We start from the raw sequence: 72,089 nt of genomic DNA on the forward strand, positions 1-72,089 counted from the left end.
ACCTCCTGGGAGGCTTCTGCTGGCAGGTGAGTGGGTGTGGGCTCTGAACCTTCTCACCTTCAGGCAGAGATGATTCTGCACCTTCTACGTTTTCCCGGGCAGAGTCACGCACCGGCTTGCCTGCCTGTCTTGTCTTATACAAGTAGGTCTGGAGTGAGTGAGTGCATCTTTGGGGAAGGGCCGTTCCTTCTGCTCAGCTTACGCATGGTTCCACGTCCTCAGCTGATCTTTTCCTGTTCAAAAGGGTGCCTTTTCGGTCCCAGCGGGGCTTTTGGAAGAGAGTGGCTAAAGCAGCTTCTCTCTCCTCCTCCTGCCAGCCAAAGGAAAAGTCCCAGTGAGATATTGATACAAGATCAATCGCCTTACGGTGTGACCGGTAATTTCCCTGTCAAGTGGCTACAGCTGATTCAAGTGCCAATCGGAATAGAGATAAGCACAGAAAATTGGCCTCAATGCAGCATCTTGGCTTGTGTAGCGGCAGCTGGTTGGCTTGCTCCCCAATGGCTATAATCTGTGCTAAAAGCCAAGCAGTGACTTTCTGGTAGAATGGACTAGGTTTTGCGTGAGCATTGTTGATCTCTCCCAGATACCAGCCTCTCCTCACCTAGCTATTTTGCTACACTTAGCAGAGAGCTAGATCGTAATGCTGGACAGGCGATCCAGCCCCATGTGGGGTGGCTCTGTTAGACAGCCCCCCTCTATAGCCGCCTCAATCTTTTCAATTTAGTAAGCCAATCAATGAATTTAAAATTTCCAATACGTCCCCAGGGCTTTTCCTTCGGCTGTCCAGGAAAACATAGAAGATGCAGAATCAGCTCTGCCTGAAGGCAAAAAGGCTTGGAGCTTCCTCTGTGCACATGCCAGCCAAAATCTCCTGGGAGGCTTCTGCTGGCAGGTGAGCAGGTGTGGGCTCTGAGCCTTCTCATCTTCAGGAAGAGCTGATTCTACACCTTCTATGTTTTCCTTGGCAAAGTCATGCACCCGCCAGCCTGCCTGTCCTGTCTTACACAAGTTGGCAGACAAGGCCTCCCATCTTCTCTGAGCAGCTGGCAACTGCAAGAGGCGCGAAGGAGAGGCAGGCGGGCCATGGCTTGAGGTCTGATTCACTCCACAGAGATGAAATACCAGCCTTCAGGTTGCAAAGTTGAGAGGCACTTGCCCACCTTTTCTCGGCTTCGCGTGGGGCCGCCCGATAAGACAAATAATTAAGCATGAATGTTTGGGCTCCTCCACCTCCCTTTACCTGCTGTATTGGCCGCTGGTGTGAGGGAGTCAATGTGGGTGGCCTAGAGCTTTGCTCTCAAGGAAAGAGGCAGAGATGAGGTCCAGGGCTTGATTCCTCGTCTCTTTCCTTTGAGAGCCATGGCAGCGAAGAAACAGAGGCTTCTTTTTTGCCAGCCTCCTGTGTGTGTGTGTGTGTGTGTGTGTGTGTGTGTGTGTTTGTGTGTGTCACAGCGACTTGTTTTCAATGGGAAAATCCATGCAGAGAGAGGAAAAATGCATGGATCCCTCCTCATTGGAAATGAGACGGCTGTGAAAGAGAAGGGAGCACACGCCATGTGGGCTTCTCCGCTTTAGCAAAGGAAGTAGGTGGGTGGGGCAAGCCTGGTGTTGACAAGTGGTGCGAGCGAGGGAGCAGTTACTGGGTGGGCGGGTGGGGGAGCGAGCGGGTGGGGGCAGGCCAGGGGAGTGAGTAGTAACGAGCCTCCAGAACAACGGATAGGTTAAGGCATGCTAAATTTCACCATCCGGTATGGCCATACCAGTCCGTACCGGTTGAAACCCACCCCTGGTTTAATTATCCATTTTGGGGAGGCAATATTTTTTGCTGCCAGAATATGACATTGTTTTTCTAGATGTTCTATTTTTTTGTATTACTTTGCAGTAACATTCCTCCTTATAGCATGATTGATTTGATGCCATGATGGCCTCTTAAAAATCCTTAACTTTATCAACTGACAAAGCCCCACATTTAGTTAACCATTCAGACATTTTAAAAAAAATGAGATTTCTGGTCTGGCAATAAGAACATTTGCTCTAGCTAGAAAAGTATTGTGGCAGAAAAAAGAGAAACTTGATTCTCTATTTTGATGAAGGCATTATTAAAGGATATCTATCTTTCTATTTATCTATCAATCATCTAACTATTCATCCAGCCATCTATCATCTATCTATCATCTCTATCATCAATCTATCATCTATCATCAATCCTCTATCATATCTCTCTCTCTCTCTCTCTCTCTCTCATATCTGTCTCTCTATCATCTTTCTATCTTTCTATCTTTCTATCTTTCTATCTTTCTATCTTTCTATCTTTCTATCTTTCTCTTTCTATCTTTCTATCTTTCTATCTTTCTATCTTTCTATCTATCTTTCTATCTTTCTATCTTTCTATCTTTCTATCTTTCTATCTTTCTATCTTTCTATCTTTCTATCTTTCTATCTATCTATCTATCTATCTATCTATCTATCTATCTATCTATCATCTATCATCTATCATCTATGTCCATCTGTCTATCCATCATCTATTATCTCTCTATCATCTATCTGTCTATCATCTATCTCTCATCCGTCTGTTTTTCTGCTTCTCTATTTCTTTCCATCTTTCTAACTTTTTATTCTATCTTTCTTTCTATTCCTTCTCCCCTCTCTGTTTATCTATATCTCTATCATCTATTTCTATCGCCCTCTCATCCCCATGAAACCCAATCTTTATTCTGGGAAACTGAAAGTGTATGGCAGGCTTGTCAAACTCCCAGATCCTGGCCCAGATATGTCACATAAGAGAAGTTAACTTGCAGCGCAGGCTATTGGCCAAAACAAACCTCACACTACAAGCCGCTCTAGATGAGGCAAGAGCTACAGAATCCTCAACTAAAACCACTGAGACCCTACAGAAACGCAGCAGCCCCAAAAGCACGCACAGAGCAGCAGAGGTCCATTGCGAGAACATCAAACGAGAAAACTCATCTGACAGCGAGGACGAGGTCTGCCACTTGTGATTCGAGAAGAAAAAAATGATGCACAATTTTGAAAGTTGTTTCCCATCTTGCACCGTTTCGTTTCGTTTTCGTTTTATTGAGCTTGTATGCCGCCCACTCCCGAAGGACTCCGGGCGGCTTACAATAAAACAATGGAAGGGGATAATACACAAGACAACATATTAAAATATACAACAATCACAATTTCCGAGGGGCTGGATATTTCGAAAGCCCCCCGGCCTGCTGGAGCAGCCAGGACTTAACGGCTTTAGATTTTTTTTAGATTTTATTTAGCATTTATAGGCCGCCCTTTTCCCTGAGGGGACTCAGGGCAGCTTACAATAGTAAGGGAAGGGGAGTGAAAGACAAAATACAGAAAAAAAATGTGAGATAACTAAAAAGTACTAAAACACAACATTCACTCAGCATTCGGGAGGGGCAAGAAAATTTATCCCCAGGCCTGACGGGCTAGCCAGATCTTGAGGGCTGTACGGAAGGCCTGGACTGTGGTCAGGGTACGAATCTCCACGGGGAGATTGTTCCATAGCGTCGGAGCAGCAACTGAGAAGGCTCTCCTCCGGGTGGTCGCCAGTCGGCACTGACTGGCGGATGGAATACGGAGGAGGCCCGCTCTATGCGATCTGATGGGACGCAGGGAGGTTATTGGCAGGAGGCGGGCTTTGCGGAAGGCCGGGAGGGTAGTGAGGGTCCAGATCTCCACGGGGAGATCGTTCCAGAGGGCTGGAGCTGCAACAGAGGAGGCTCTCCCCCGGGGAGTCGCCAGCCGACACTGGCTGGCAGATGGGATCCAGAGAAGGCCTAACCTGTGTGATCTAATTGGTCTATGGGAGGTAAACCGGCTGTGGTGGAAATCATCAGAGGTCTGCTTGCCATTTCAGGGACGTTATCTGTCAGTGCTGTGACCGCAGAGGACACCTAGCCCGAATCTGCAGAAGTGAACACCCGTCCGATCAACCACCGGGAAGCTCTGTCAGCCCGATGGCAAGACCAAGACCACCCAGACATGGGTTTTGGAAGCCCCGGCAGAAGCAAGAAAGAGCAGAATCCACCGACGCATTCCAGACAAAAATCTGGTAAGCCAGCACTCCAAGGAACAAGAAGCTGTGAGTCACCATACACATCAAGCAGGGGTGGGTTTCAACCGGTTCGCAGCGGTCCCTGCGAACCGGTTGGTCGGCGAACCCAGAAGTAAGTAACTTCCGGGAACGTCGAAGGGCCCATCCGCCCACCCGCGCTCCTTACCCAGTTTTGACAAGTTCTGCACTTCCACGCATGCACAGGATGCATACAGTGCCTGCGCGATCCTCCAGGAGCAGCTGGAGCATCGCACAGATGCTAGTATGAATGCGTGCACCGTGCACGTGCACGAGGACGCCGCCGTCCCCGTTCCAACCGAACTGGTTGGAACGGGGCGAGAAACCCACCCCTGACATCAAGGGGTCGCCTTGCAGTTTGGAGATAGATACCATTATTAAAAAAAAATGTCTGAATTGTTAACTAAATTTGGGCTTTGTCAGTTGTCAAATCAATCACGTGATAAGGAGGAATGTTCCTGGCACATCTAGGGAAATGATGTCATGTTCTGGCAGCAAATATATTGCCTCCCCAAAATGGATAATGAAACACCTATTTTTCTAGCTGAAATGCCATACTTTTCTGAATAACTGTTATTTCAAAAGGAAAACAGATCATATATGCATTTACATCCTGAATATGTTTGTGTGCAATCACAGAAAGATACCTAACAAGCATGCACACCCACACTTGGATAGATTCTATCTTTCTTCTTTTTTTAATAAAAAGGTTTTTTTTTTGTTCTCTATATACAATTATAGGTATACATTCACGTAATTGTTATTCTTTTTTTCCCTTTACAATCATGATTCTTATACATTTATCATTCCATTTATAGGGTTATACTACTCCATTTGGGTTGCTTAGTTTACCATCCCTCGCCTGCATTGACACCACCTTCTCCTCCCTTTCTTTTCTCCCTCCCTCCCTTCTCTACTTCCTTCCTTTCTCCTTTCCCTTTCTTCTTCCCTTGCCTCTCCCCTTCTCCTCTCTTCCTCTTCCCCTTCCTACCCTCTCTCCTTTTCTCTTTCTCTCCTTATCCCTTCCATCTTCCTCTCCTCGTCTCTATCTTCCTTCCCTCCTCTTCCTCTCATCTCCTCTCCTTTCTTCCTTTCTCTCCCTCCCTCCCTTCTCTACTTTCTTCTTACTCCTCTCCTTTCCCTTCCTTCTAACTTTACCTCTTCCCTACTTTTCTCTACCTCTTCCCCTTCCTACCCTCTCTCTCCCTTCCATCTTCCTCTCCTCTTTCTTCCTTCCCTCCTTTTTCTCTCATTTCCTCTCCTCCTCTCTATTGCTGCAGGTGTCTCTTCCAGCTTTTAATTTATATTTTCTTGAGGTGGTATTTCCGCAAACCCAAAAATAATTGAATATCGTTTCTTGTTCCTTTTCCTTCTCTCTCTTTAATAATAATAATAATAATAATAAAGAATATTTTTTCTTTTTTTGGACAGACATAGACAGACAACACATAATACATAGAACCTTCTTCAATCGTGTACAGCATGTCGTTTGGTTTCAAAGTTTTTGTGCATCATTTCCATAGTCCTCAATTTCAATTGTATATAAAATCACAAATTATCAATCTGATATATATGTATACATTATTATCATTGTAATATCATAAATCCAGTGTATATAAAAAATTATTATAAGTATTTTATTATTATTTTTTCCTTTTTTAAGCATCTTTATTAGTAAATAGTATTTTTTTTTCAAACCAGGTTATATAGACTATGTACACGTTGCTTACAAAGTGTTTCTATAAAAATATTTTCAAAGAAAAACAGTATACATGTAGAGTCACATTGCATTGAGAACTAACACATCGTGCCTAGCCTAATGTATACCCCTCCCTCCCTCCACCCTCCCCTCAACCCCCCTCCTCCTTCCCCCCCCCGACTTCCCAGAACCCGTACACGGTATGGATTTTTAACAAACACAGTCTAAAATCTATTGAGAAAAAAGAAATAAAGAAATTAATAACATCTCTACATTGATCTTAGCTTCTTCTTGCTGAGTTACTTTAAACAATTTAAATCATTTCTGATCTTAAACATAGGAATTTCTTGGTCCCGTATTTATTTTGTATATAGTCAATCCATTTTTTCCAGTCTCGTTTATATCTCTCATTTGAGTGATCTTTAAAATATGCCGATATTTTAGCCATCTCGGCTAAGTTTGTAACTTTTAATGTCCATTCTTGAGTTGTAGGCAAGTCTTCCTTCTTCCAGTATTGCACCACCAACAGTCTTGCCGCCGTTATTAGGTGCAGAATCAAGTTAGTCTCTACCACTGTAAAATCAATACTTATACCTAGTAAAAATAACTGAGGAGTAAACTTTATCCTTCTTTTAAAGATATTTTGCATAATCCACCATATTTTTATCCAAAATGCCTTAACCTTTTGGCAGGTCCACCATATATGAAAATATGTAGCATCGAGAGAGCCACATCTCCAACATTTAGGCTGTAAATTCGGATACATAGAAGCCAGCTTTTTAGGATCTAAATGCCATCTATAGAACATCTTATAAAATTTTTCTCTCAGGTTTTGAGCTTGTGTAAATTTCACATTTCTTACCCAGATTCTTTCCCATGTATCCAGCATTATTGGTTCTTCAATGTTTTGAGCCCACTTTATCATACAATCTTTAACTAATTCTGTTTCCGAATCCATCTGTATTAATACATTTCTCCTTTATTGTCCCTTTGTGCAGGCTCAAATGCAAAAGGGAAAACATTTCCTCTTTATATGCATTAAGCTTTTATCTCTTATTTAATGCATTAAGCTTTGATCTTATTTTGCTTATTAAGCTTATTTAATGCATTAAGCTTTGATCTCTTATTTAAAATTTATTATAAGTATTAAACATGCATTTGACTATAATGTTTGGATGTTTGGATGTTTGGATGTTTATTAACATTTGTAGGCCGCCCTTTTTCCTGAGGGGACTCAGGGCGGCTCACATAAAATCAGGGAGGGGAAGTACAAACAGTGACATAGACACATATAATAAAAGTAATAAGCAACATACATTCATCATTCGGGAGGGGCAACTATCCTTGTCCCCAGGCCTGACGGGCTAGCCAGTTCTTGAGGGCTGTGCGGAAGGCCTGGACGGTGGTGAGGGTACGAATCTCCACGGGGAGTTCGTTCCAAAGGGTCGGGGCTACTACTGAGAAGGCCCTCCTCCTTGTAGTTGCCAGCCGGCACTGGCTGGCCGATGGAATACGGAGGAGGCCCAATGTGTGTGTGCGTGTGTGTGTTTGTGTGTGTGTGTGTGTTTGTGTGTGCGCCATTTTAGCTGGCAGAAGCACTGCCAGCCCGTCCTTTGATATGCCTGTGGGCCAGATTTAAGTACCCGGTGGGCCGGATTCATCCTATAGGTTTGAGTTTGACACCCCTGTTAGAGGCTACATGAGCAACATTTAACCTGCAGGATCCTCAATCCATAGCAAAGCTTTCATAAAGTTGCATTGTTTCCATTCTTTCAATAGAAGTATTTATCATGAAGCAAATGAATGAACTAGACTCAGGAATATAACTCTCTCCTACTGAGGTATATAGAGATTTTCAATCATCCAGGTCATGGTTATCTCAAAGGTGCTTTTTCAAGAGGCAGCTGGACTTTTTGGTTTATCTTTGAAGACGTTTCACTTCTCGTCCAAGAAGCTTCTTCAGTTCGGTGCATAGCTAAATGTCTTCTCAATCATACAGGTCCTCATTGCCCCAAAGGTGCATTTTCAACAGGCAATTGTACTTTTGGGTCACAAGCAAAACGTCTTCAAGGAAAAACAAAATCCAGTTGCTTTTTGGAAAAAGCACTTTCGACTTCTCCGACTGATCTGCTGTAAAAATTCTGGGTCTTCTCAAAGACATAAACAATACATACCAACAACAACAAGAATTAAGAAGAAGAAGGAAAACAGGAAATTATTTATGAATTTAGCTGCAAAGGCTCAACTTTCAAACATCCTGTTGCAGGGGTGTCAAACTCGATTTCATTAAGGGCCGAATCAAGGTTGTGTTTGACATCAGAGGGTCGGGGGTAGGTGTGGCCATGGTGGGTGTGGCCAGGGATGGGTGTGGCCATGGTGGGTGTGGTCAAGGACTCTTGTCAGGGGCATCTGTGGTGGCCAATGCTAAGGCAGGAATTCCCTGAGACCCTCACTCACTCTCATTATAATCTTCCTTCCTTCCTTTCCTTCCCTTTTCTTCTTTTTCCTTCCCTCTTCCTTCTTCTTTTTTCTTCCTTCCCCTCTTTCCTTATTTTTCCTTCCTTGCTCTCTTCCCATCTTTCCTTCTTTTTCTGTGTCTTCCCTTTCTCCTTTATTGTCCCTTTGTGCAGGCTCAAATGCAAAAGGGAAAACATTTCTCCTTTTGTTTTATTTTTATTTTGTTTTGATAGCCAAAACGGAGCCTTGGGGAGGGGCATTTTCACTCGTAGAGGCATCGTAGGGTGGCCTTTTGCTGTTTCCAGGACAGCCCCTCAGGGCAGATCTAAGCACCCTGCAGGCCATTTTCGGCCCTATTGCAAAGACGTATATTGTGGTCAAGAAATACCATATAAAGTGTACTCTACCTCTATACTTAGGAGAGGTGGACCCATAGCTTGCAGAAATATTATAGGTAGAAGGAGTACAGAGGAAAAGTTAAGTTTGTGTGTTTGTTTGTTTGTTTGTGTGTGAATGTGTGTACGGCAGTGGTGGGTTTCAAAAAAATTTGGAACCTCTTCTGTAGGTGTGGCCTGCTTTCCAGGTCCACTGGTGGAACCTCTTCTAACCGTTTCGGTAGATTTGACAAACCGGTTCTACCGAACTGGTGTGAACCAGTAGGAACCCACCTCTGGTGTACAGACAGAAAGAGAAATGATACAGATTGTGGCATAGACATGATTTGCCTCAAGATTAATGAGCTTTCTTAAATTGGCATGGGTAGATCCCAAGAGAGTCAGAAGAAAAATAAAATCTTAATCCAACTCTGAACAAAATCTATCTACGTATTAGACTTACTGAATACTACCTCAGTATGAGTTTGGTTTTGTTGTGAAATTTGTTTGGCACTGAACCCGGGGCGATATTTTTAATGCTGGATTATTGGATGAGATCATCTTTACGTTCAGGTATTTTGAAAAATAACATTTTTCCCCCTATATATTTCATGCTGGAATAATGCTCTAATTTTGCCTCTTGCCAAAGGTATGAAAAAAAAATTATTTTTAATGCAGGAGCATTCTGATGCTTTTGAGTTGTTCAGGGTTTTATATTATGGCATGGAATTGTTGGAACGTTAATGAAATAAATCTGATTAATTAGGACTTTTATCTAATCCAACTATTAATTAAATTGTTCTTTATCCATGCCTTTATAGGCATGCACACCAGAACTACTTGACACAAGGACAGTTGTCCCCCGAATGCCATCATTCTGCTAAACAACTAATCCATACAACACTGTCAAATTATCTACTGAGACTGTGTTACTATTATTCCTCTCTTCCATCTCAGTACCTATCTCTTTCCACTTATGACTATAACCATGTTGCTTGAATTTTTAAATTTTATATAGTTGTATAATCTAGTATAATTTGATTGCTTATTAGTAACTTATGACTATCACTAAGTGTTGTATCTTAAGATTGTTGATGAATGTATTCAATTTTATTTTTCTTTATGTACAATGAGGGTATATGCACCAAAGTCAAATTCCTTGTGTGTTTAATCACACTTAGCTAATAAAGAATTCAATTCTATTATGTTCTCCCTCTCAGTTAAATCATTAATCGACTTGAGTTTGAGGAAGTGAATGTAGCTGTTTTCAAGAAACTGATTCGGAGCTACGTATAAACATGACATCCTCAGATTCTCATCTCCATGTTCAGAAAATAAATTTCCACCCTATAGGGTGGGAGGGCTACACCTAAAAGCGGGGGAATGAGCCTTCATGGACCAATGGTTTGTTGGTGGCTACCTACATTGGCTTCATGAAGAAGAAGGGATGGACAACTCAGTTTTGTTGGACATCAAGCAACAACAATCAACAGTTATTTTGAGAATTTGAGTAGACCATTTTAGCAATCCTACTGGAGATTATAGGAGATAAATCCAATATCTTTTTAAACTATGTAGGTGAAGCTTCTCTTCTTCTTTCTATTATCCTTCCTTCAAAGGAAGGAAGAGAAGGAAGGGAGGGAGGGAGGGAGGGAAGAATAAAAGTAATACAGTCTTAGTAGATAATTTGACAGTGTTGTGGGGATTAGTTGTTTAGCAGAGGGATGGCATTCAGGGAAAAACTGTTCTTGTGTCTAGTCGTTTGGTGGATATAAGTCCAAAGTCTTTTTTAAAGTATGTAAGTGATGCTTCTCTTCTTCTTTCTATTACCCTTCCTTCAAAGTGCTCTTCTCTACTGCTAGATTTTACCTATTCTTAATGTTTAAAGAGGGACACAGTGGCTCAGGGGTATGCAGTGACTCAGTAGCTAAGATTCTGAGCTTGTCTATTAAAAAGCTCAGCAGTTTGGTGGTCCGAATCCCAAGTGCCACGTAACGGAGTGAGCTCCTGTTACTTGTCCCAGCTTCTGCCAACCTAGCAGTTCTAAAGCATGTAAAAACACAAGTAGAAAAAAATAGGAACCCCCTTTGATGGGAAGGTAACAGTGTTCCGTGCGCCTTTGGCATTTAGTCATGACTATATTACTCAGTCCTAAAAAGGAATGACTATTACAGTCATTTGCACCTGTATAACTGATTGGTTTGGCATGGCAACCAAACAAGACAAGACACAGACTTCAATGGATCGTTAGAAATGTAGAAGAAGAAGAAACCAATTGCTACCAGCCGGTCTTCATTGAGGACCTGCATCTGAGCCAGAAAATGGGCTGTGAAAATATCTACATAACCCTCACATCCTGGACATAAACAGCTTCAACTTGTTCACTCAAGATGATGCTATAAGTATCATCAACAACAAGAAACAAGGACAGTTTTCCCACAGGGCATCACTCTGCTAGACAAAGTTAATTCCCACAACACTGAGATCTGTATTACCATTATTCCTCTCATATTTTCTATTACCTATTTCCTTAACTTCTTATGACAATAACTTTGTTATTTGTCTCTTATGATATATATGATTTGCTTTATTTAATAACCAAGTATAATTTATGTTGGTTGCTTATTTAGTATCCTATGACTATCACTAAGTGCTGTATCTTAAGATTTACGAGGAATGTATTTTATGAATATTATGATCATGATTTATCACTTGTTATTTGTATGTACAGTGGGAGGTTATGCACTGGAGACAAATTCCTTGAGTGTCCAAGCACATTTGGCCAATAAATATCTTCTCTTCTCTTCTCTTCTCTTCTCTTCTCTTCTCTTCTCTTCTCTTCTCTTCTCTTCTCTTCTCTTCTCTTCTCTTCTCTTCTCTTCTCTTCCCTTCCCTTCCCTTCCCTACCCTACCCTACCCTACCCTACCCTTCTACTCTACTCTACTCCACTCCACTCCACTCCACTCCACTCCACTCCACTCCACTCCACTCATGTTTCTATAAATTACTGTCATTGTTTTAGGGAAGAACAAGATGGCAAATGCTACATTTATTACTGAGTTTGTTCTTCTGGGATTTTCTGAATTACATGAAGTGGACCTGGGATTTTATACACTCTTGCTTCTGATGTACCTTCTGTCACTTGTAGGACATTCTTTAATCATCATAGTGGTTTCCATGGAACCTAAGCTCCATACTCCCATGTATTTCTTCCTCCTCAACTTCTCCGCAGCTGAGATTTCTTTGACAACAACAGAGATACCCAAGATGTTGGTCAACAGCTTCTCTGGCAAAAACACCATCTGCTTTGCGTGTTGCATGGCCCAAGGTTTCATGGTCTTCACATTGGGAGCTGTGGAGTTCATCACCCTCACTGTCATGTCGTTTGACCGCTACATGGCCATCTGCAAACCTTTGCTTTATCAAACCATTATGACTAGTGGACTCTGTCGCAAACTGTCTTTGCTGGCGTGGATTGGTGGGTTTGGACTCGTATTTCCTCAATCGGCCATGGTGTGGACATACCCATATTGTGGGCACAATGTCATTGATCATTTCTTTTGTGATGTCGGTCCAGTTTTGCAGTTGGCTTGTGTTGACACAACTGTATTTGAATTGGTAGGACTCATATACGGAGCTGCTATCATGTGGGGTTCCTTTGGATTTTCCCTGATCTCCTATGTGTGCATTATATTCACTATAATTCAGATCCCTTCTGCCACTGGGCGTTCCAAAGCCTTTTTTACCTGTGCCTCCCATCTTACTGTTGTAACCATGTTTTACATGGTGCTTATGTTCATGTACTTGAGGCCTTCAACACATGGTGATAGCCGACTTAACAAAATGTTGTCTCTTTTCCACACGAGTTTCATACCCATGTTAAACCCTTTCATCTACACAATCCGAAACAGTGACTTCAAAACAGCTCTGTGGAGAGTAGTAACAAAAATGAAGAGGAGATCCTAATAGTGCATGACTCTTTACAAGTCTTGCATTCCCCCAACTGCTTGTCCTAAGTTGAACTCCATTCTTTTGTCCTCTGTCTGCTGTAATATACTGTAGATCAGTGGTATGTCATCAGAGGTGATATTCAGCCAGTTTGGACCGGTTCGCCCAAATCAGTAGTGGAAATCATAGAAACCCTCCCCGGCTCTATGCTGTCCTATTTAGGCAGGTTTTCAAGATGTGCACATGCATGCAAGCCACACACATGATCAAACTGCATGCGTGGAAGGCCAGGTGCATGTGTGGATGTGTGCGCGCTCACATTTTGCAAACCAGTAGGGAACATAAGTGAATACCACCCCTGCATGTCATCCATTTGGATTAAAACTGATGATGTTACCTAGTTTGGGTAACGAAATGCCTGCAAGGAAACAAGCAAGATCAGAGAGCACCAAGGACCCCTCATTCAATGCACATGGATACATGAATGCTCCATGAAACTGGGTTATAGCAAACACAAATATCTTGCTTATGACAATGAGCTGCTTTATAGATGCAAGCTTGCAGAGGTTTGCGGTTGTTTTTAATGTCTATTTGTCAAAGGAATCTCCTACTTTTTCTGCCTGGCAGTTCCTCATCCTGGATCTACAATTGGGGAAAGAGGTGCAGAGGTGGTATTCAGCTGGTTTGGACTGGTTCGGGAAAATCAGTAGGAGAAATTTTGAGTACTTCAGAGAACCAGCAAATATCACCTCGGGCTGGCCTTGCCCTCTCCCCTCATCATTCCCTGTCCTATATTCCCTTCTTTTTTAACTCAGCTGACTCGCACGGCAGAGCAGATTGCCGTGCCTCAGCTGAGCTGAAAAGCAGCTCAGCTCACCGGTGCTGAAACCGAGGGCGGTCTTTGAGTGTTGCACACGGACGCAAAACACACTCTCATAGAACCGGTAGGAAAAGATTTGGAATCCCACCACTGTAAGAGGTGTTATTCTTTTATTAGGGGAATATAGCTTACTTTGGAATTAGGAATGTTCCATACAGTGGTGGGTTTCAAAAGTTTTTGGAACCTCTTCTGTAGGTGTGGCCTGCTTTCCGGGTCCACTGGTGGAACCTCTTCTAACCGGTTTGGTAGATTTGACGAACCGGTTCTACCAAATAGGTGCAAACTGGTAGGAACCCACCTCTGGTTCTATGTCATAGTTTTGGATAATTTTACCCAATACCTGTAGTTGTTACTCACCAGGCAATCATAGAAGGAGGTAAATGTAAAAACAAAACAAAACAGCCCATCCTGTAATATAAGATCAGTATTTGCCTTGAGTTCACATTGCAAGGGTGACATATTTACAATGTCCACATCAGTTGAGTGTTTGCATGTTCTCACATACTCCAGGATAAGCAAAAAATTTTGCATTTGAGAAATTTCCCTTCTTTTCTTTGTTCCTGCCTATCCCCTGAGGGTAGTCACCCCTCCTAGAAGAATGGAATATTTTGAGAAATATTTAGAAAGGCACAATTTTATATTTGCCCTAAAAGAGAAATGGAAAGGAAGACAGAAACTCAGAGCTTCAGCTCTCTGTCCTGAGAAGATATTTGGTGCCCATTAAGAAACTCTGGGCCAGCCTATCTACAAAAGAAAAGACCTTCAGCTCCAGGATGATGGGATTATCCTTCAGGGAAAAGTCATTCAGCCACAATAGAAATTGCACAACAAACCCAGCCATTGTCCAAGCTTCAACCAAGCTTGATTCAGAAAACCTAAAATGTTAGCTGTCACCCCTACAGCAGTCAATAGCTTGCACAGGAACAAGAAGCTCAAGGGAAAGGCCCAAGAGAGGGTATAAATAACCCTCACTCTCCACTCCACGTGGTCAGCTGCCCAGGACTTCAAACCCATGTGGTCCTGTTCATCAGTAAACCATCATTTCATTCAACCTCCATGTTTCCAGTGTCTTTCTTCCCACTTGGAACTGAACCAGATGGAGATTTCTTCCAACAGCATCACTGAAGAGAAGGGACCTGGAGTGTGTCGACTTTATGTGATCTCTTAGGATGGACAAATATCCACAGGGAATCCCATAAATTTTTAACTATGTGTCATATATGTCTATAAAAGTGATTGACAGCACTTTGAATTGCATTAGAAGAAAACCAAGACTGAGTGTAGCTTGTACTGTAAAGTGTTGTGTTCTGCCGGTGGCCTGAGGAGCTGGCGGGAGAGTCAGACAGTGAGGAGGTTGGGGAGGAACACGGGCCAGTCCTGGAGTCTGGGGAAGGCTCGAACAAGGGCTCTGCATCAGAGGCAGAAAGTGGGCCAGGTCATCTGCCAGTTATGTGCTCCCTCCGGAGCCTCCAGAGTAAGAAATCAGCGAGGCAAAGAAACAGCGGGAGCCTGTTCCCAGTTCACCCATGCAGCCAGAAGGCAAGAAAAGTTAAGAGAAAAGGGGCAACTTGTGAGCAAGGCTTGGAGATGATTGGCTCCTCCCATAAGACATAAAGGAGGAGCAAAGGCCCATGAGCCTTTGCAGGAAGCAACTTTGTTCATTCTGGTCAATTTAACATCTGACTCTCTGTGTTGACTCTGTGCTCCGTGTGGCCTTGCAAAGCTAATTTCTAATTAGGTCTTTGGCAGTGTTTCAAAGGAGATAAAGATGGGTGCTTATCAGCCTTATCCTGAAAGACTTTGGTAGACTTCGGTCAGACTCTTTACAAACTATTTGTGACTCATTACGGACAGTGGATGAACATAATTCACATCTGTTGAAATAAAGAAAGGCTTTTGGGGTCTAAGTGTGTGCTTTTTACTGTCTCAGGAAGCCTAGGTCAGAACACAGAGGCCTAAATCAACAATCAACCAACACTGTGTAAGCCATCACATTCTGGATCAATTGTAACTTCTGGGTGAGCTTCAAGGGCAGTGCCATGCAGAGTACATTGAAGTAAACTAACCAGGAAGGGAGTGGCTGTTAGCAAGGCCTTCCGATCCAAGCAAGGGCACAAGTGGCACAAAAAATAAATCTGCCTCTTAGTGTTAAACTTTCCAGAAACCTAATAAAAGGAAACACTAATAGACTGCCATTAGGTAGATCACTGGCCAACTATAGATTCACATCAGGACATTGAATATGATCATGGCTTTATCTATCTCTCAATTTATAGGTCTAAATATTTTCAATTGGTTCCATTAAAACCATTCTGGTTTTCTTGTTTGGACTCACAATCATTTCTGTGAATTCCAGAGATGCTATTTGATGCAAGAGCCATGGTGGAGCAGTGGTTAGAGTGCAGTACTGCAGGCTGACTGCCTGTAATTTGTCAGTTCGAATCTCACCAGGCTCTAAGTTGACTCAGCTTCCCATCCTTCAGAGGTGGGTAAAATGAAGACCCAAATAGTTGGGGGCAATAGGCTGACTGTACAGGGCGGGGCATAACCTTTTCCTAGGGGGTCACAGCAACACTTGTAATAACAACACAAATAATTCATACACCATTCGAAAGCCCATCAAAAACTGAGTTTATTGACACGATTTAATAGTCAGTATGACCACCATTAGCCCTTCGAACAGCATTCAAACGAGGTGGATAAGAACACAACAAATCTTCAAACAGTTCCATTCGATTTTCCAGATTTTTCAACACAGTTTCCAAATTCATTCTCAAAGTTTCAACCGAATATCGATTTTGACCTTGCTCCTGAATCATCAGAGCTTCCACTTCATCCTTAATTATGGCACCAATGTTCTCTGCCGGATTGAGATCTGGCGAATTTCCCGGCCAGACGTCATTGCCCCAAAATTCGACATTGTTTTCCTTTAACAATTGCTGAGTCGCATTTGCACGCATGCAAGGAGCTTTGTCATGAAGAAAGACAGCCTCACCAACCACCAAGACATTGTCTGGATCACTGAGAAATGGAATGACATTCTCCAATAAAATTTTCTCACGGAAATAACTGCCATCCCAGGATTCCCCTTTATCCTTCAAAACCCAATGCAGTTTCTTGGCTGTGAAAATGACGAAAATCCCGATGCAAGTCGGATTGCGAACGATTTGTCGATATCGTTCATGTTTGGCGATGTCGTCGACGTCTTTAGCCCAAATTCGATCATTCTGGAAATTCGGTTTTCGAATGGCATAAACGAAGAATTCGTCAGATGGCGCCAAATGAAGAAAATCTTCCTCGGTCCATTCAGACAACCAATCGCACAACCAAAGCCGATCTTGAACGTGTGTTTGAGTTTTCAATGGTTTGCAAATGACGTGGAATGGCTTCAAACCTTCTCGTTCTCGATATCGGCCGATTGTCCTTTGATCAACTCGTTTTCCACGAATTTGAAGGATTTCTTGGGCCACTTTTCGGTTTCCTTTTCGTTGTTTGCGACTGCCAGTTGCAATGATGGCTTTGCTTTCTTGGGACAGTTGCAGAGGACGCCCTTCTCCAAATTTTGTGAAACATTCTTGGGCTATTTTGTTCCAATTATCAGTAACCCAATCCGGATGACGTTTCAATTTGTTTGCAATCCATTTTCGATTGATAAACGTCGCTCCAGCATCGCGAGCCTCTCGAAAGGCAATGCATTTTATTCTGTCAATGATCCTTTGTTCTTCCGAATCGAATTTTCCAGCCATTCTTAAAGCAAATTTAACATTTAATAGCTCATTCAATTCAGTTTTTTATGGGCTTTAAAATGAGGTGTCGCGGAAGTTGTAAACTGCTGTCGATCTTGCTGTGACCCCCTAGGAAAAGGTTATGCCCCGCCCTGTATAGACCACTTAGAGAGGGCTGTAAAGCACTGTGAAGTGGTATATAAGTCTAAGTGATATTGTTATTTGGAGCAATTTGAGTTCTAGTGATGATTGTTGTTTCCCTTTAGCAATTTAGGGACATTTGGCTGTCAACATTCCAAAAAAATGAAGAAGAAGAAAAGATTTATATCACTTTGGTAATATTATGAAGATAAGCCACTCATTGTCACCATCAAGTTTCATTACGTATCTTGCAAAATGAATAGCTGGATGTATTTATTATTATTATTTTTCCCTTAAGTCTTCCAACCTTTGGAAACCGATCTCATAAGAAGTTGATCTTACGGCTTTAGTTCTGCAAAAAGATTTCTGTTACTTATTCAACAGGTGGTTTCTGTAGAGAGATGCCACAAAGACAGTTTCAATTATGCAGGAGGACTGAAGAATGCTTCATTTCTGATAATACGTAAGATTTGAAACCACCGCTTAGTTCAAACCACATTTTTTGGTTAGAGCTTATTTTCACTGAGCACATACTCTGGTTTCCAGCAGCAAACTTTAAAAAAGGTCTACTCAACATATTAGAAAAGATTCAAAGAAGGACCATGGGGAGAAAAGTAATGAAGTCCTACGGAGAGAAATCAGAAGGCCTGGTCATGTTTCAACTTTGGAGAAAAATTCCACCAGGGGTGGGATTGAAAAATGTTAGCAACTGGTTCTCTGCCCAGTTGCTGGGTGGGCTGGCCATGGTGGGCATGGCCTCCCCGGCCTCCTCCACCATTGTAGGGGACATTTTCTCCCTTCCCAGGCTCCAGAGCCTTTCCCGAGCTTCCAGGGATTTGAGAATGGCCTCCCCTGTACTCCGGAGGCCCTCTGGAGACTGGAAATGGGCCCATTTATGGCCTTCCAGAACTTTTGGGAGGCCCATTTTTTGCCCTCCCCTCGTCCTGTACTTACCTGGCATCGAAAACGAGCCACGTGGGGACTCCTGGGAAGGGAGGGGCAAGGTGGGAGGGGCCACCCAGGGGTGGGATTTGCAGGTTTGCTGAACTGGGCAGAATCATAGCTAGAGTATCACCTGAATCCGTGTGAACCCACAGCGGAACCTAGCTCTGATCCCATCACCCTGGAGCAGAAGGTCTTTTGCCTTGTGGATGGGCTGGGCCAGTCCTTCTCAATGGGCACCAAATATCTGCTGGTGGGCTGGGACCTGAAGCTCTGAATTTCTGTCTTCCTTAAGATTTCTATTTCTCCTTTAGACAAATATAATATTCTGCCTTTCTAAATATTTCCCAAAATTTTTCATTCTTCTGGGAGGGGAGTCACTTCCAACAAGTGCTAAAAACGTGTATGACCTTTGGCTTAAGTAAATAACAGAATAACAGAGTTTGAAGGAACCTTGGAGGTGTTCTAGTTCAACCCCCTGTTTAATTTTCAGAACATAGTGCATAGTGGTTTTCTCAGTTCTAAAGACCTTCAGCCACAATTGACTGGAGGGAGGGAGATAGGGAGGAAAGAAACCTTTATATTTGCCTCTTTCTTCCTGAATCCCATATTTTCTTTTTTCTGATGGAAAGGGAACCGGACTTTGCTTTTCCGTGAAGATGTTTTGCTTCTCAGCCAAGGAGCTTCTTCAGTTCGGTGCATAGTTAAATGGCTTCCTCAATCATACAGGTCATGGTTGTCCCAAAGGTGCTTTTTCAAAAGGCAATTGGACTTTTGGGTGAGAATCAAAATGTCTTCAAGGAAAAACAAAGTCCAGTTGCTTTTTGGAAAAAGCACCTTTCGACCTCTCCCACTGATCTGCTGTAAAAATTCTGCGTCTTCTCAAAGACATGAACAATACTTAATAACAACAAAAACAAGGAAAACAGGAATTTATGAATTTAGTTGCAAAGGCTCAACTTTCAAACATCCTATTGTAGGGATGTAAACTCGATATCATTGGGGGCTGCATCAGGGTTGTGTTTGACCATGGAGGTAGCTAAACATTGTCAAATGGACAAAGACTTGACAAGAGCCATGAAATATTTTAAAGACTTCATAATTTCATATGTAATTTCGTATTTCATCCCAGATGGATGTGCAACCGTTGAAAGATTTCCCAACAGATGCGGTTGTGATGAGGATTATAAAATATTTTCTCTTCCCAACAGAAGAGAATATTTGTAGCTCAGGGTTGAACTGTGGGGTCCTTAGTTGTCTCTAAGTTTGGTTGATTTCTTGAAGACATTTCATTACCCAATCAGGTAACAACATCTGGGATAGCAGTGTTGATGATTTTACCTATTTGGGTAATGAAAACCCTGCAAGAAAGCAACCGAGATCACAGAGCACCAGGGATTCCATAGTTCTCTTTCAGAAGGAGAGATAATGGAATCATCTCGATATTTAGCATCATGCACTGTGGGAGAAACTCGTCCTTTTGGTTACCACTTTCCACAAAGCGGTTTTGAATTCACTGTTCCGGATTGTGTAGATGAAAGGGTTCAACATGGGTACAAAGCTGGTGCGCACAAGCGAGATTGCCTTATTGAGTCGGGTGTCGCCATGCGTTGAAGGTTTCAAGTACATGAGCATATCTGCTGTATAGAAGATGGTTAGAACAATGAGATGGGAAGCACAGGTGAAAAAGGCTTTGGACCTCCCCGTGGCAGAAGGGATATGAAGGATGGTGTTTATGATGCGCATATATGAAATTAGAGAGAACCCAAAGGACCCCCACATTATAACAGCACCATAAACAAATCCTATTAGTTCAATCACTGTTGTATCAGCACAAGCCAACTGCAAAACTGGGCCAATGTCACAAAAGAAATGATCAATGAGATTGGTCCCACAGTAGGGGTATGACCACACCACAACTGACTGAGGAAATATGAGTCCAAACCCACCAATCCACGCCAGCAAAGAGAGTTTGCGACAGAGTCCACTGGTCATAATCATTTGATAATGCAAAGGTTTGCAGATGGCCACATACCGGTCAAACGACATGACCGTGAGGATGATGAACTCCACAGCTCCCATTGTGAAGACCATGAAAACTTGGGCCATGCAACACGTGAAGCAGATGGTGTTTTTGCCAGAGAAGCTGTTGACCAACATCTTGGGTATCTCTGTTGTTGTGGAAGAAATCTCAGCCGCCGAGAAGTTGAAGAGGAAGAAATACATGGGAGTATGGAGCTTAGGCTCCATGGAAACCACTATGATGATTAAGGAATGTCCTACAAGTGAAAGGAGGTACATCAGAAGCAGGAGAGTATAAAACCCCAGGTCCAGTTTATGAAATTCTGAAAATCCCAGAAGAATAAATTCATTGAAAAATGTAGCATTGGCCATCCCCTTCTTCTTTTCTAAAAAGACACAACAATTTATGGAGACATTATCATTTGTGGTCTAAGAAAGGTATACAATAGGATCTGAGCAAACATTAATCACTCAATGGCTGAAGGGAATTGCTGTACAAAGTTACCAAAAAGTTTCATATTTTTTACTCACAGAACCTTTGATTAATTTGGGATTCATTGTTATATTCTTATTAGTAGATACGTTAAGAGGGGAAAATGAACAGGTTTACTATGCTGAATTGTTTAAAATATAATTGTAGGATTAGAGAATTAACCTCAATGTAGCGAATGATGTTGTAAATTCTGACGGTTATTGCATAGAGACGTTTGTTCAAGAAAATAAGGAATGCTCATTTTAAAAAATAAAAATGAACACTTTTCATAATCTTTCCTTCTTTAATTTAATTTCTCTTTTGCTGAATATCAGGCAAGGAAAAGTGAAGAGATTCCTGCTGATGAGAAGGTGATTAGAAAAATATCAGAATGTGCAGTAATGAACAGATTAGCACTGGCAATTAAGGAGAAAGAAAAAACTGAAAATTATATGATTTGGGAATTATTTTATCAATGGTTAGAGAATAAGAATGGTAGTTGGAAATAAAATAAGGTGATTAAAGAAGAGTAGGAAATATGTTAAGATAGAGATGTAAACAACATGTTAATTGTTAGTATTATGATTATGAGGATTAGTATGCTTAATATTATTATTATATTCTTATTAAGATGGAAAATGAACAGGTTTCCTATGCTCAATTGTTTAAAATATTATAATTGTAGGATTAGAGAATTAATCTCAATGTAGCGAATGAGGTTGTAAATTCTGATGGTTATTGCATAGAGATGTTTGTTTAAGAAAATAAAGAACGTTCATTTTAAAAGATAAAAGTAAACACTTTTTATATTAAAAAAATAAAATTTTTGAAGGACAGCCTTCAAAAATATGGTGACTTTTTTTTAAAAAAAAAATAAAAGTATTAAACTTTGTGGGCAAACACTTTCATAACTTCATTGTGGTATGTAATATTATCAGGTGCCTTCCTAAAATGATAAGAAAATGTACTGTCTATTCATGAAACTTTACACCTCTACATACATACACAGACACAAATGGTTAATTTACAAGGAAAGATGTAGGAGTGGTGAGGAATATTTGTAGATAGGAAGCAGTTGCAATTTGAAAGAATTTCCCTTGTATTCTACTGCAAAAAAAATTGTGTTTCATAATTGGAATGTCTGGATTTGGTGTCTGTTTTTAGCCCTCTCATCAGTTACTCCAAGGTAAGAAAGATACCCACTTTGTTTTTCAACTGTTCTACAGAGAAATTATTGAGTCTGTCATCTGCACCTCTATAACAGTCCTGTTTGGCTCTGCAACCATTCAATGAATAATTCAATGAATAATTAGAACTGCAGAAAAAAACTATAGCAACCAACCTGCCTTCCATTGAGGATCTGTATACTGCACGAGTCTAAAAGAGGGCTGGGAAAATAACTACAGACCTCTCACATCCTGGACATAAATTGTTTCATCTTCTACCCTCAAAACAACATTATAGAGTACTATACACCAGAACAATTAGACAAAATGACAGTTCCCTCCCATCCATCACTCTGCTAAACAACTAATTCCCACAACACTGTCAAACTATTTACTAAGACTGTATTACTATCACTTTTCTCATCCTTCCTATTACCTCTCTCCTTCTCTACTTGTGATTTTAACTTTGTTGCTAGGATCGTTAAGATTTATATTGTTTTATTTAGTTTCCTAGTTTGATTTTTGTTGATTGCTTATTTAGCATCTTATGACTATCACTAAGTGTTGTATCTTATGATTCATGATGAAGGTATTTATGATGACTGTGATCATGATTTATCACTTATATCTTTTATGTACACTGAGAGCTTATGCACTGAAGACAAATTCCTTATGTGTCCAATCACTCTTGGCCAATAAAGAATTCTATTCTATTCTGTTTTTAGCCCTCTCTGATCAGTTACTCCAAGATAAGAATGGTACTCTCTCTTTTTTTTTTTAGTGAACAGATTTCAAAGCTGGGTGAGAAAGCTTGCAACCAATTAATATATGGAAGGAGTCATCCTAACCATTTTACTACTAACCTTAATTTTAATTGGTCACAAGGAGGTGGAAAAGATTTTGAGACTGTAGAAAGAGAGCAGAGAAGAGTAACAAAGATGATTAGGGGACCGGAGACTAAAACATATGAAGAATGGTTGCAGGAACTGGGTATGTCTAATTTAATGAAAAGAAGGACTAGGGGAGACATGATAGCACTGTTCCAATATTTCAGGGGTTGAGACAAAGAAGAGGGAGTCAAACTCTTCTCCAAAGCACCTGAAGGTTGAAAAAGAAGCAATCGGTAGAAATTAATCAAGGAGAGAAGCAACTTAGAAGGAGAAATTTTCTGACAGTTAGAACAATTAGTCAGTGGAAAAAACTTGCCTTCTGATGTTGTGAATGCTCCAACACTGGAAGTTTTTAAGAAGATGCTGGATAGCCATTTGTCTGAAGTGGTGTAGGGTTTCCTGCCTAAGGAGGTTGGACTAGAAGACCTCCAAGGTCCCTTCCAACTCTGCTATGCTATATAATTTTAATTTCTATATAACACCTACAGCCCTTACTCCATGTTAGGCCATATATTTTCCTGAGCACCAAATACTACAAACTCCTAAATCTTTTTTAAGAATCCATTGCTTGCAACCAATTAATTTGTGTTGCTCGGGCTCCATTTGAATCTCAAAATGAATTCACACAACCCCCCAAAATTACCATAACTGTGAAAGACCGTACAATCCACACCAAATAGAGCATTTTCTTTCTTACCTTGTAGCAATATATCAAACATGCTCTGGAGACTGGTTTAGAGAGGAACATTTCTCCATATACATTACTCTGTTCAGTAACAGTGAAGAGTTGGAAGATTTTTTTTTTCCTCATGTGATTTCTTTATAGTTCCTCAGGGACAGCACAAGTGAGAGTTTCCCTCCTGCCAATTAGTAGTTTATGTACAGTATAGAACTGTGATGGCAAACCTATGGCAGGTGTTCCACAGGTGGCCTTTGGAGCCCTCACCCCAGCTAAGCTCCACCATGCATGCACGTGTGCCTCCCGCCAGCCAGCTGATTTTGGGGCTTCTGACACACATGCATGCAGAGGGGGTGCATGTGGGAGACACTCGTTCATGTGCGGGGAGCAGGGGAGGGGCATGTATGCATGCATGGTGGGGGGAAGCAGGATGTCAGCATTCCAAGTATCATGTAGAATTAAATCAGAGTCCAAGGCAAAATGATCCTTAAAGTTCCAATTTAATAAATCAGACACCTTAGGCACATCTGTGTTAATCCCAATTCTGGAAATGACATCACAATTCCACCCGGTTAAAAGTTCATGATCTTGTCCCCACACCCACAATCCGTCACATGGTCCAATCTTCTTCTTCCATGCTGGCATCCAGACCCAGCTGCTTCTGGTCAGGTGTAAAAGTACGGAGACAAAAAATGACCTTGAGCTTCTTGAAAGGAATGACAATAACACATTCCACAATCCTACTCCTGTCTATTCCCCCCTTCCACCAACTATACTAAAGAAACAGCATAATGAAATAAGAGAAAGTGTGGCAGGCCAAAATTCTAAAAGGAATGTAATTGCAGGCCTGACACAGGAGGTGTTGGTGTGCCCCCGCACCCCTGGTCCCAGGAGGCTTCAAGGAGGCTTGCTAGGCCCAAAATGGAGCGTGGGAGGTGTGGCGTCCCCCTGTGACCTGTTTCTGGTCCCAGGAGGCTTCAGGGAGGCCTGCTAGGCCGAATATGGAGTGTGGGAGGTGTGGCGTCCCCCCGTGGCATGTTTTTGGTCCCAGGAGGCTTTGGGGAGGCCTGAGGTATTCTCTCCTCTCCCCCCTGGCATGCACCCCACTGACTAAAGCGCTTCCTTTTGCCCGCCTGAGTTCTGCTGTGGGTGAAAGAAAGGGCTTTAATCAGTGGGGTGCTGGGGGAGAGGACTGCCTCACCAGCCATAAACTTCAACGCACGTCACTGGGGTGCAATGTGAATATATCTGCTGAACAAAGCTCCTCATTGGCAACAGGAAGGGCATCTGGCCATTCAATGCTCTGCAAGCTCCAAACTCCACCTTGCAAGGGATTATTGGGGGGGGGGGGGTTGTTAAATGATGACGAATACTGATTATGAAAGGAAGCCAAGCCACTAGAAAATCATATCTAAAAAAGAAATAACATAAGAAGAGCAACTTTTATTCAAAGAATACAGCTTTGGTCTAACTAAAGTAAACTCTCTAAAGTACAAACCCCAATACAGCATTATCCTTAATTGATGGAAATACCTAAACTGCCACCCCAAAACCATCCTTTGCGGTCATCACCAAATATATTCATGTTCTTATTTGTATGATTTTACATAGAAGAGTTTCATCATTGAGCCTTTTCCAGTGAATATCGTCAGCCTCTATACACAATGCCTGGCAACAAAATTCAGAGAAAAAGGACACCAGTCCTTTTTTTTCTTCCTTTCTTTTTAAGGACGTCAAGGATGTGAATAATTTATACATTTACCTAACTCAGAGAGGTTGCTGTTGAAACAACAGCATGCTATATAGTGCTATATAATTTTAATTTCTATATAACACCTACAGCCCTTACTCCATGTAGAGAGTCCAGCTGTCTTTTCCAGTTGCAAACACGGAGACTGAAATGAAGTTTAAATGATTGCTTTGCTTTGAAAGCTGATCTCGGGACACATCATGACTGTGTGAACCCTAAGAATTTTGATCAGTTTGACACATGTTACAAAGTTAAAAAGATGAGAGTTAACCATGTGATTCCAAATGATTTTTTGAGCCCTTCTTCAAATACGCTTAGCCGACCCTAAGCTCCTGTTTTGCTTTTTTATTTAAATTTTAAAACAATAGAATAGAATAGAACAGAAAATATAGGATAGGATAGGATAGGATAGCACAGGACAGCACAGCAGAGCACAGCACAGCACAGCGTAGCGTAGCGTAGCGTAGCGTAGCATAGCATAGTATAGAAAATATAGGATAGGATGGGATAGGATAGGATAGGATACCATGCCATACCATACCATACCATACCATACCATACCATACCATACCATACCATACCATACCATACCATACCTTACCATACCATACCATACCATACCATAGAAAATATAGGATAGGATAGGATAGGATAGGATAGGATAGGATAGCATAGCATAGCATAGCATAGCATAGCATAGCATAGCATAGAAAATATAGAATAGGATAACATAATAGAATAGAATAGAATAGAATAGAACAGAAAATATAGGATGGGACAGGACGGGACGGGTCGGGACGGGATGGAACGGAACAGAACAGAACAGAATAGAACAGAATAACAGAGTTGAAATGTTACAAAGTTAAAAAGGAGATGAGAGTTAACCATGTGATTCCAAATGATTTTTTGAGCCCTTCTTCAAATACACTTAGCTGGCTGACCCTAGGTTCTTGATTTGTTTCTTATTTAAATTCTAAAACAACAGAACAGAACAGAACACATAGGATAGGATAGGATAGGATAGGATAGGATAGAAAATTAGGATAGGTTAGGATAGGAAAGGACAGGACAGTTGGAAGGGATCTTGGAAGTCTTCTAGTCCAACCCCCCGTTTAGACAGGAAACCCTACACCACTTCAGACAAATGGCTATCCAACATCTTCTTAAAAACTTCCAGTGTTGGAGCATTCACAATTTCTGGAGGCAAGTTGTTCCACTGACTAATTGTTCTAACTGTCTGGAAATTTCTCCTTAGTTCTAGGTTGCTTTTTTCCTTGATTAGTTTCCACCCATTGCTTCTTGTCTTACCCTCAGCTGCCTTGGAGAATAGCTTGACTCCCTCTTCTTTATGGCAGCCCCTGAGATATTGAAACACTGCTATCATGTCTCCCCTAGTCCTTCTCTTTACTAGATTAGCCATGTCCAGTTCCTGCAACCGTTCTTCATATGTTTTAGCCTCTAGTCCCCTCCAGTCCTCTACATCATGCACAAACTAATACTTTTATTGCTACATAAATAATGCTAATAGTTGCATAAAGCCAAAACACATCACCTTTTTAGCTCCATTATTTTTTTAAAAAAAATATATTCCTAAATCCTAAAAAACCACCACCCGTCTCATTGTTTTGTCAAGAGCTGTCTTGAATTCAGTGTTCCGGATTGTGTAGATGAATGGATTTAACATAGGTACAAAGCTGGTGCGCACAAGTGATATGACTTTATTCAGTTGAGGATCCCCATGGGTAGAAGGACGCAAGTACATGATCATGTCTGCTGTGTAGAAAATAATTAGAACGGTGAGGTGGGATGCACAGGTGAGGAAGGCTTTGGAGCGTCCAGTGGCAGAAGAAATCTGGATTATAGCAGCTACAATGTGCATGTATGATAGCAGGGAAAGGCCAAGGGACCCCCACATGAAAGTGGCACCATAGATGAGACCAATTCTCTCTATCAGAGTGGTATCAGCACAGGCCAATCTCAGAACGGGTCCGACGTCACAAAAGAAGTGGTCAATGACGTTGTCCCTGCAATAAGGGAATGTCCATATCACTACGGTCTGAGAAAAGACAATCAGGAACCCAGCAATCCAAGACCCCAAAGCCAACTGAAAGATGAATGGATTGGTCATGACCATGTTATAGAGCAAAGGCTTACAAATGGCCATGTAGCGATCAAAAGACATGATCGAGAGCATCAGGAACTCAACCCCTCCCATTGCAAAGACGGTGAAAAATTGGGCCACGCAGCATGCAAAACAGATGGTATTTTGACCCAAGATGATATTGGTCAACATTTTGGGGATTTCTGCGGAGGTGGAACAGATCTCAGCCAGGGAGAAGTTGAGGAGGAAGAAATACATTGGCGTATGGAGCATGGGTTCCATGATAACAACAAAGATGATTAAAGTGTGCCCTAAAAGGGACAGAAGGTACATCAGTAGAACTACGGTATAAAACACCATTGTCAGCTCCTGTAACTGCGGAAATCCCACAAGAATGAACTCTTCGACCAAAGTCACATTGGCCATCTTCTTCTTTCCTACAATAGAAAGGAGACCATAATGTAAGAATAAAAAACAACTTCCTGAATAAAGGGTAGCTAGTGTTACATAACATTTCTGATACCCAGGATTAATATCTGAAATTTCACATGGGAATAGTTTTTGCAAACTCCAATTATCTTTCAGAATCGGTTACCAAAAGTAGACTCGCACGATTGGCAATTTATTTCTTATAATCATGTAAGCAAAATCATGAGATTTGTTGGCTTATTCGTGTCAGAAGCATCGCAATTAAAATAAGGTACGCTGTATGACATAACATTTAAAATATAAAATTCAAGATAATAAAGAGACCTTGCCCAGAAACTAACAGCATTAATTGTGTTCTACGGAGTTGTTGCGCTAGCAACAGCACTTAGATTTATGTACAGCTTCACAGTGCTTTGCAGACCTCTCTAAGTGGTTTATAGAGTCAGCCTATTGCCCCCAACAATCTGGGTGCTCATTTTACCAACCTCGGAAGGATGGAAGGATGAGTCAACTTAGAGCTGGTCAGAATTGACAGAGGAGGAGGAGGAGGAGGAGGAGGAGGAGGAGGAGGAGGAGGAGGAGGAGGAGGAGGAGGAGGAGGAGGAAGAAAAGCAGAAGGAGAAGGAGGAGGAGAGGAGGAAAGAGAAGGAGAAGAGGAGAAAGAAGAAGGAGAAGGAGAAGAGGAAAAACTAGAAGAAGAGGAGAAGGAGGAGGAGGAGGAAGGAGAAAGAGAAGGAGAAGAGAAGATGGAGAGGAGAAGTGGAGGTTGCTAGAGGAGGAGACGAGAAGAGAAGAGAGTGGAGAGGAAAGGAGAGAAGAAGAGAAAAGAAGGGGAGGAGAGGAGAAGGGGTGGAGGGAAGAGAAAAGAAAAGAAGGGGGAAGGAGAGGAAAGGAATGGAGAGGAGAACAGAGGAGAGAGTGGCAAGGAAAAGAGAGAAGAGGAGAAAAGAAGGTTAGGAGAGGAGAAGGGAATGGAGAGGAGGGAGAATGTGCCATGGTTCAAATTGTAAAATGACAAGGTGGTTTGCAGCACTGCTGCAATTCTGAGCGTGTTACGCCCTTCCCTTAATTCAAAGCAGCTGTTTTCTTCTCTGGAATCATGGTGTTGCCTTCCATAATCTCATAAAATCCTTGGAAAAACCTATTAGATTGAAAGAAGGGGAGGCAGAGTTTTCCTTTGTTTTTTTCTCCAGAGCCACAGCAAGGCTGAAAAAAAATTATTTTGCTCCGATTTTTTCCCAATTTCTTTTTTTTTTTTTTTAAATAAAACTCAAACAAAATCATCCTCCATTACAAATTGTAGAAAGTGTGTCAATTGGTTGCAAAGAGTTTCCGTGCATCCCTTCCACAGTCATCGCTTCTGATTCATATCAAATTATCTATTTTACATCACATACATTTATATATATATATATATATATATATATATATATATATATATATATATATTATATATAATAATCATCATACCTCATCCTTCATATGACTATAATTGTTTTAATGTCCCTTTATATGAAAGATTCCAAAATTTACCACATAGTGGCATTCTTTTATTTATTTTCAATATCATCTAACCACATTATACCTTTATAACACATTCAAAATAAAAAAGTAATCATGTTTAATAACAAAAAAATTAAACCTCTTTTCTTAATAATTGTTTACAATTTATATCCACTTTCCCTTTTATCCTGTTAATACAAATTATTGCATTGTTATCATTATCAGTCATTTATTTAACGATAGTTTGATTAAGTTTAACTTAATTTTTCCCCTTTTATCACCATTTAAATTTCTTTACCAAGTTTCCTCTTATCAAACCAACACACACACACACATTATTATCCTTTGTCTAACTTTATCCATTAACACTACATTTTTAACATAATGCTCTAATTTTAACAAAATTTTTAAACCTCTTTTCTTAATCATTGTATACAATTCATATCCAATTTTCCCTTTTATCATGTCAATACAAATTATTACGTTATTATCATTATCAGTAATTTATTTAGTGATAGCTTGACTATGTTTAACTTACTTTCCCCCCTTTTTCCCCTTTTAAAAATTTATACTAAATTTCTTCTTGTTGTCTTGTGTACATTGTTATCATTATCAATTATTTACCTAAATTTATCATTATCACTACATTTTTAACATAATGTTCTAATTTTAACTAAATTTAACTAGTGTTTTATTATTATTTTTCATATCTCAACCTGTGTCTTTCCAGTAATTGTGTAGTCCTATTTCTTTTGCCATTTGTGGAATTGGTCGTCTGGTTATTTCCTTAATCAAATTTGTTTGGACTTCTCTTCGCAACTTGTTGCTTATTACATATCTTGTAAAATCTCAAAACCCTCCATCAGCTTCCTTAATCAGTTTATCTTTGGTTACCAGTAGTGTTTTGATCAAAATTTCTCTCCTTAAATCCATCCATTCTTTTCTTTTTTTCTTCTTCTATATCTTGAAATCTGTAGTAAAACACCTTTCCATCTATCTTCCCTTTCCTTATTCCACTCTTTCCATCTCCAATCACTCTCAGTTCACTGTCAATATCCACGGTTATCTTGCCTCTTTGTTCATTTTCCCCCTGGGTTTTTAGGACTTCAACCTCCACTTTTTCCATTTGATGAATATCTTCTATTTGCTGAGTATCTTCCATTTTTCCATCAGGTTTTGCTACATTAAAGTTTATATTTTCAATATTTTCCAATCTCTTCTCAATTCTCTCTGTTGTTTCTAATAATTTTTGAATTCCAGACATAATCTGTTGCAATGTTATGGTTTCTTTTTGAATTTGTGTCATCCTTCCAATTAATAAACACAGCCACTCTGGTTTAAAAACAAATCTTTGTTTTCACTTCTTTCCAGCTAGCAACAAACATCCAAAGGGCACCTGTGTAAGCAATCCATGCCCTTCTTTATAAACAAGCTGTTTGAAGTGCAAGGTCAAAATGATCAAAGGGAAAAAAGAAAAAGCAATGTTTCCAGGTCTCAACCTCCAACCTCCAAGTGGCAGTGTAACTTTTTTCCCTCTCAGGTTACTACTCTCTTTATATACCTTTTAAATCTTATTTATGTTTCAGGCTTAGAAGAAATAAAGTTCTTAAATGAAACCAAATAAAAAGAAAAAATCCATCCCAATCAATATTATAGAAGTAAAGGAAAAAAATTAATCCACAGATAAAAAAAGAAATAGAAGAAGAAAATTCAAAACTTTCACTTTAAAAAGTAAAAAAATATTCACAAAACTTCCATCGATAGAAAAAAATAAAATAAAATAAGATAACACACTGTCCAATTATGCTATTTCCGCCGCTTATTTCCTTTTCTTTACCAATTTGATTTAACTTCCATCTTTTTTGGGCAGTCTTTTATAAAAATAAAATTTCCTCATCAGATGGACACACTTTCTCTTTCTGCTTTTCCTCCCGTTGTGGAGCTGTCCCAACTTCAGCAGCTTGAGGCTGTGCTTTTTGTCATCTGCTAGAAGAGATTCTCTTGGATCAATCAGGGACTTTGCGATGTCCCTGAGATCAGCAAGATGTACTCTTCCCTGTCACCATCTCTTTGGGATGGTTTAGGTCCAGATGGACTGTCCAGTGGCAAAAGTATTGACTGTAATTTCGGAGCCCCGAAATCGCATGTTGTGTCATCGTGACGTTAGTGCCTTTTTTTAAAAAATATATTTTGCTCAGATTTTTAAAAGGTTCCAAAGCATAATAACCCATGTCATTTTCAAAGAGTAGCAACTTTCTATAGCTTTACAAGGATGTTCTTAAAAGAGCACCCTGATCTTTATTGATCTATGATGTTACATCCACAGAATAAGCCCAAGTTAAATATTTGCAAGCCAATTGCAAATAAAACCACAATAATACATGACCACACAACAGATACAAACTCAAGGTAAACCACTTCACACTCGATTGCAGAAAATATGATTTCAGCAACAGAGTGGTCAACACCTGGAATGCTCTACCTGACTCTGTTGTTACATCCTCAAACCCCCATAACTTAAACCTTAAACTGTCTACTGTTGACCTCACCCTATTCCTAAGAGGTCAGTAGGGACAACAGCATAAATGCATCAGCACACCTAACATCCCTGTCCTACTGTCCCCATTTATTTGTACCTATTTCCTGTATTCTTATTCATGTTTATTCTTATTCCTGTTATCTTGTACATGAGTGACAAACTAAACAAATAAACAATTCCCTATCTTAGGCTCCTTAGACTTAAATCCACAGATACTTAAGCTCAACAGAAGAATCACTCCCGATTCAGCATTTTTGCATTTTCAAAATAATATTTAGCAGCTACAAACAATCCATGTTAATAGACTGAGTGCTTTATGTTGGTTCATGCTTCAACTGGGAATGGAAGATGGTTGATGTAAAGATTTTTTTTTACACATTTCATACCAGGGAAAGTTTTGTTGCTCTGGACAACAAATGGAGGGAGTGTGATACGGAAAAAAATGCATGCTGCGTTGAATTTCTGAACAAGTAGAATACAAATCAGATAAATAACGTTACCTGATTCCTTTCATTTAGCTTCCAAGGGCTCAAATACTTCCTGAACTTCAAAACAGAAGTGCAAAATATTTTCCCTGTTTTTTTAAAATGTTCATCGCAGTTTACAAATATTTCATGATAATCAGGTTGGTCTCATTTTAATTACCTTCAGAAGAAAAGATTTTTTAAAGGTATCCCTTGAACTACGAAACAACTTTTCATAGAGTAGAGTAGGGTAGGGTAGGGTAGGGTAGGGTAAAGTAGAGTAGAGTAGAGTAGAGTAGAGTAGACATATTCTACATAAAGAAACATATGTAAAGAAAAAATACTACATGATCAGAAAGAGTTTTCCTAGAAAATTATGGGTGAAGGTGGCTACCTTTTGCTTCTCAGGTTCATTATACCTCTCACCTTGTAGGAAGAATTATATTTGGGAGATAAGCTGATCTTCTTAGAAGCAAAGGATGCAAAATTCAAGGCTGCTGGACCATCAATAGTCCAGACTAAATCTCAAATGGGTCCTTTCTATTTATCTTCCAAGGGCTCAGATACCTACTGAACTTCAAAGCATTCTTTCTGCCTTTTACAATGTCCATCTCCATTTACAAATTCTTCCTAATCATCAGGTTTGGGTTCATTTTAATTACCTTCACAAGAAGAGATATTGTGAAGTCATCCCTTGATCAGGAAGTAACTTTTCCTCTACTGCAGGAGCAGAAAGAGCTTCCATTGACAATTAGGGGAGAAGGTGGCTATTTTGTGCTTCTTAAGTCCATTCCCCTTATCTTGTAGGAAGAATTAACCTTGGGAGACAGAAGCGAAGGATGCAAAATTCAAGGCTGCTGGATCATCAATGGTCAAGACTAAATCTTGAATGGGTTCCTAGAAACCTTCCCACCTCCCCAATTGAAGCAGATTAATACAACAGAAAAAAATCATCACTGCATTCACAGGAATTTCATTTCATGGTGCTTAATTAGATTGAAATAAAGCAGAGTCAGTTTGGACTCTGGTCCAGACATGACTTTATCTCAACACCTCCATGACAAGAGTTTGAATCCTGGCACGATTTTCAAGGCCCTATAAAACCTAGGGTTTCAAAACTTGGTATGATTTAAGGCTATCATTCCAATAGCATCACCTACATTCCAGATCATCTATACATCATGCCTCAGTCTCCCACCCCCTCTCTCTATCAATCCATCTGTCCGTCTGTATGTCTAACTATCTGTCTGTCTCTTCATCTCTCTGTCGATCCCTCCATCCATCCATCCATCCATCCATCCAATCCAATCCAATCCATCCATCCACCCATCCACCCATCTATTATCCATCCATGCATTCATGCACCCATCCATGCAACCACCCACCCACCCACCCACCCATCTATCCATCTATCTTATCTATCATCTGCCTGCCTGCAGATGATCTTTTTTTCTCACAAACATCAGTTTTACAGCTGTTGATAACGGTACAGTTTTTAACCAGATCAAATAGATAATCTCCGTTCTTACCTTCTCAGAGTGTTCTGAGCATGTTCTGGAGACCATATTAACAAAGAAAAGCCTTACATATAACTCTGTTTAGTAAGTGTGAATAACTGGAAGGGTTTCCCTCCCCTTACATGATCTCTTCACAGGTCCTCAGGGGTACTCCAAGTGATGTAAAACTTTCATTTAAGGAAGTATAACTGTATAAAGAACTTCATATACACAGGTGTATTATAAAGGAGTGAGATTAATCTTTTTTTTAATAGTTAGGATCAAGAATGAATGGGCATCTAAGCCAGGATGACTAACAAGGATAGTATATGTGATGTGATTTACTGTTTTTTTTAAGAGTATAAAATGCACCTGACTATAAGATGCACCTAAATTTAGAAAACAGCAACAACAAACAGGTTTTCTTCGGTCTGTTTTTAAGGCTTTTTTGGACCCTTTTGGGGGCCATTTTTTTCCAAAAAACAGATAGATGATAGATAGATAGATAGATAGATAGATAGATAGATAGATAGATAGATGGATGGATGGATGGATGGATGGATGGATGGATGGATGGATGGATGGATGGATGGACGGACGGACGGACAGACGGACAGACGGACAGACGGACAGACGGACAGACGGACAGACGGACAGACGGACAGACGGACAGACGGACAGACGGACAGACGGACAGACAGACAGATGATAGATGATAGATAGATAGATAGATAGATAGATAGATAGATGATAGATAGATAGATAGATAGATAGATAGATAGATAGATAGATAGATGATTGATTGATTGATTGATACATAGATAGATGATAGATGATAGATAGATAGACAGACAGACAGACAGACACAGATAGATGATAGATACATAGAGATAGATAGATAGATAGATAGATAGATAGATGGATGGATGGATGGATGGATGGATGGATGGATGGATGGATGGATAGATGGATAGATGGATAGATGGATAGATGGATAGATGGATAGATGGATAGATGGATAGATGGATAGATGGATAGATGGATGATAGATAGATAGATAGATAGATAGATAGATAGATAGATAGATGGATGGATGGATGGATGGATGTAAGTATAAGTATAATCTTTATTGTCATTGTACTCAAATACAACGAAATTGGTTTTAACCTCATTGGTGCAAAATTATAACAGAACAAAAAAAAAGACAGAAAAAGAAAAAAAACCTAGTGTGTGAATTGAGTGATTGTGGTTGTATTTAAAAGTCTCACAGCCCAAGGATAGAAACTAACTTTAAACCTGTTTGTTTGCCTGGCTATACTTTGATGTCTTCTGCCTGATGGTAGAAGTGCGAAGAGACACTAACCAGGGTGTGAATCATCTCTGAGTATCTTCCTTATTCTGTCAAAGCAGCGAGATCTGGCAATGTCATCCAGTGGTGTTAGAGGGTAACCAATGGTTTCTTGTGCTGAATTGATCACTCTCTGTAGTGCCTTCCTGTCCGCAGCTGTTAAACCAGCATACCATACTGTAATACAATATGTGAGGACACTTTCTATGGTGGACCGATAGAAAGAGGTTATCAGTCACTGTTCCACCTGATTTTTTCGCAGGACTCTAAGGAAATGAAGTCTCTGTTGGGCCTTTTCAAACACCAGAGAAGTGTTGTTTTTGCAGATGATAGATGTTAGATAATAGATGATAGATGATAGATAGATAGATAGATGATAGATAGATGATAGATGATAGATGATAGATGAAAGATGACAGATGACAGATGATAGATGATTGATAGATAAATAGATAAATAGATAAATAGATAGATGATAGACAGACAGACATCCTTTAATGATGCCATCATCAAAATAGCCCTCCACAGAACCACACAGAATGCCCATCCAGGCTAGCTGGCCGCGTGGAAGGGAGCTAGCAACCTACTCCCTTCCGCGCAGCCCTGCCATATTTGGCTGCCTTCCATGTGGCCTTTCTGGCAGTCCCCCATGCCCATGTGCCTTCCAAGGTAGGTAGGTAGGTAGGAAGGAAGGAAGGAAGGAAGGAAGGAAGGAAGGAAGGAAGGAAAGGAAGAAAAGAAGGAGAACCTATGACCACAATTGAGCCCAACATTTTGGTTTCTAAGCAAGAGCATTGTTATGTGAGTTTCACCACATTTTACAGGTTGGCCAAGCCCACCTGGTCACAGGACCGCCAAGCCACACCCACAAAATATGCCACATCCACAAAATAAGCCATGCCCACGAAACCAGTAGTAAAAAAATTTCAAACCCACCCCTGTATATACTGCTTCGTAGTACTTTACAACACTCTCTATAAAGCAAGCACATTATCACCAACAATCTGGCTCCTCATTTTACTGACCTTGGAAGGATGAAGACCGAGTCAACCTTGAATCGGTGAGGATCGAACTCCTGGCAGTGAGCAGAGTCAATCTGCAATACTGCCTTCTAACCACTAGGCCAACACGGCTCATGTTGAATGATTGAATTGAATTGAATACGTAAACAAAATTCAGATGCTTGGTAACTGGCATGTATTTAGATTAGTTGTAGTGTCCCAGGGTCATGTGATCGGCTTTTACGACCTTCTGACAAACAAAGTCCATGGATGGACCAGATCCACTTACTGTACTTTTCAGACTATAAGACACACTGGAGTATAAGACGCACCATAATTTCGAAGAGGTAAAAATTTTTAAAAAGTTTTTGCACTCTGGAGGTCACTCAAACCCTCTGCACGCCTCTTTTTTTGCAAAAAAAGGGAGGCATGCAGAGCTTTGGGAGGTTCTTATAGTGCTCCTGGAGGATGGGGGGGGCAAAAATGAGCCAAAATGGCCCATTTTTTGCCCTCCCCAGCCCTCAGGAGCACTTTGCAAGCTTCCCAAACCCTCTGCCAGGCCATTTTGGTGAAGAGGAGTGGGGTTTCGGTAGGCCACAAATGCTGTATTCAGTGTATAAGACAAACCCAGATTTTTACCTTCTTTTTTGTGGGAAAAATGGGTGCGTCTTATACTCCAAAAATACGGTAATAACCATGTTATTAACTTTAATCAATGAAGTGGTTCGCTTCACTAAAGTTGTCAAATGGGGCAAAACTCAACTGTTTTGCTTAGTGAGGGGAACTTTGGACTTAATTCTGGTTATATGTCAAGGATCACCTGAATTCCCAAAAGCCAACAGACAGTTCCCACCTTCATCTCAATATATAAGAATATTTCTGAGCCTTCTTGAAAATCTTAATAAGTCTTACCTGAATGGTTTGGTGGCTTAGACCAGAAGTGCCAAACTCAAGGCCCGCAGGCCAGATCCATCCTCTGGAGTGCTTTGATTTGGCCCATGTGGTTGGTCTAGAAACAGCAAAGGACTGCACCACGGTGCCTCAGCCAGAAAAAAATGGAGCTTAGGGAGGAATTTGGGGGTCCCTGTGCTCCATTTTTGCTTGCAGAGGGCTGCCGGAGGCCGTCGTGGCCAAAAGCAGGGTGTTAGGGGGCCACTTGTGGTCCCTGAGCTCTGTTTTTGCTGGCAGAGAGCTATCAAAACAAACCAAAAACCAAAGGAGAAATGTTTACCCCTTTTGCATTTGAGCATGCACAAAGGGACAGGAAAGGAGAAAGGGAAAGAGGAAAGACCCCAAAAATATGGAAAGAGAGCAAGGAAGGAAAAATAAGGAAAGAGGGGAAGGAAGGAGAATGAAGAGGGAAAGAAAAAGAAGAAAAAGAAAGAAAGAAAGAAAGAAAGAAAGAAAGAAAGAAAGAAAGAAGGAAGGAAGGAAGGAAGGAAGGAAGGAAGGAAGGAAGGAAGGAAGGAAGGAGATGATGAGTTAGGGAGGATTTTAGGGAAGTCCTGCCTTAGCACTTGGCTACCACAGGTGACCCTGACATGAGTGATGTCGAACCTGCCACACCCACCTTGGCCATGCCCACCTTGACCATCCTGTCCCCCAAGATCAAACACAACCCTGATATGGCCCTCAATGAAATTGAGTTTGACACCTCTGGCCTAGACAGAGTTATCTCCAAAAGAAAGACCTTCTACTTAATCTGCCTTCCTAATGATCAATCCCTTTTTCCCAGCTTGGCCTAGATAATTTAAGATGACCCATTTCCATTATGTCAAAACCGTTCTTTGAAGACATCCATACATAAACTACACATTGGCCTAAGGGAAACTATTACATCAGTTACAATACCCCTGAGGAGCGATTAAGGAACTACAATTTTCTGATTATTCTGTTTTAGGGAAGAGATTTATATGTAGAATCTTTCTGTGGTAAAATCATCTTCACAATATGTTTGATGATGGCCAGAAGGGTAAGAATGGACATTCTATATTTTTTTTCTTCTTCTTGAACATGTTGTCGTTGACAATAGTGTATACTTCCTGTTGAAATGTCAACCTTAACACATTTCTGCATCATGAGTGCAATTTCTTCTTATTGAGATTAAATATATCAGCCGAAAACATGCAACTTTGCTATATAGAAATTGGCAAAGCTGTACTAAATTTAAAATCTCAGGCTTAAGACAGATGGATGAGAATTGGAATGGAGCTGAAAGGAACCTTGGAGGTCTTCTAGATGAAGGAGAATCCTTAAATACTGCACGGGTAAAAAGAGCGCTGTGAAAATATCAATAGACTCCTCATATCCTGGACATCAATTGTTTTAACTTCTAACCCTCAAAATTATAGAACATTGCACACCAGATCAAATAGACACAAGGACAGTTCCCCCCCCACCACATGCCATCACTCTGCTAAACAAATTCCCTCAACATTATCAAAGTATTTACTAAAAGACTGTATTACTTTTATTCTTCTTATCCTTCCTAGTAAGTATCTCTTCCTATTTATGACTACAACCTTGTTGCTTGTATCATTACGATTTACATTGCTTTATTTGTTTCCTAGTATACTTTGATTCCTTATTTAGCAACCTATGACTAGTAGTAACCAAAGACAAAATTCCTTGTGTGTCTAATCATACATGGCCAATAAAGAATTCCATTAAGTATGATTGGACACACAAGGAATTTATCTTTGGAGCATAATCTCTCAGTGTACATAAAAGGAAAAAAAATGCATTCATCAAGAATCATAAGACACAACTCTAAGTGGTAGTTCTTGTGTCTAGTTGTTCTGGTGTGCAGTGCCCTATAGCATCATTTTGAGGGTAGACATTGAAACAATTGATGTCCAGGATGTGAGGGGTCTGTAGATATTTTCACAGCCCTGTTTTTGACTCGTACAGTATACAAGTCCTCAGTGGAAGGCAGGTTGGTAGCCATTGTTTTTTTCTGCAGTTCTGATTATCCTCTGAAGTCTGTGTCTGTCTTGTTTGATTGCAGAGCCAAACCAGACAGTTATAGAGGTGCAGATGACAGACTCAATAATTCCTCTGTAGAACTGAATCGGCAGCTCCTGGGGCAGTTTGAGCTTTCTGAGTTGGCGCAGAAAGAACGTTCTTTGTTATGCTTTTTTGATGACATATTTGGTGTTAGGGGTCCATTTTAAGTCTTGAGATACGATAGAACCTAGAAAGTTGAAGGCCTCTACTGTTAATATTGTGATGTCTAGTATTGTAAGAGGTGGTAGTATAGGAGGTTTTCTTCTAAAATGCACCACCATTTCTTGTGGTGTATTTAGTGTATATAGTTCAAGATCGTTCTGGTTGCACCACAAAGCTAGTTGTTCAACTTCCCGTCTGTATGCAGATTCATCGTTGTCTTGAATGAGACCAATCACTGTTGTATCATCTGCAAACTTCAGTATTTTAGCAGAGGGATCTTTTGAGATGCAGTCATTGGTGTATAGAGAGAAGTGGAGAGATCACACATCCCTGGGAGGCTCCTGTTCTAATTGTATAGGTATCTGGTGTGATTTTTGCCTCGCTTCGACTGCTGCATCCTATCTGTTAGGAAACTTATGGTCCATTTACAAATGTGATCAGGTGCAGCTAGCTGATTTAGTTTAGTCAGAAGACTATTTGGCACGATAGTATTGAATGTAAAGCTGAAGTCTACAAAGAGGACCCTTGCGTAGATCTTTGGAGATTCACGATGTTGTAGGATGTAGTGTGGAGTTATATTAACAGCATCATCTGTCGAGCTATTTGCTCAGTAGGCAAATTGCAAGCGGGTGTAACAGTGGAACTGTGATGTTTCTCAGGTGGCCAAGCACTAGTCTTTCAATGATGTTAAGAGCAACTGATCTGAAGTCATTCATTCCTTGACGGAGGGTTTCTTCGGCACTGGGGTGATAGTAGAGCATTTGAAGCAAGAAGGAACATAGCAGATCTCTAGGGATTTATTAAAGATGCGAGTGAAGATGGAGGCCAGTTAGACAGCACAACCTTTTAAGCAAGCTTTGCATTGCCCAGTCCTACCAGTCCTTCTTCATTAATGCTCAAATCACTTTCTCCTGTCCTCCCTCCCTTCTCCACCACCCAAAAAAATGTAAGATGAAACAAAGATATGCGATTGTAGAGGCTAAATTTTAAAAACAGAGCTCCTTGGAGCTAAAATTACTTGCCCCCAAGGTAAGTCAAGGTTCAAAATTCCCAAATCCTATTTCCAGGCAATTCCAATCACCCTCCTCCCAGTCTCGTAATATCAATCGAAATAACTAAAAAGCAGTTGTCCCAACAGAGAATCTGCTTGCCTTTAGAGATGGCTATTCTATTATGCAGAAACTCCCAAGTCTTTCGGATTGTTTGTTTTCTTAATTTTCAGCACCTTAAAAAAAAATCTCCCATTTTTTAAGGCATAAAAATTGAGAGCATGGAGATCTGACAATTTTATTTGCATTTCTTTGATCTGAGTGGCACTCACCAAACACTGAGATGGTTGCAAAGATTTATAGTAGCACTTCCCAGTTCAAAGAATAAGACTGGTGTTGGTAAAAGTATGTCTGATTATTCAGATAAAATTAATATATTACTATTTTCATGACTATACCTTTTTTAGTCATTCTTTCGGGTTTTTTTAGCAATCATAATCTGAGCATGTAAAGACTATTCCCAGGTGAGATTTCAGAAATGAATCCTGGATGTCAAAATGTTATGCAATGCCTCCTAAATTAACCATCTTTATTCATTTATCTTGGAAATCCTCAGTTATCCAGATCATGGTTGTCTCAAAAGTACTTTTTCAAAAGGTAACTGAGTTGTCTTTGTTTTTCGTTGAAGATGTTTTGCTTCCCATCTAAGAAGCTTCATCACTTATGACTGAATGGTGGGAGGGATGGAAGGTTTAATTCTGACAGGAAGAACTAATAGTACCAACATCCTCATGTCATCTAGTCAGAACATCTTGGATGAGAAGCAAAACATCTTCAAGGAAAAACAAGGAAAGTACAGTTGCCTTTTGAAAAATCACCTTTCAGCTCTCCTTTATTTAGGAAGTTATTTTTTCTCTGCTTAAATGCATTCTTCTTTTATTTCAGGAAAACAGAAGATGGCCAGTGTAATGCCTGAAATATCAATCCAAACACTGAAATATAATGTGGTGCATTATGTGAATTTTGACATCACCATAGTGACTTTTGATATACTTCTGGGCGTAACATATTTCAAATGATAAAATGCATTTCCTTTTTTCATTAAATGTGTAGGTGTTACAATGATAATAGTCAGTTTTCCAGACAGACATATGTAGATAAATAGAACATTTCAGAAGTTTTCAATGCACTGTGCTTCCTTCCTCCAGCCTTCTTTCCTGCATTGAGATTTTTTTCTTCATCTGTTTCTGTTTCTTAACTTTATTTGAAAATGTAATGTATGCCTTAGCAGTAATTTTTGAAATGCTAGATGTTATCTGAGCTACCGCTGAGAAATCATTGACCATTTGGAAATGATGGAGCCTAGGAATATGTCCAGAGTAACTGAGTTCATCCTATTAGGAATTCCTTTTCTGTATGATTTTCACCGATTCTTCTTTGTGCTGGGTCTCTTCATATACCTGGTAACCATCCTTGGGAATGGCTTCATCCTCATCATCGTCGCAATTGAGCCAAGACTTCAGACCCCGATGTACTTCTTCCTCAGCAACCTTGCTTTCCTGGAGATCTGCTATACCTCCACTGTGGTACCCAAGTTACTACAGACATTTATACAAACCAAAACCACAATCTGTTTCTACTGTTGCTTTACTCAAGTGTCTTTTCACTTCTATTTCGGTAGTACAGAACTTTTCATCCTCACCGCTATGGCCTTTGACCGCTATCTGGCCATCTGCAAGCCCCTTCAGTATCCCATCATGATGTCCAAGCACGTGTGCCTTCAAATGTCTCTGGCCACCTGGTATGCCACCTTTATTATTATCTTTCCTAATTGTTTTATGGTTTGGAAACTGCCGTTCTGCGGGTCCAATGTTGTTGACCATTTCTTCTGCGATTTCGGTCCTCTGTTGAGCCTCGCCTGCGCGGACACTCATGTCATTGAGTTTCTCGGAATGTTGGGTGCCTTTGTCAGTGTGATTATGACCTTGCTTCTCATCATTCTGTCCTACATTTTCATCATTGCCACCATCCTACGGGTTCCCTCCGCCGTGGGGAGGAAGAAGGCCTTCTCCACCTGCTCATCTCACCTGTTGGTGGTGTCCATTTTGTATGGTGCTCTTGCCTTCATGTACGTGAGGCCCGATGTCCACTCCTCAAACCACTTCACAAGGACTGTGGCAGTCTTGAACACCACTCTTACCCCAATGCTGAATCCTTTCATATACACCATTCGGAATGCCGAAGTCAAAACAGCTGTCCAGAATGTAATCCATAAAAGGAAAGGGACCTTAAATTCAGATAATGATTGGAACAATAGTTCCACAACTCTCAAACGTAGTAGAAATAAGATGAAATTTAGAGGTTTGTGGCATCAGTGACATTTTGAGTGACATAATCAGAATTCAACTGGCAATAATTTTAGACTTAAATTAGAATTCAACTGGCAATAATTTTACACTTAAAAAAACGTCTAGTTTGATGAAAAGAAAGATTAGGAGGTGACATGATATCAGTATTGCAATATCTTGGGAGCTGCCACAAAGAAGAGGGAGTCAAGCTTTCCTCCAAGGCACCTGAAGATAGGACAAGAAGCAATGGGTGAAAACTAAACAAGTTGAGAAACAATTTAGAACTAAGGAGAAATTTCCTGACAGTTACAACAATGAATCCGTGGAACAACTTGCCTCCAGAAGTTCTAAATTCTCCAACACTGGAAGTTTTAAAGAAGAGACTGGACAACCATTTGTTTGAAGTGGTATAGGGCTTCTTGCTTGAGCAGGGAGTTGGACTACAAGACCTCCAAGATCCCTTCCAATTGTTATTGTTAGATACGTTCAATGATAAAATATTGTTATCATTGAACATGTTGACTAGGAGACCTACAATTTCCCTTCCTACTTTGTTATTCCCTTTCCCCTATCCCATTCTATCCCAATCGATTCCATTCTGTCCCATTCCATTCCTCTCCACACCTGTATCTTTATCATGTGACCATGGGGGATGCTGCACTGGTCTTAAGTGTGAAAAATAGCCATCAGTCACCTTTTTCAGTGATGTTGTCACTTCAAACAGTTGCTAAACAGAGGGTTGTAAGTTGAGGACTAACGATGTTACACAATATGGAATACCAAAGTCTAAAAACCCATCCTCAAATTCATATAATGATTGGAAGAGTAGTTTCAGGACTCAGAAATGTAGTAGAAATAAGATGAAATTTAGAGGATTGTGGCTTCAGTGACATGTTGAGTGACACCATCAGAATTCAACTGGCAATAATTTCAGACTTAAAAACACATGTCTAGTTTAATGAAAAGAAGGATTAGGGGTGACATGATAACAGTATTCCAATATCGCAGTGACTGCCACAAAGAAGAGGGAGTCTCTTGTGTCCCACTGGAGGCCAGCAGAGCTGGCAGCAGAGTCGGACAGTGTGGAGGTTGGGGTGGAACATGGGCCGGTCCTGGGGGTTGAGGTAAACTCAGATGAAGGCTTTATGTCAGAATCAGAGAGGGAGTTAGACAGCAGTGAGGCAGAAGAACAGCTGTATCCTGTTCCCAGTGTGCTCATTCACAGAGCTGTCTGAAGACAAGAAAAACTAAGAATGCAGGGTTGACTTAGGAGTAAAGCTGCACCTTGGCAGTGATTGCCCCCTCCCATAGGAAACAAAAGATGAACAAATAGGGAATGGGCAATGTTAGGAATATAATCTAACGGTTGGGTTGGCAATATATAAATCATGTAACAATGTTGTACCTGTTTCTTTAAATCATACTGTAAAATGTGATTGGTTGCTGTTTTCCTCAATCGGCCATAAGAGGGAGCCAGAACGCCTGTTAGCTCTCTGTTCGTTAGATGCTGGCCTGATCTGATCTGAGTGCCGTGAGCTATTGTAAGTTTTGCAACTGTTAGCAAACTTTGAGTACTGAACTGATTATATGACACTGAACTATGTTATTTGGATTATCTCTTAACTGAAAGACATTGATGACTGACTGTCTTAACTGTGTATGACTTGGACTGTTTGATGGACTCTGATACCTCTATTTCTATGAAAGTAAAAGGCTATTTAAACTGCAGTGTCTCTGTATGCTGGTTTGTGTGTTCTCCAACACAACTCTCACAACGCTTCTCTGACTGCACTCGCTCTCCCAACGGGGAGCTTACCTAACAGGCTTTTGCAGGAAACCATTCACTCATTGGGTCGGTTCAAGAGTGCATAGTTCTCTGTGGGACTATAAGAGACTCTGTGCCAAGTTTCCCTAGCCCTGCATTTGGAAACCAGTTATCTGGCAGTGCTCCAAATGAGATAAGGTGTGTGGGGATAAACATTCCTGTGAAAGACTGTTTACTAAGTCTTGCAGACTCTGAATGAAAGGAATTCACAGTGCTGTAAATAAAAGAGGTTTTGCAGGGACTTCTTGCTTTCTATGGCAGCCGGGGTCAGAACAGTCAACCTATTCTCCAAAGCACCCGAGAGTGGGTCAAGAAGCAATGGATGGAAACTAATCAAGGAGAGAAGCAATTTAGAACTGAGGAGAAATTTCCTGACAGTTAGAACAATGAATCAGTGGAACAACTTGCCCCCAGAAGTTGTGAATGCCCCAACACTGGAAGTCTTTAAGAAGATGTTGGACAGCCATTTGTCTGAAACAGTATAGGGTTTCCTGCCTTGGGAGGGGGTTGGACTAGAAGACCTCCAAGGTCCCTTCCAACTCTGCTATTGTACTGTAACTGTTTGTCTCATTTGTCTGATTACGTGACCCTGGAACAATGCAACCGTCATAAATATGAATCAGATTTTGATCATGTGACCATGGGGATGCTGCAATGGTCATAAGTCACCCTTTTCAGTGGTGTTTTCACTTCAAACTGTCACTAAACAGATGGTTGTAAGTTGAGGACTACCTATGTACTGTAGCTCAAGGTTTGAAAATACTGAACATGTTAACAGCATTTGTGGTGATTCTTCAGTCATAAATAAATATGCTATTTATACGAAGGGGAATGGGTTTTGTTCTGAATTTATTGGAATTTATATCCCAACTTTCTTCTCGAGTGGCAATCAAAAGCTAAATAAATTAAAGGGGGGAGGAAAATCATTTATTCCAGGCATATATATCAGACAACAAAAATATGGAAATGACACAGAGAAAGATCTCCCAGAAGTGACAAAAGAGTAATTGATGGGTGTGTGGGAGACTTGACAACTAGAGGTAGATGTAGAGGCAGATGGAATATCTTATATTAAATATGAGTGATATAAGGAGATACAAGATCCCAAGGGAAGAATATGGGAGATTGGCCAAAGACAATGAGTTCAAATACTAAAAAGGGCAAGAGATGACGGATAGATATAGAATACTTCCTAATATAGCATTTGCTTGATTAAGAGTTAGAAAATAGAGGTAGAAACTAGAGATGGGGAAAATATTACAATGCACACTGCTATATAAAATATTGTAACTACCATGTAGACATCAATGTTAGAAGATGAAAGATTATGCCCATGTATACCTGGATGGTATTACTATTGTTATTAGCATTATGTATAAAGTAAATTGACCCAAACTCCACACTGTTCACTAAGTACTTATGTATGTTAAAGAAACAACTATAAACAAAGTTATTAAAAAATGTCCAGAGAATTAGCAAAGCTCAGATCAAACTGTATTATGATTTTGACATGCTTCTCTTTTATTTAGTTAGTCTTCCATAAAAAGGAATGGATCTCAAAGCCAAAAACTGAAACAATTCAACTATTCTGTCCATGCACTGCTTTCCAGAATAAAAGGATTATACTAGAACAAAAGTTCCCAAAAGTTTTAATAGACCTGTAATTTTGGACTTAATTGATCCTTTTCTTACTTTTAAAATACTAATTAAAAAAAAAAACAGAATGAATGTCACTAAAGGAATGATTGAAAGTTGACAGATACCTTTAAAAAAAAAGAAACTATGTGTCAGCGTTCCAAATATCATCCAGAATTAAATCAGAGTCCAAGGCAGAGTTATCCTTAAAGTTCCAATTTAATAAAACAGACACGTTGGCATTATGCTATGGAATCCCAATTCTCAAACTTCCTGGGATTCCACCCAGATTAAAGTTCATGATCTTGTTCCCACACCTACAAATCCATCACATGGTCCAATCCTCTTCTTCCTCACAGGAATCTCCACCCGGCTTCTTCCGGTCAGGTGCAAAGGTGCGGAGAAAAAAAATAACTTTGAGCTTCTAGAAAGGAATTTTTTATTTTGAAAACAACACATTCTACCCCTTGCTATCCCCCCCTTAATGAGAGTGGGGCAGGCCAAAGATTCTTAAAGGAACCACTGCAGGCCTGACACTATGCATATAGGAAGAGTTTGATCCAATTAATCTGCCCTCCTAATTATCAATCCCTTTTTCTCAGCTTGGCCTAGATAATTTCAGATGATCCATTTCCATTATTTCAAAGTTGTTCTTTGAAGATATCCAGAAATAAACTACTAATTGGCCTAAGGGAAACTATTACATCAGTTACAATATCCCTAAGGAGCGATTAAGGAAATACAATTTTCTGACTATTCTGTCCTAGGGAAGAGAGTTATATGTAAAATCTGTCTGTGGTAACATTGTCTTTGCAACATGTTTGATGATGGCCAGGAGGGTAAGAAAGGAGATTCTATATTTTTTTTTGTGGTTGAACATGTTGTGGTTGACAATTTTGTATACATCCTGTTGAAATGTCAATCTAAGCAAGTTTCTGCATCCTGAGTGCAGGTTCTTCTTATCGAGATTAAACATATCAACCAAATACATACAACTTTGCTGTATGGAAATTGGCAAGGATGCAACTAATTCAAAATCTCAGGTTCAAGACAAGTGAATAAGCATCGGGATAGAGCTGGAAGGGACATTGGTGGTCTTCTACATTAAATAGATGCAACATTGAAATTGCTTGGGATTTAAGCTGTGGAATTGAGAGAGATTTTTTAAATAAGGACATTGCATTGTTTTGTTAAATCCAATGTTGGAGAGCCCTCTACTAAGATCTAGCCACGGAGGAACAGGCGTTTCAGAGGCTGCCTGATTCTAGCAATTGTCGATTTAATGGTCGAAAAGATGGAGATACAAAGAGAGAAGGAGAATCCCACTTGCTCTATCATTTTAGGATTCTATGATTTCGAGTTGGCTGGCTTATTTTACAGATGTAAAATTATCAATAAAGAAATCCCTATCTGTCCTTTTTAAAGAATTCCCTGTATGGAGGTTCTCAGTCATCCAGGTCATGTATCTCCCTGCAAGTAGCAGTGTTTGTGTCACCCACATTTATCACAAAAAGGAGATTTGGAGTGCTCTGGGGTGATGCAGTGAAGGGGCTTGTGTTGTGAAAGGATGTTGGACAATTTCTATTGTGGCTTAATGGCTTTGTCCTGTGTTGGATCATGAGTAAGGGGCTAATCCTACCATTCTGCCCTTTGCTGCAGGAAGTTTCAAAACATTCTGTCCTGAATGGATTATCAAATCTGCATTTCTAAAAGGTGCCTCCTCGGTTTCTGCTTGGAGGCAAGGAGACTGGGGCTGCTTCCCGCCTCTAAAAAAACCCATGTTTCTCCATTTCTCTTCTAGGGAAATATAATATTTTGCCCCTTTAATATATTCCTCAAAATATTTCATTCTTTTAGGAGGAAGGGATTCCCACATCCCAAAGGTGCTTTCTTCCTAAAGGTGTCTGGATGTTCTTGTTTTGCTGAAAAATGTTTTGCTTCTCATTCAAGAAGCTTCTCCAGAACTGAAGAATTGAGAGAAAATGGTTCCTCTTTGGAAGCTTAAAAATAGGTTACTATCTGCAACTTGCTAAAGATTTAGGCAAATCATGTTTTATGAATGCTTTAGCTTTGGGGCTCTTTCAGTCAATGGGGTTTTATCGGGAATCTCATGAAATCATGGGATTGGGAGTGACAGCATGATCTTAGAAAATGAAACAACTACTTTGAATCAAGGGAAGGAAGCACAAGATTCAGAGTCTCAAAGATGCAATGGATCACAGTTTGATTTTCTTCTTAATTCTTCCTTCACACTGCACAGTCCTATCAACTCTTCTTCTCTAATGTTCAAATCACATTCCCCTCTCTCTTATTTCAGGAAAGAAGAAGATGGCCAATATAACATCTGAAATATCTGAAAAATAATGTGTGGCACCTGAATTTTGACATTACAAATAGTAACATTCCATATACCTTTTGACATAATGTACTGCAAATGATAAAATGCAATTCCTTTTTCATTAAACAATAATAGTCAGTTTTCCACCAGACAATGTAGATGAACAAAACATTTCAGAAGATTTAAATGCACTGTCCTTCCTTCCTACGCCCTTTCTTACTGCATTGAGATTTTTTTCTTCATCTGTTTCTGTTTCTTAACTTTATTTGAAAATGTAATGTATGCGTTAGCAATAACTTTTTGAAATGCTAGATGCCATCTGAGCTACCGCTGAGAAATCTTTGGCCATTTTGAAATGATGGAGCCTCGGAATATGTCCAGAGTAACTGAGTTCATCCTATTAGGAATTCCTTTTCTGTATGATTTTCACCGATTCTTCTTTGTGCTGGGTCTCTTCATGTACCTTGTAACCATCCTTGGGAATGGCTTCATCATCATCATCGTTGCAATTGAGCCACGACTTCAGACCCCGATGTACTTCTTCCTCAGCAACCTTGCTTTCCTGGAGATCTGCTATACCTCCACTGTGGTACCCAAGTTACTACAGACATTTATACAAACAAGGACCACCATCTGTTTCCACTGTTGCCTTACTCAAGGGTTTTTTCACTTCTGTTTTGGTAGTACAGAACTTTTCATCCTCACCGCTATGGCCTTTGATCGCTATCTGGCCATTTGCAAGCCCCTTCAGTATCCCATCATGATGTCCAAGCATGTGTGCCTTCAAATGTCTCTGGCCACCTGGTATGCCTCCTTTGTTATTATCTTTTTTCATTATTTTATGGTTTGGGGATTGCCATTCTGTGGGTCCAATGTCATTGACAGTTTCTTCTGCGATATCGGTCCTCTGTTGAGTCTTGTCTGTGCAGACACCCATTTCATTGAGTCTCTCAGACTGTCAACTGCCTTTGTTGTTGTGATTATGACCTTGCTTCTCATCGTTCTGTCCTACATTTTCATCCTTGCCACCATCCTACAGGTTCCCTCCGCCGTGGGGAGGAAGAAGGCCTTCTCCACCTGCTCATCTCACCTGTTGGTGGTGTCCATATTGTATGCAGCTCTTGTCTTCATGTACGTCAGGCCCAATGTCCAGTCTTCATACCGCTTCACAAGGACAGTGGCAGTCTTGAACACCACTCTTACCCCAATGCTGAATCCTTTCATATACACCATTCGGAATGCCGAAGTCAAAAAAGCTGTCCAGAATGTAATCCATAAAAGGAAAGGGACCTTAAATTCAGATAATGATTGGAACAATAGTTCCAGAACTCTCAAATGTAGTAGAAATAAGATGAAATTTAGAGGATTGTGGCATCGGTGACATTTTGAGTGACACAATCAGAATTCAACTGGCAATAATTTCAGACTTAAGACACATGTCTAGTTTAATGAAAAGAAAGACTAGGGGGAGACATGATAGCAGTGTTCCAATATCTCAGGGGCTGCCACAAAGAAGACGGAGTCAAACTCTTCTCCAAGGCACCTGAGGGCAGGTCAAGGAGCAATGGGTGGAAATTAACCATGGAGAGAAGCAACGTAGAACTAAGGAGAAATTTACTGTCACAATCAGCGAAGCGTGTGATCAGCGAACCAGTTGTTAAAGCCGTAGGATCCCACCCCTGATTCTACATCTCTAAAATAAGCCAGCCATCTCCAAACCATAGAATCCTAAAATGATGGAGCAGGTGGGATTCTCCTGCTCTCAGTGTATCTCTCCATCTTTTCATCCATCACATCAACAACTGCTAGAATCGGGGAGTTCCTTTGTGGCTAGATCTTAGTAGAGGGGTCTCCATAGTAGGATTTAGCAAAAGAATGCAATGTCCTTTTTTAAAAAAAGAATCTTTCTCAGTTCTACATCTTAAATCCCAAGCAATTTCAATGTTTCATCTACATAATCTAGAAGACCTCAAAGGTCCCTTCCAGCTCTATTCTGATACTGATGCTTATTTTATTTTATTTTATTTTATTTTATTCATTTTATTTGGCTTTTCAATCTTGTAAAAGATAACAGGTAAAAATATAAACATAAATATGAGCACAGTAAATGGGTACAAACAAATGGAGCCAGGAGAACAGGGATGGTAGATCCATTGGAGCGCTTATGCACGCCTCTTACAAACCTCTTAGGAATGGGGTGAGGTCAACGGTAGTCAGCCTTAGGTTAAAATTATGAGGGTTTGGGGACAACCCCAACAGGTCAGGTTGCACATTCCAGGCATTGACCACTCTGTTGCTGAAGTTGTATTTTCTGCAGTCGAGTTTGGAAAGGTTTACCTTGAGTTTGTATCTATTGTTTGCCTGTGTATTATTGTAGCTGAAGCTAAAGTAGTCATTGTCAGGTAGGACATTGTAGCAGACAATTTTGTGTACTACGCTTAGGCCAGACCGAAGGCAGCGCAGTTCTAAGTTGTCTAAGCCCAAAATTTAAAGTCTGGTGACATAGGTTTATTCACATTATTATTATTATTATTTACTTTATTCATTAAACATGAAACTCAGCCAACTGAACATTTAAAAATGCATTACAAATACCATTGATTGGTGCTAATGGTTGATACGGTTTGCTGCCAGCATCCTAGGTATCAACCAAGGACCTTCTTAAAATACATATAAGATTTTTCGGGTAGCACAGTTTTTTGCAGTTCCGCTGGTGTTATTGCAGGAAGCTGTATTTTGTTGATGTATCTTGTAAAATTCTTGGACATGGTGCCAAGTGCCCCGATGACAATGGGTATCTGTTGTGGCCCAGCAGGAGCCGTTGGAGCTGCCACCAGACTCCGACAGCAAGGGGCCCTATGAGTTGGCTCTGGAGGATGTGGAGGACCCTGGATTCTGACTCCGAGCAAGGCGCAGAGAGGCTGGTTGGCCAGCAGGAGGCGCCTGAGCCTTGGACCAGTGGGGAGGAGACAAGGGAGTGTGATCCGGACGTCATGCATTGGAGCAGTGGGGAGGAGACAAGAGAGTTAGTCCTGGATGCCCGGCAATGGAGAGCTAATAGGTGTAAGGAACAGTTACGCAGTTACAAGAGATAATTGCACTCAGCTGGTGGTAATTAGGCTCCTCTCAAGACTATAAAAGGAATGATTGTGCACACGCTCATTGCAGGAGTCAACATATTCACTAGAGCTGGAGAACTCTCGTGGCTAGCTTGGCAGGCTGCCAAGGTTAGTCTGTGCTGGATCGCTGCCAACGTCTGGACTGTGCTGGATTACTGCCAAGGTCTTGTCTCTGTGTTAATAAATTCTTGAAGTATCTTTGTCTTGGCATGCTTTGGTGTAGGACAAGGAGGGTCAGAACAGGTATCCCTGTTACATGCTTCATCCATAGCCGTGTAGTTTCGATGGCCAAGTTGCAATATTTCATTATTTTTTCTAGCTCTTTTTCTTCGACTCTGGCATCTTCAGGAACAGCGATATCAATAAACTGTACACTTTGGATGGGCAGGTCTTGCCGTCGCAACCATGACATGCAATCTTGGATCTCCAGGATTGCTGTTGACATCTCTGTTTCTGGACGGTCCTTTTGGACCTAAACTGTTCTGAAGGAACAGTGACAGAGAAGAGCATGTCTTGCTGATCATCGCAAAGTCCCTGATTGATCCAGGAGAAAGCTCTTTTTACCAGCTACAAGAGAAGCAACCAAAATGGCTGCCAAAAGTTGGGATAAGCCTCTGAAACAGAAGCTGTGCAGGACTGTGTCATATTGGTGAGAAAAAATTTATTATTAGAGAAGGGAAAACCCAAAAGAATTGGAATTTAAAATAAAATTGAAGACAGAAGAAAATAAGCAGTGAATTAACTCTGGTTTAAGACGATCGTGTTATCTTTTCTACCTTAACTTTGTTTGTTTTCTCTGGATGGACTCTTTACAAATGCCTCTTACTTTTAAACTGGACTGGTCTCTTTTTTTCCTTTCTTCCTCTATAGTTCCTCCATTTTTTGTACTTGTGAATTAAAAGCTTCTTCTCTTGTAAGGCTGGGACGGAGCGTAATTTTTACACTTTTTTCTTTTTCTCTCTTGGACAGAGAGGCAAAAACAGATGGAAAAGAGGTAACACTGCCATCTAATGGCTAGAGGCTTGGCAATACCTTATAAAGCTATAAGCTTTGTTTACTGAAAGGCTCAGTGAAAATGTTTTGTTGATACAGGTGTTCCTTTGAAGGAAAGAAAAAGCTTTGATTTGAAAAACTCCACTGAATTTGTTTGAAACCTAAAAAGTCTCGGATGTTTTGGCAGTGTTTATAACCTGAATAATGGCACAACGTGAAGAAGAAAAGGCACTAACTTTGCAAAGAATTTTCTTAGAATTTCAAAAAGTTTTAATAATTACAGAGAGAATTGAAAAGAGACTTGAAATTATAGATCAAAAGTATGGGGACAGTGATGAAGTTTGAGGACAGAGCTGAAAAAAATAACAGAGACATATGAAAGTGATAAGAAAATTGTTGATACTGACAGCAAACTGAGAATGGCAAGTGTGAAATACGGAAGGGAGAAATTGATGAACCGGATCTTCATTTCGGATGTCAGAAAATAGATGAAGAAAGGAGAAAAAATTGGCAGAAATAATGAGAGTTATCTCAGCAAAAGCACTAATGATAACAAAAGTGGATCTGATAAAAAGAGCAGATAAAGGGTTTCAAATTCTTATAATGAACAAGTTCTTAAGAGAAGTCCACATAAGACTTATCAAGAAAACATTTAGAATACAGACTTTACAAATGGCAAGAGATATTGGACTACACTATCTCTGGAAGGATACAGGATGAGGAAATGAAATGTCACAATCAATTTTAGTTAAATGTAGTTAAATTGTGAGTGCTATGTAGAACGTAATAACAAATAAATAGTCAAATAAATGATTAATAATGATAACAAAGCATTTATATATACTAAATTGATAATATGAAATCTTATACAAACTGTAAGTGGGGATCATGGAGATGATGTTGAAAAGGCCTTTTATAAAAGATAAACAATTCTATATAGAATGGATTATAATGATGTAATGTCATTAGATGGTTTCAGGATAATATAATAAAATGTTATAATATAAATTTACTTCAAATTTAATATGCCTTATGGTGAAAGGATGTAATAATAATTGGGCTTAATGGATGTTTAATCATTATAGCAATTTGTATACATAAGGTGGGCTTGGTTGGCATGTGACTGGGTGGGCATGGCCAACTTGGAAGACGTGGTGAAACTCACTTAACAATGCTCTTGCTTAGCAACCAAAATTTTGGGCTCAATTGTGATCATAAATTCTCTTTCTTTCTTTCTTTCTTTCTTTCTTTCTTTCTTCCTTCCTTCCTTCCTTCCTTCCTTCCTTTCTTTCTTTCTTTCTTTCCTTCCTTCTCTTTCCTTCTTTTGCTCTCTTTCTCTTTCTATTTTTGTCTCTCTCTTTTTTGTCTTCCTCTCCCTCCATTTCTTCCTTCCTTTCTTTCTTGTGTGTATCGCTCCCACCTTCTTTCTTTCTTTCTCCCTTCCCTCCTTTCTTTCTTCCTTCCTTCCTTCTTTCTTTCTTTCTCTCTCTCTCTCTCTCTCTCTCTCTCTCTCTGCTATCGTGTCTCCCCTAGTCCTTCTTTCTATTAAACTAGATATACCCTGTTCCTGCAACCGTTCTTCGTATGTTTTAGTCTCCAGTCCCCTAATCATCTTTGTTGCTCTTCTCTGCACTCTTTCTAGAGTCTCCACATCTTTTCTACATTGTGGTGACCAAAACTGAATGCAGTATTCCAAGTGTGGCCTTACCAAGGCATTATAAAGTGGTATTAACACTTCATGTGATCTTGATTCTATCCCTCTATTTATGCAGCCTAGAACTGTGTTGGCCTTTTTGGCAGCTGCTGTACACGGCTGGCTCCTATTTAAATGGTTGTCCACTAGGACTCCAAGATCCCTTTCACAGTTACTACTGTTGAGCAAGGTACCACCTATATTGTACCTGTGCATTTCGTTTTTCTTGCCTAAATGTAGAACCTTACTCTTTTCACCATTAAATTTCATTTTATTAGATAGTTCCCAATGTTCAAGTTTGTAAAGATCCTTCTGTATCTTAAGCCTGTCTACATTTGTCGCTCTGGAAAACTGACTATTATTGTTGTAACATCTACACATTTAATGAAGAAAGGAAATACATTTTATCATTTGCAGTATATTATGCCAAGAAGTATATGGAAAGTCTCCATGGTAATGTCAGAAATTGCATAATGCACCACATTATATTTCAGTCTTTGGATTGATATTTCGGACGTTACAGTGGCAATCTTCTGTTTTCCTGAAATAAAAGAAGAACACACTTAAACAGAAAAAATATCTTCCAAATAAAGGAGAGCTCAAAGGTGCTTTTTCAAAAGATTTTCCTTGTTTTTCCCAGATGGCATACTATTAGTTCTTCCTGTCAGAATTAAACCTTCCATCCAGGGATGGGTTCCTTCTAGTTCTAACCTCTTCTATAGAAGAGGTTCTACAAATCTACAGTGCCCTTTAGAACCAGTTCCAGCTCCCTCCCCCCGCCCGTCTGGATATCATCAAGATGAAGATTGAGAGGAGGAATTCTGGGAGTTGAAGTCCAGAAGTCTTAAAGCGATCAAGTTTGAACACCCCTGTTTTTTTTTCTAAAGGGTTAGGGGTGCAAGGGTCTTGTAACTTGACAGCTTTAAGACTTGCGTGCTTCATTGCCAGAGTTCCTGAGCCAACATGACTGGAGGAGGAATTCTGGGAGTTGAAGTCCACAAGTCTTAAAGCTGTCAAGTTTGAACACCCCTGTTTTTTTTTCCTAAAGGGTTAGGGGTGCAAGGGTCTTGTAACTTGACAGCTTTAAGACTTGCGTGCTTCAAATGCCAGAGTTTCTGAACCAACATTTTGGTTGCTAAGCAAGAGCGCTGTTAAGTGAGTTTCTCCACATTTTACAAGTTGGCCACACCCACCCAGTCACATGGCTGCCAAGCCACTCCCCCCTGGTGACATGGCTGTCAAGCCCCTCCCATAAAGCAGGCCACACCTAAAGAAGAGGTTCTAAAAAAATGTGAAATCCACCACTGCTTCCATCCCCACCACCATCCCAGTCATAAATGATGAAGCTTCTTGGATGGGAAGCAAAACATCTTCAAGGAAAAACAAAGGACACCCAGTTACCTTTAGGAAGAAAGCACCTTTGGGATGTGGGAAGCCCCCACCCTCCTGGATGAATGAAACATTTTGAGGAATATATTAAAGGGGCAGAATATTATATTTCCCTAGAAGAGAAATGGAGAAACATTTTTTTAGAGGCAGGAAGCAGCCCCAGTCTCCTTGCCTCCAAGCAGAAACTGAGGAGGCACCTTTTAGAAATGTAGATTTGATAATCCGTTCAGGGCAGGATGTTTTGAAACTCCCTGCATCAAAGGGCAGAATGGTAGGATTAGACCCTTACTCATGATCCAACAAAGGACAAAGCCATTAAGTGACAATAGGAATTGCCCAACACCCTTTCACAACTCAAGCCCCTTCACTGCAACACCCCATAGCAGTCCAATCTTCCTTTTTGGCATAGGTGTGGGTGACACAGACACTGTTACTTGCAGGGACGAACATCATCTGGATGACTGTGAATCTCCATACAGGGAATTCTTTAAAAAGGACAGTTATGGATTGCTTTATCGATAATTCTACACCTGTAAATTAAGACAGCAGATCCCAAATCGTAGAATCCTAAAATGATGGAGCAGGTGGGATTCTCCTTCTCTCTGTGTATCTCTCCATCTTTTCATCCATCACATCAACAACTGTTATAATCTGGGAACCTATGAAACTCCTGTTCTTCTGTGGCTAGATCTTAGCAGAGGGCTCTCCATAGTAGGATTTAGCAAAACAATGCAATGTCCTATATATAGAGAGCTGGAAGGGACATTGGAAGTCTTTTAGATTAAATAAATGCAACACTGAAATTGCTTGGGATTTAAGCTGTAGAACTAATATCAGTTATACAGCTTAAATCCCAAGCAATTTCAATGTTGCATCTATTTAATGTAAGACTTCCAATGTCCCCTCCAGCTCTATCCTGATGCTTATTCACTTTTCTTGAACCTGAGATTTTGAATTAGTTGCATCCTTGCCAATTTCCATACAGCAAAGTTGTATGTATTTGGTTGATATGTTTAATCTCGATAAGAAGAACCTGCACTCAGGATATAGAAACTTGCTTAGATTAACATTTCAACAGGATGTATACAAATTTTTCAACCACAACATGTTCAACTAAGAAAAATATATATAGAATCTCCATTCTTACCCTCCTGGCCATCATCAAACATATTGCGAAGACAATGTTACAACAGAAAGATTCTACATATAACTCTCTTCCTTAAGACAGAATAGTCAGAAAAAGTTATTTCCTTAATTGCTCCTCAGGGATATTGTAACTGATGTAATAATTTCATTTAGGCCAATTAGTAGTTTGTGTATGGATGTCTTCAGAGAACAGTTTTGAAATAATGGAAATGGCTCCTCTGAAATTATCTAAACCAAGTTGAGAAATAGGGATTGATCATTAAGACGGCCGATTAATTAGAAGGTCTTTTTTGGAGAGAACTCTTTCTAGGCCAGGGGTGTCAAACTCAATTTCATTGAGGGCTGCATCAGGGTTGTGTTTGACCTCAGGGGATGGGGTGGACAGGGTGAGGGTGGGCATGGCCAGGTTGACATCACTCATGTTAGCAGCACTTATGGTGGCCAAGTGCTAAGGCAGAACTTCCATAAAATCCACCCTTACTCTCATTATTATCTCCTTCCTTCCTTTTCTTCTTTTTCTTTCCCTCTTCATTCTCCTTTCTTCCTCCTTCCCTTTGTTGAAAGAAATGTCCTTCTGGGTTCAGCTCCAAGTGGGGAAGAAGACACTGGAGACATGGAGGCTGCTTGGAAAGATGGTTTATTGTTGGACAGGGCCACATGGTTTGAGCCCTGAACAGAAAAGGTGATCACATGCTTTGATGTAGGTGGAGAAGAAGAGAAGGGCTGAGGAAGGGGCTTGCTAGGCTTTTTATACCCTGTTTAGTCCCACCTCTCTGTTTCCTGTTCCTGTGTAAGAAATGTATTCTGATTGGTTGTCATACTCCTATGGTGCCATGCAGGGGGCTACTCTCTAGGCTGTTTTGAATCCAGGTATGAGTTCTCAGATGCCATGTGGAGAGTTGAGTAAAAGGCCAATATTATCATGCCTTTCTGTAGCTGCTGCTGAAGTCTTTATTATGTAAAGTGGGGTAGCCTGTCTAGTCTTAATGGGCCTATTGACAAAGTGAGGGTAGGCCGGAAGCTACAGGCAACTATTCTGTCTTTTAAAACATGCTTCTTTTCACATCCAGAGAAATATTCTGTCTTTTCAATATTTCATAGGATATTTCATTTTTCTGGGAGAGGGCTGGATGATAACTTCCCACAATCCCTCCTTTTTTTCCCCAAAACATGTGCGTGGAACGCACATGTTTTGACAAAAGATTAAAATTGGTCAGATCAGGGAGACTTAATTCATCTCATGAAAAAACATTGTCAGACTCCCATGGTGCCATGCAGGGGGCTACTCTCTAGGCTGTTTTGAATCCAGGTATAGACGAGTTCTCAGATGCCATGGGGAGAGTTGAGTAATATCCCTTCCCCCTGCAGCTGCAGTTGGGAAGTCTTTATTATGTAAAGTGGGCTAGCCTGGCCTTCTCAATGGCCTATTGACAAAGTGTGGATGGGAAGGAAGCTACAGGCAACTATTCTGTCCTTTAAAGCATGTTTCTTTCTTTTCACATCCAGAGAAATATTCTGCCTTTTCAATATTTCCTAGGATATTTTATTTTTCTGGGAGAGAGCTGGATGATAACTTCCCACACCCTCTTTTCTCATTTTTCCTTCCTTGCTCTCGTCCCATATTTTCTCTGTCTTTCCTCTTTCCCTTTCTCCTTTCCTGTCCCTTCTTGCATGCTCAAATGCAAGCGGGGAAACATTTCTCCTTTTGTTTTGTTTTTAGTTTCCTTTCATAGCACTCTGCCAGCAAAAACAGAGCTCAGAACTACTCAAAAGTTCCACTACTGGTTCTCCAGAGGTGGTGAATACCACCTCTGATGTGAGGTCCCTAACAATGGTTTGAGCTCTAAGCACATAGCACTTATAAGCAGTATCCTGAATGACAGGAATTAGAGATCCCTATAATCTTCTCAGCTATCCTCACCACTCTCTGTATGGACTTTCTATCTGAGGCACTTGCTGCCACCAAACCGAACAGTAATGAAGTTTGTTAAAAACCCAACAAACAGTGATGCAGTTTGTTAAAACGCTCTCAATCGTAGCTCTGTAAAAAGTGGCCAGGATAGAAGGAGAAAGATCTGCTTTGCTTATCCGAGGCAGGAAATGAAGAAAGATGTGCAGGCAGTTCAAAGATAGAAAGAATGGTCAACACCATGAAAAAGTGATTTAACACAAGGTTATACCTGAAAAGGATCTTGACAATGCTGGAATGAAATGAAGCTGTTTCTTGCCAACGTTAAAAACTGTGGGCCACAAATTGTAAATTGAAATTTGGTGAAAAGACTTATAAACCTTAAAAAAATTTGTTTAGATCTTGTTATGAAGGTATATATATAATTTGGATCAGAAGAGAGGAGACATGATACAAATAGCAAGCAATTGGTTTTTTTCTTTTTTCTTTTAGCTATAAGAAGAAGAAGGAAATGTTAATGCGTACTTTTGGTGATTATTAACTAGAAATGTCAATATCTTTTAGACTGTTTTAGATTTTAAATGGTTATTTTGTTAACACTTATTAATAAATTTCTGTTTAGAGATGGTTATAAAGGTAAATCCTTTTCAGGCCTGTGGAGAGGAGAGGTGAGAAAAATAAATAATCTTTAGCTAGCTACAATAATAACAAAGAAATGTTAATGGATAATATTTAATGATACAAGCAGGTGTGATGTACTAGTAAAAGTAAAATGGACAGAAACGTCAATTTGTGAGTTGGTGGGGAGGGAGAGGGAATGTTAGATATCTTTTTAACCAACTTTTTTCTAGAATAAGTTATAAAGATGTAAAGTTACGGCAGATTCATTGAGACTGGGAAAAAAATGCCAGTAGATGGCTGTGTCCTTAAAACCCTATTAAATGAAAATGGTGGTATAGTGATAGTAAAATATATAAATTCTAAAATTACAATTTAAACTGAATAAAATATATGTGATTGTGGAAGAAACGCACGAAATGTACCTGTAACCAATGGATACGTTTTCTACAAGATGTAATGAAAGATGATTTGGTGAGGTCGCACAGTGGTTAGGGTGCAGTACTGCAGGCTACTTCAGCTGACTGTTAGCTCCAGTTTGGCGGTTCAAATCTCACCGGTTCAGGGTTGACTCAGCCTTCCATCCTTCCGAGGTGGGTAAAATGAGGACCCAGATTGTTGGGGGCGATATGCTGACTCTGTAAACCACTTAAAGAGGACTAAAAGCCCTATGAAGCAGTATATAAGTCTAACTGCTATTGCTATTGCTATTGTGTGTTTTCCTTCAATAAAAACAATAAAAACTTTAAAAAAAAACCTGTGTGCTCATTTCTTACAAAAGTCTGTAAGTACCCTTCAATAGATAAGAATAAATTCCTTTTTTTAAAAAAATTCTCTGGTTTTTGCATCACATTAAACTTTGAAAGAAAGCATGAATAAGGGATAATATAACACAATCCGAGTAATCCTTTTATTATCATCAACATCAATCTCAGCATCACCCAACTGAAAATAATATTCAGGACACGTTCTGATACTTCTGATATTTTTTTTTATTACTTTGAATTAATTCTTCTTCAGAACTGGACAAGCTTATTGGATGAGAAGCAAAACATCTTAAAGGGAAAGCAAATTGCCTTTTGAAAAAAAAGCACCTTTGAGATGATCGTGTCCTAAGGGTTGGAATTAGAGTTATTTGTTTACGATTTACATAAAAAGAACCTGAATGTTTTTCAAAAGGTATATCCAAAATCTGTGGGGAAAAAATGAACATTTTCTGGACTTTCTTTAAAAAAAAACTTACTGAGAAATTTGTGGGCACCCAAATATAAAGCAATGTATTAATAGCAATAGCAATAGCAGTTAGACTTATATACCGCTTCATAGGCCTTTCAGCCCTCTCTAAGCGGTTTACAGAGTCAGCATATTGCCCCCAACAATCCGGGTCCTCATTTTACCCACCTCGGAAGGATGGAAGGCTAAGTCAACCTTGAGCCGGTGAGATTTGAACAGCCGAACTGCAGAACTGCAGTCAGCTGAAGTAGCCTGCAGTGCTGCACTCTAACCACTGCGCCACCTCGGCTTTCTCAAGTGCTGAGATGAATTAGATGTCAGGCCTGCAGCCATATTCCTCTTGGATCTTTGGCCTGCCACATTTTCTATTATTCTAGTATGCATTTTCTATTGTGGGAAAATGGGAGGGTGGAGATTGTATGGAGTTAGATGCTATGTAGCCATAACAAAATTCTTTCTAGAAAGCCAAGGTCATCTTTTGTCTTTGCACCTCTGCACCTGACTAGAACTGGATGGGTGGAACTACCAGCATGGCAGTGGGAGGTTGGACCATGTGATGGACTTGTGGGTGTGTGGGCAAGATCCCTAACTATAACCCTAACCCTAATCCTAACCCTAACCCTAACCCTAACTTTCAACTGGGTGGGGAAAACTGGGAAGCTTTCAGATTCGGGTTTCCCCAGATGTGCCAACATGGCTCGCTTAATAAATTGGAACTTTGGGCAAAACTTTGCTTTGGACTCTGATTTACTTTTAGATGCTATTTGGAACCCTGATGTTAGATTTATGGTTTTCCATGGTTCTTTAGCCAGTTATTTCTCCATTTCTTTTTTTAATTTACTTGTGAGTTTTCTCAAATACTTTCTTCCAGCTTAACCCCTTTTTCAGAGAATCTTTCACTTCTTTGTTCCTGAGGGTATAAATAAAAGGATTGAGCAATGGTGTAACCAATGTATTGAGAAGGGAAACTACCTTGTTCATATTTAATGATGCATGCCCTGTTGGTCTGACATAAATAAAAATAATTGCCCCATACAACAGAATAACAATGATTAAGTGAGAGATACAGGTAGAAAAAGCCTTTTGCCTTCCAGAAATGGATGGGATTCTCATCACAGCGGAGATTATGAAGATGTATGAAACCACCGTCAGCAAGGAATTGCTGAACACCACCACAGTGGCCACAACGAAGACTGTCCATTCAATGGGATGAGTGTCCGTGCAAGCCAGCTTTAGCAAGGGTCCAACATCACAATAAAAGTGATTGATAGTATTGGGGCCACAGAATGGAAGTCGGAACACTAGAATGGTCTGTATCAAAACAGTCATTAGGCCACCAAACCAGGATCCACAAGCCAGTTGAATGCAAACTCTGCTACTCATGATTGTGTGATAATGAAGGGGGTGGCAGATGGCCATATAGCGGTCATAAGCCATGGCAGTGAGAAGGAAGAATTCTGTGGCTCCTAGGAAAAAGTGGGAAAAAGCTTGAGCTTTGCAACCAGTCAGGCTGATAGATTTCTTGACGGCGAGTAAATTGGCCAAAAGTTTCGGGATTGTAGCGGTCACATACATGATTCCTAGGAAGGAGAGGTTGCTGAGGAAGAAGTACATTGGCTTATGGAGACTAGGGTCATAAGCCACGATGGCAACGATGACAATGTTCCCAGTGACGGTCAAGATATAAATCATCAAGACGCCCACAAACACCAGAAATCTTACTTTTAGGATACTGGGAAATCCCAGTAAAATGAATTCGGTGACAACTGTTTGGTTCTCCATCCCAAACCTATTCATCCAAGAGAAGAATAATTGTTCAGCAGTATCAGAGGAATGACTCATTGAAATTATTGTTCTACAGCTTGATGTTTTATCAGTCAACCCAACCCAAACCTTTGGCCTAGAAGCAAGTTCAATTCTCCTCCTCCTCCTCCTCCTCCTCCTCCTCTATCATCATCATCATCATCATCATCATCATCATCATCATCATCATCATCATCACATTTTTCCCAAAAATGCAGGATCCACTTTTTGGAATCGAGAACCAAGTCCAGTAGGAATTTTTAAAAAATATATTTACATTTTCCAGAGCTTTTAGTGAAATATGAATGTACCAGAAATATAATCTTGTTAAATAAAGTTGATTGTTTATTTTAAAAAATCTGCAACCTTAAGTTTTGTTGTATAGTTTCTATAACAGGTGGCAAAGTGGTTAAATGCAGCACTGCAGGCTACTTCAGCTGAATGCAGTTCTGCAGTTCGGCTGTTCAAATCTCACCGGCTCAGGGTTGACTCAGCCTTCCATCCTTCCGAGGTGGGTAAAATGAGGACCCGGATTGTTGTTGGGGGCAATATGCTGACTCTGTAAACCGCTTAGAGAGGGCTGAAAGCCCTATGAAGCGGTATATAAGTCTAACTGCTATAACATAAATCTATCCATTTTTTCTTGGGCATCAAACTACCTCTCTTGTTTCTTTTTTATACTGATACTTGCACATGTCTATGCCATGGCTATTTTAAGTTCTTCTTAAGGGAAGGTGAAGGGGCACCCTCTGTCCCACCAATTTTCCCTGTTAATTTTCTCTTACTTTTGGTGTGTGTGCCCCCCCCCCCGTGGTATTCAGTTAGAATCTACTTTCCTGTTACCTGAATCCATTAGTCTATCTTGTGAGCAATGGAGTGATAGAGAAAGGAGAAAACTTGACCTTTATTTTAATGTGGCATCTTTCCAGAGATTGGAACATGCCATGTGCACCTTCCTGTCCGACCTTCTCCTCAGTGCAGGAATTGAGATCAAAGCATCTCAGGCAGGCAGTTTTTTAGTCTTCTGTTGGTTTCATCCTATGAAAAGGAGTCTACTTCATCTATGAGAGATTCAGTAGCCTTTTTGACAATCTATATTGAGAGAGAGAGAAAGAAGCACAGACAGAATGTTGATTAATGCATGGTGTATAAGGGCAGCTAAAGCCCTTCCCTCAATCCTTGATTAGGTAACGCCAACCCCACTTGATAGATCAGACCAAGAAAAAGGAATTATTTAAATTGTGTTTGCCTATAATAACAGAATCACACCACTCTGATTATGCTGGATCCAGTGGTGGGATTCAGCCGGTTCGCACCTATTCGGGAGAACCAGTTGGTAACTTTCCTGGCAGTTCGGAGAACCAGTTGTTGGAAGAAATCTCCTTTTGTTTTTCCTCACTTTACAAGGCTAATCCTGTAAGGAAGGCAGGAAGGAAACATTCTGGCGTTGTTTCTAGCCTCATCTTTGTTGACCTGCTTACAGAAACTCTCTTTCCGATTAACACTGATTACATTGTAAGAGCTAAGGCGAAGCACCCATCAACGGGAGTGACGTTGAGTTGACCACACCCACCCAGTCACATGACCCCTGAGCCCCGCCTATCCAGCTGGCCATTAGGGCAGAGAACCGGTTGTTAAATTATTTGAATCCCACCACTGGCTGAATCTCCCTCTCCTTATTATAGTTTTCCATTGAATAGAATAACAGAGTTGGAAGGGCCCTTGGAGGTCTTCTAGCCCAACTCCTTGCTTAGGCAGGAAACCCTACACCACTTCAGACTAACGGTTATCTAATATCTTCTTAAAAACTTCCAGTGTTGAAGCATTCACAACTTCTGGAGGCAAGTTGTTCCACTGGTTAATTGTTCTAACTGTCAGAAAAATTCTCCTTAGTTCTAAGTTGCTTCTCTCCTTGATGAGTTTCCACCCATTGCTTCTTGTCCTATCCTCAGGTGCTTTGGAAAATAGCTTGACTCCCTCTTCTTTGTGGCAGCCCCTGAGATATTACCTCCAGAAGTCATGGTTGTTTCAACACTGGAGGTTTAGAAGAAAAGATTGGACAACCATTTGTTTGAAGTAGTATAAGGCTTCGTGGATGTGCAGTAGGTTGCACTAGAATGCCTCCAAGGTCCTTTCCAATCCTGTTATCCTGTTCGTTCAGTGAATTAGGGAATCCCCTATTTGATATGATTTTGAACGTTACCTGTTTGTTGAAGAGTTAAACATTTTTTTTTATTCCTCATTGTCCTAGAAATGGAACTTGTATAGTTCCATCAAGGTCAACTTTATTTTCTATAGATACTGAAGTGCAAAGCTGTCCAATAATTTAATAAAACAATTTATCAGAAAATTTAATGTGCCATTGTTATGATTTAACCAGTGTTCAATTGCTTACATAGAAATTTATGAAAAACCTGGTAGATTACATATTTAACTTTGTTATTTAACTTTATTTATTATACACATCTGCAATTTTAATTAATTTGCTCTTTTTCTCAAAGACTGTGGCCATGGTTGCAGATACAATCCAGGTAGGAAAAAGATAGGCAGGAGTATGGGTTTTATAATGAACCAAATAAGTTAGACCAGACCTTAATGGGAACAGATGAAAAATTAATCAAGAGGATTCATTGCTTATTAGCTTATTAATTACTTATTAACTTTCATATTGGAAGAAGAACAAGTAAAAGAAACAGTGATAATATGGGCTAAGAATTTTGGCTATACAATAGACTTGGACAAGTGGCAGAAATTATGGAATAGAAATCATCAACTCACAATGTCAACAGCATATAAAGAAAACCTCTACAAAATATTTTGTAGATGGCACTACACAAGATTATGCAAGATTAGCAAATATGTATAAAAATAAATCTGTTAAATGTTGGAAATGCAATCAGACACCAGGATCATACTACTATATCTGGTGGATATGTCCAAAAGCAATAAAATAAAATAAAATAAAATAAAATAAAATAAAATAAAATAAAATAAAATAAAATAAAATAAAATAAAATAAAATAAAATAAAATAAAATAAAATAAAATAAAATAAAATAAAATAAAATAAAATAAAATAAAATAAAATAAAATAAAATAAAATAAAATAAAATAAAATAAAATAAAATAAAATAAAATAAATAAATAAAATAAAATAAAATAAAATAAAATAAAATAAAATAAAATAAAATAAATAAAATAAAATAAAATAAAATAAATAAAATAAAATAATAAAATAAAATAAAATAAAATACTGGAAGAAAATCCACATATGGCTGGTAACTATGACAAAATAACACATAGATTTGAAACCCGAGATATTTTAGTTGGGCATGTTTCCAGGAAACTACAATAAGGATAACACATATTTGGTTTTACATATCCTAATGGTAGCCAGGAATGTATATGAACAATGCTGGAAAAACCCACAAACCCCTGCAGATGATATTATGATGAAAAAAAAATATTCTGGAATGTGCAAAGATGGATAGATTAACCCTAAAAATCAAAGGAAAAGAAGACTTGGATTATTTCATAACATGGGAACTATTCTACAAATGGTTAAATGACCGATATTGAGGTTAGAGGAGTGGAATTAGGTGAAATATGGTTTACATGAGAAAGAAAAACAGAGGAGTAACTTTTTTATGGTTAAATAATCTATAATGGAAGAGAATATAAGTTGTAATAATGATTGATATTACTACACATTTGTTTATATATTATTGCACATTTATTTATATAAATGTATGATTATAATGACTATGATGATGTTTGTATCTTAACACCTTGGACAGCTAGAGAACATGCTGTTCAACGTAGAAATGAAATGCGTGATATAACAGGCACCTACTACCATATGTGGTGGACGTGCCAAAAAACAAAAGAATATTGACAGAAAATTCAAAGTGGCTGACAGAGATAAACCAAGAGGAAATAGAATTCAAACCAGAAGTATTTCTTTTGTGAATCATAAACGATAAACATAACAAGGGGGTAATCTACTTAAAAATACATATTATTACGGCAGCAAGAATGGTCTTTGCCTAAAACTGGAAAAACAGGGAAATTCCACAAGAAGAGGAAGTAATTAGGAAAATTCTGATTTGTGCTGAAATGGATGAATTGATGTGGAAATTGAAGAATAAAGATGAATCAGAATATTATAAGATTTGGGATAAATTTTATCGATGGTTGGAACAAAAAAGGACAAATCCAAAATAAGCAATGACTAAGATTTAGAGAATGGAGATTAGAAGTATGTATGAAACTATAAGTTGAAAATGTATAAGATAAAAACAAAGCAACATGGTTGGAAATACGATATTTTTATATTTGTAAATACTGAATAGACCAATTGTAAATAAGCAGGGTGGTTACAGTGTATAACTTTATATCTTAGTATGTATGGCAAAGACTTTTCCAGGATGGTTACACTGTGTTCAATGTTTTAATTTGTGTTCAATTAGAACCTTTTTATATATAAAAAAGGGAATGTGTGATGTTAAACAATAAAAATATTATCAACAAAGAATGTGGCCAGCTATTCACCTGTGAAAGTATTGAAGAAGACAAAATACTCACTGGAGTTGATATTCAGATTAATTCATGAAGCAAGAGATTCAGTTTTTCTTTTCCCCAAACTAACTTAGGCAAATAATCGAGTCTTTGTACATCATCCAGTGATGGTTAATACAATGTTGATAACCTAACAGCCAAGGTCAAAGAGCAGCTGGAACTCCATAGCTCACTCTGAGATATGAATAGTCTCTTTCAGTGAAACTTATACTGAAGGAAACCAAAGACCTTTCTCAAAGACTGTGATTTTCTTCCTGATGCCACATTGAGACATGTTTAACTGCAGAATAGATGTTTGCATGCCTCATCCCTATAGTTCTACACTCAAATTGTCCTCAACAATGAAGATATGGATTCTTCATCAAAGGTTCTGAAGACCTTTTTTGCTGGATAGGAATATATAGAAATATATAGAAATATATATATTTCACTCTTCTTGTAATTATTCCACCAAGGAGAACAAATCATCAGAGAGATGTCAAGAAAACCCTTGGGGACTTTAGTGATTCAAACAAGGCAAAACAGATGCTAAATGATTTAAAATTGTATTTCAAGCAGGGGTGGGATTCAAAAAGTTTAGCAACTGGTTCTCTGACCAGTTACTGGGTGGGCGTGGCCATGGTGGGCCTCCTGTATGACAGTGTGTGTGGGTGTGGCTGTTTTCACCCTATACAGGCTCAGGAGGCTTTTTTCAAGCCTCTGGGAGGGTTAAAACTGTCTCCCCTGGGCTCCGGAGTCCCTCTGGAGGCCGGAAACGGGCCTATTTCCAGACTTCTTGAACTTCCAAGATGCTTATTTTTCACCCTCCCAGAGCCTCCATGCAAGCCCTGCACTTACCTTGCATCCAAAACTGGCTGCATGGAGACTCATAGGAGAAGCGGGGTGGGATGGGTGTGGCCAGCCAGTCCCAGCAACTTCCAGTTCAATGAACCAGACGTAAAATAAGCATCTGGTTTGTCTGAACCAGTTCGAACCAGCTGAATCCCACCCCTGGTTTCAAGGTTTAATGTATCATCATCATCATCATCATCATCATCATCAATCATCATCATCAATCAATCATCATCATCATCATCATCATCATCATCATCATCATCATCATCATCTTTTTTTAGAATGCAGGATGGGCTATTTACTTCTTAGAGGTGAAAATAAAGGAGAGAGAAAATGTGTTGAATTTTTCTACATGATGAAATTGTGGATGCTCCTACACTCCTACAAGTTTGGAAGAAAAAAATGGACAACCTGCCAGATGTGCCTCCTTCAAAATCCAAGAAAGGAAACTCCCCAACTCCATTGTTTTAGAGAAAAGGTACTTTTACTGGATATAAAGTGAAAGCAGCGACACTAAAGCATGATCTGAGGCTAAAAGGCACAAAATTGTACATATCAAACGTTTATCCAAATCCTTTCCACCAACAACCCCAAGCCAAATGTCCAATTTCCAGCCTCCAAGGGTGTCTTGTGAGGTGCATCTTCAGGTGGCCTCATCCAGCTTGTATGGAGAGATGGTTGGCCTTGACCAGACCTAAAGAGCATTCAGCATGTGTAGAAGATAGTAAGAACAAACCCCCTTCTTTGTCCTGAGATATCTCCTCCAGCATGATTCCCCTCCCAAATACCAAAAAACCCTCCCTCCCCATTACCATGGCAGCCAATAGCAAGCAAGTGATATAGTGGTTGACAACACCTTTTGTCTGAAATGGTATAGAGTTTCCTCCCTGAGAAGGAGGTTGGACTAGAGGACTGGAGATGAAAACATATGAAGAATGGTTGCAGAATTTGGTCTATTTGTCTATTGAACCAGCTGACAAAATGATTTTTTTTCCTCTAACAGAAATCTCAGTTGGACCTCAACTGTAGCCAAAATGAAGCCACTGAAAATACATCTGGTGAATATCAGCATCTTGGGGTGGGAAGAGCAAACCTCCTTTATTCCATTTGGGAATCAAATCAATTCTTTCTCAATTTTATGGTCTATTTTATTACATGTAAGGAAGCATTTTTTCCTTTGGTACATGCCATTTTCTTCAGAGCTTCTTTGACATCCTTGTTCCTGAGAGTGTAGATGAAAGGGTTGAGTAAAGGGGTCACAATGGTATTAAGTACAGAAACTGTCTTGTTTATTTCCAAAGAAGAATTGGAATTGGGCTTAATGTACATGAACATGACAGTTCCGTACTGGATGGATACCACTGTAAGGTGGGCAACACAAGTAGAGAAAGCCTTCTGCCTCCCTGAAGATGAAGAGATGTGCATTATGGTGAAGATGATGAAGCCGTATGAGATGGCCGTCAATAGGAAGGTACTGAACAGAAGAAGGACTGATCCCACCAACACCATCTGATCAAGCAGATACGTATTAGCACAAACTAAACCCAGTAAGGGAGTCACATCACAGTAGAAGTGGTTGATCCTATTGGGACCACAAAACGGGAGCTGGCACAGGAGAACCATCTGGACAACGACAGTGAATAAGCCTCCCAGCCATGAGCCCAACGCTAGCTGGAGACAAAGTCTGTAACTCATGATGACGCTGTAATGCAAAGGCTTGCAGATGGCAATGTAGCGATCGAAGGACATAGAAGCGAGCAGGCAGAATTCCGTGGCTCCCAGGAAGAAGTGGAAAAAGGCTTGAGAGATGCAACAGTGGAAGCAGATGGACTTTTCCTCACAGCTAGGAAGTGAGCCAACATCTGGGGGGACAAGGTGGTGACGTAGAAGACCTCCAAGACAGAAAAGTTGCCCAAGAAGAAGTACATGGGATTGTGAAGGTGAGGATCATAGACAACGATGACAATGATCAGGATGTTTCCAACGATGGTGAGGAGGTAGATGAAAAGAATGGGGACAAAGAGAGACTTCTGCAACTCCGCCGATGCCGGAAAGCCTTGCAGGATGAACTCAGTGACCACGGTTTGATTTATCGGATGCATTTGCAGGGAAATTGCTTGGCTAGAGCTGTGAAGGACAAACCAGAGGAAACAGATTACAGGCTGGTTATTTTATTATACCATTTCAATGGGTCATCCTTTTTTTAAAAATGGAGAAAGCATCCGAGAGTAAATGTGGCCCATATTTCAAAAAAGCACAATTGATAGACTACAGAATAACAGAGTTGGAAGGGACCTTGGAGGTCTTCTAGTCCAACCCCCTCCATAGACAGGAAACCCTACAGTACTTCAGACAAATGGTTATCCAACATCTTCTTAAAAACTTCCAGTGTTGGAGAATTCACAACTTCTGGAGGTAAGTTGTTCCACTATTCTAACTGTCAGGAAATTTCTCCTCAGTTCTAAGTTGCTTCTCTCCTTCATCAGTTTCCAGCCATTGCCTCTTGTCCTGCCCTCAGAGGCTTTGGAGAATAGCTTGACTCCCTCTTCTTTGTGGCAAACCCTGAGATATTGGAATGCTGCTATCATGTCACCCCTGCTCCTTCTTTTCCTTAAACTAGACATACCCAGTTCCTGTAACTATTCTTCATATGTTTTAGCCTCCAGTCTCCTGTTGTACATCATGTACAATGAGATTGGTTGAGCTTCCCCAGGGCACCCCCCCCCCAACACAATACAACTCACAGTGAAGACAGAAAATCCCTAACCCAATACATCACATTAACAAATACCCAGTCCTATTGTACCAGTGTGGACATATTACACATTGTACCAGCAAGTCCATCATACTACGTAGTTGTGATGTTATTTCTCATTCAGAAGTCTGACAGCCCAAGGACAGAAACTATTTTTCAGCCTGTTTGTGTGGCTGCTATATCACCTTCTCGATGGTAGGAGGGTAAAGAAGTGCCAACCGGGGTGTGAGTCATCCCTGAGGATTTTCCTCTCTCTTCCACTTGCTTTTTTATCACCCGGTGTCTTATTCTGCTTTAAACTCCTGAGAATCAGTTCAGATTAGGACACAATAGAAATTGGATAAACTGGTATATAAAGGACCAAATCAGTGATGGATTCAGCCAGAACTGGAATCAGCCAGTTTGCACCACTTTGGGAGAACCAGTTGTTAACTTTCTGAGCAGTTTGGTGAACTGGTTGTTGGAAGAATTCATTAGGACAAGGAACCGATTGTTAAGTTATTTGAATCCCACCACTGACCAAAACCCACATGCATTCCAAGAATAAAAAAAAGATACATGGAATCAGAGAGTTCGAAGCAATCATGTGAATTCTTTGGCCTGACATTCTACAATGTATCATCATCTATGGAAAGTCAGAAATAGAAATCCAATCACTGACAAACACAGTCCGAGTATTCAGCACCGATATTTCAATGCAGTTTGGCATGGAAAAATGTGCCACTGTATCCATAAAAAGCGGCAAAATCACTACATGTGAGGGAATTGAAATGCCCAATGGCCAACTGTTCTGACCCCCTCCTTGCTTGTTCACAAATGACAGCCATACAGAACTTCAAAAGAAATATCTTTATCAGCCCCGGCTCAAGCTGGCTGCGAGCCCAAAATAAACATACATAAAGTCTCTGGCAAAAAGTTACACAGCAAATGCAAAAACAAAACTCTTACAGCAAACCAGGTTTACAGAAAGCAAATCACTTATCCAAGTGCCTCTTTGAATCATGAACACAGCAAGCTTCTGCTGAGTCACAACAGCCAACTAATTAAATGCAGCGGAAATGAAGCCTACAAATACTTAGGCATTCTGCAGTTGGATAATATCAAGCATGGAAAAGTAAAAACTATTGTCAGGCGAGATACATTATAAGATACACAGCTGGTATAGTTAACTGGACACAAGCTGATTTGGACATTTTGGACCGAAAAACCAGGAAACTAATGACAATGCACTACAGTTTATATCCACGTGGTGATATACTATATCTGCCACGAAAATCAAATGGCAGAGGATTATTACAAGTGAAGCAAACAGTTGAAGAAGAAAAACATGCACTGCCTGATTATTTAAAAGAAAGTCAAGAACATCTATTAATCGAAGTAAAGAACAAAAAACTACTGAAGGCCCAACAGACGAAACAAGAATACAGTAAAGATGTGATAAAATCAAGAATGGAGAGTTGGCAGAACAAAGCACTGCATGGCCAATTTCTGGAAAAAATAAAAGATAAAGTGGACAGTGAACAAACTTGGTTATGGTTAAAAACAGGTACATTAAAGAAAGAAACAGAGTCACTAATCCTGGCTGCGCAAGAAC

At 40.0% G+C, this 72,089-nt stretch overlaps 6 protein-coding genes and 1 pseudogene across 6 annotated transcripts; 3 read left to right on the plus strand and 4 right to left on the minus strand.

Annotated features, from left to right (window-relative positions):
• Positions 1-11,660: 11,660 nt before the first annotated feature.
• Positions 11,661-12,593, plus strand: LOC116521912 (olfactory receptor 6X1-like). The gene has a single exon (XM_032236546.1). The coding sequence runs from the start codon at positions 11,661-11,663 to the stop codon at positions 12,591-12,593; it is 933 nt and encodes a 310-aa protein (XP_032092437.1).
• A 7,122-nt stretch (positions 12,594-19,715) lies between these two features.
• On the minus strand, positions 19,716-20,657 carry LOC116521913 (olfactory receptor 6X1-like). The gene has a single exon (XM_032236547.1). It carries the CDS (start codon positions 20,655-20,657, stop codon positions 19,716-19,718), a length of 942 nt encoding a protein of 313 aa, XP_032092438.1.
• Positions 20,658-26,839: 6,182 nt separating this feature from the next.
• On the minus strand, positions 26,840-27,769 carry LOC116521915 (olfactory receptor 6X1-like). Its single transcript, XM_032236548.1, has one exon. It carries the CDS (start codon positions 27,767-27,769, stop codon positions 26,840-26,842), a length of 930 nt encoding a protein of 309 aa, XP_032092439.1.
• Positions 27,770-41,650: 13,881 nt separating this feature from the next.
• LOC116521916 (olfactory receptor 6X1-like) lies at positions 41,651-42,658 on the plus strand. The gene has a single exon (XM_032236549.1). It carries the CDS (start codon positions 41,651-41,653, stop codon positions 42,656-42,658), a length of 1,008 nt encoding a protein of 335 aa, XP_032092440.1.
• Positions 42,659-48,784: 6,126 nt separating this feature from the next.
• LOC116521917 (olfactory receptor 6X1-like) lies at positions 48,785-49,807 on the plus strand. The gene has a single exon (XM_032236550.1). It carries the CDS (start codon positions 48,785-48,787, stop codon positions 49,805-49,807), a length of 1,023 nt encoding a protein of 340 aa, XP_032092441.1.
• An 11,556-nt stretch (positions 49,808-61,363) lies between these two features.
• Positions 61,364-62,308, minus strand: LOC116521918 (olfactory receptor 6X1-like). The gene has a single exon (XM_032236552.1). It carries the CDS (start codon positions 62,306-62,308, stop codon positions 61,364-61,366), a length of 945 nt encoding a protein of 314 aa, XP_032092443.1.
• Positions 62,309-68,883: 6,575 nt separating this feature from the next.
• LOC116521919 lies at positions 68,884-69,842 on the minus strand (annotated as a pseudogene).
• Positions 69,843-72,089: the final 2,247 nt, after the last annotated feature.

This window comes from Thamnophis elegans, chromosome Z, assembly GCF_009769535.1.
Source record: "Thamnophis elegans isolate rThaEle1 chromosome Z, rThaEle1.pri, whole genome shotgun sequence".
In the NCBI taxonomy this organism is placed as follows: Eukaryota; Metazoa; Chordata; class Lepidosauria; order Squamata; family Colubridae; genus Thamnophis; species Thamnophis elegans.

Bases quoted from the DNA above. Each gene is read 5' to 3' on its own strand.
- LOC116521912 (XM_032236546.1), top strand. From the start codon at position 11,661: ATGGCAAATGCTACATTTATTACTGAGTTTGTTCTTCTGGGATTTTCT.
- LOC116521913 (XM_032236547.1), bottom strand. From the start codon at position 20,657: ATGGCCAATGCTACATTTTTCAATGAATTTATTCTTCTGGGATTTTCA.
- LOC116521915 (XM_032236548.1), bottom strand. From the start codon at position 27,769: ATGGCCAATGTGACTTTGGTCGAAGAGTTCATTCTTGTGGGATTTCCG.
- LOC116521916 (XM_032236549.1), top strand. From the start codon at position 41,651: ATGTCCAGAGTAACTGAGTTCATCCTATTAGGAATTCCTTTTCTGTAT.
- LOC116521917 (XM_032236550.1), top strand. From the start codon at position 48,785: ATGGAGCCTCGGAATATGTCCAGAGTAACTGAGTTCATCCTATTAGGA.
- LOC116521918 (XM_032236552.1), bottom strand. From the start codon at position 62,308: ATGGAGAACCAAACAGTTGTCACCGAATTCATTTTACTGGGATTTCCC.